Below are 60948 nucleotides of genomic sequence, written 5' to 3' on the forward strand. Positions count from 1 at the left end.
GATAGAGGAGAGGGAGGGACAGGGTGGATTCAAGTGACCATGCAGGAAATAGTCTATTGGAGCTCTCTGCTGGGAGCCTTGTTTTCCACCCCTCCCCTACACTGGTGGTGTGCTAGACAATCCCCTTTCCAAAAATGATATTGGAAAATGAAAGCCAGACATGGACATCCTCTCTGATTGCTCCCTTTCCCTTGCCTCACCCGCCCACAGCAGACCATGTCGATTCTGCTTCTGAAACATTCCCGTGTAGGTCCCATTCTCTCTCTCCACCTCTTCTACCTCAGCCCAGCCCAGAACTTTCTCTAACAACAAGCATTTGTTGAGCATACTTATTATGTGCCAGTTAAGTCCTATTTTACATTAATTTTCAAGCTGAAGAAATAAGTTTTAAACGATTGCCTCAGCTAGAGTGTGGGCTTTGAGAGAGCAGAGATCTTTCCTGTCCTGTTGTTGCTGATCCCCAAAGCCAAGCGCACAGCCTGGTCCATAAGAAGGAACTTTGCATGTATTTGCGAAGAGACAGGGAAGAATGTAGATGGATTGGATGTGACAAATGAGGGGAAAGAAGATGTCAGGACGGTTCCAGGTTTCTGGGTTAGGCAACTGGGGTGGTGCCATGGCCAGGTGAGGAACCAAGAAGGGGCAGCCAACGGGTTAGGCTGGAGACAGGGGGATGGACTGGATTAGGGAATGTGGCACTGAGAAGACACTTATTATGTTGCCCTGGTTCTGGAGCTCAGTTTTGGGTGGAAGATGTGGATTTAGGAGTGGTCGCCACATAAGTAGTAAATGGAGTCTGGGGGTAACTGAGATAACCCACGGAAGTATGTGAGTTCTCGCTTGAGGACGTAGGGCAGAGCCTTAAGCAACGTCAATGTCTGATGTTGTGAGAAGAAGCATCTAGCAAAACAGCAGCTGAAAAATTAAGTGGGAAACCAGGGCAGTGTGACCCCTCCCCCACAGAAGCCAAGGAAAAAGAGAAGGGGGTGCAATGTGGTATCTACAGGCATCATTGGGCTGGAGCATATGTGGTTTTTTGGTCTGTCTTCTTGGCCTGCCAATATTTTAAAACATTTGAATTAGTTGCTAAAATTTCAACTATGTATTTCTTTTTTTCAATACTTTTTTAAAAAGGTTTATTTTATTTATTTTTAGAGACAGAGAGAGAGTGTGAGCAGGGGAGGGGCACAGAGAGAGGGAGAGAAGGAGAATCCCAAGCAGGCTCCACGCTGTCTGCATAGAGCCACACGCAGGGCTGGAACTAACAAAACAGGAGATCATGACCTGAGCTGAAATGAAGAGTTGGATGCTTAACCAACTGAACCACCCAGGCGCCCCTTAAACTTTTTTTTAAGTTTCCTTATTTACTTTTGAGGGGGGGGGGAGGGGAGGAGAGAGGGGGAGAGAGAGAGAGAGAAGAGAGAGAGAGAGAGAGAGAGAAAGAGAGAATCCCAAGCAGGCTCCACTGTCAGCCCAGAGCTGGGCTCAATGTCACATGAGATCATGACCTGAGCTAAAATCAAGAGTCAGACACCTAACCCGACTGAGCCACCCAGATGGTGGCCCCAAAATAAGAGTATTTCTTTGAAATCTCTATTCTAGTTTCCCTGGAAAAAAATGGAATATGGGCCATTCTGGGCCTGAATTCCTGTATGCCAAGAGCCAGGTGCCATAAGTCATAAATGGCTGTCCCTATTAGCTGAGGTGTGAGGCCTGGCAGGTGTCATTCACCATCTGTCCTAGTCAGCCTGAGCTGCTATAACAAAATAACATAGACTGGGTGGCTTACACTGTAGACATTTATTTCTCACAGTTCTGGAGGCTGAGAAGTCTAAGATGAAGGTGCTGACGGATTCAGTTCCTAGTGGAAGCCTGCTTCCTGGCCTGCAAATAGCCACACCTTCTTGCTGGGTGCTCACGTGGCATTTCCTTGGTTCTTATCCACAGAGATCTTTCTTCCTCTTCCTATAGGGCACTAATCCCATCCCATCCCATGAGGCTGGGAGCCTCATGACCTCATCTAAACCTCTTAATACCATCACATTTGGGATTAAGGTTCCCATATATGAATTTGGGGGGGGGGGACACAAACATTCAGCCCATGACACCATCTCAACTGCATTACTGCTTTTCTTCTAGTAGAGTTAAAGAAAGGAGAGGTTTTTTTTTTATTTTAAGATTTTATTTTTAAGTAATCTCTACACCCAACGTTGGGCTTAAACCTACAACTACAAGATCGAGAGCTCATGCCCTACTGACTGAGCCAGCCAGGCACCCTGAAAGGAGAGGATATCTTAAATGTATGTTCTACTGAAAGTAGGAAAACAAAATATAGACTAAGACAGTCAAGCATTTCTTGAAAAATGGGAGGGAACATATTTCTAATTGGATATGCTCTGCCTAGAGATTTACTTTTTGTTTTTAATTCTTAAAAAAAATTTTTAATGTTGTGAGAGAGAGAGAGAGAGACAGAGTGTGATCAGAGGAGGTGCACAGAGAGAGGGAGACACAGAATCTGAAGCAGGCTCCAGGCTCTAAGCTGTCAGCACAGGGCCCTACGCAGGGCTCAAACTCACAAACTGTGAGATCATGACCTGAGCCGAAGTTGGATGCTTAACCGACTGACGCCCCAAGATTCTAAGATAGTCCCCAGGGATCCTTGCCTGCTGGCGCTCATGCCCTTGTCTAATCTCCTCCCTGAATGTGTGTGTGTGTGTGTGTGTGTGTGTATGTATAATATATATATATATGATATATATCTTATATATATCTACTATACATACACCTTTATCAAGGTGTAAAGGTATAGTATAGTATATGTATATATTATACATGTTTAAAGTGGAGATAATATAAAATATACATACATATAACATATGTATATATATAAAGTATGAGATAAAGATATATATGTATAGTTGTGATAAAAGCACATAACATAGACTTTATCATCTTAACCATTTTTATTTTATATTATTTTTTTTCACCTTAACCATTTTTAAGCGTACAGTTCAGTAGCATTGGCTATATTCACATTGTTGTATGACAGATCTCTAGAACTTCTTCGTTTTGTAAACTGAAGCTCTATATCCATGGAACAACGTCATTTCTCCTTCATCTCAGACCCTGGTAACCACCATTCTACCTTCTGTCCTTATGATAATTTTGACTACTTTAGATGACTTATGGAAGAGGAATCATACAGCATTTGTTTTTGTGACTGGCTTACTTCACTTAGCATAATGTCCTCAAGGTTCCCTGCTGCAGCATGCGTCAGCATTTCCTTCCTCTTTTAGGCTTAATCATATTCCATTGTACGTACAGACCACGTTTGTCTACCCATTCATCCATCAATGGATACTTGGATTGCTTCCACCTTTTGGCTATTATGACTAGTGCTGCGATAAACATTGTGTACAAATATCTCTTTTAGATCCTATATTCTGTTCGAATATATCCCCAGAAGTAGAATTACTGGATCATATGGTAATTCTGTTTAATTTTTTTGAGGAATCATACTGTTTTCACAGCAACGGCACCATTTTTATTCCAGCTAGCAGTACCTAAGCGTTTCAATTCCTCCACATCTGTGCCAACACTGGTTTTTATGGGGGATTGTTTGTTTTGGGTTTTTTGTTTGTTTGTTTTTTCTATAGTGGCCACCCCAAAGCACATGAGGTGGTATCTTACTAAACGTGTGTTGCGGCAGCTGAGTTTTGGGGTGTGTTTACGTAGCAAGAAATAAGTAATATACCATTTCATTCTGTGAGTTCCAAGAAGGGAGTCTGGTTTCCAAAGCAGCTGAAAGGTTGAGCAAGAGAACTGAAACAAAAGCTCCCGCAGTCATCACATAACAAAGGTGGGGACCTTGGGCAGAGCAGACTCTACTCACTCGAAGGTGGGGGTGGGGTGGGCAGGGCTGGGCAGCAGCAAGCCTGAAGGCAAAGAAGAATAAGGACAACTTTTTAAGTCGTGGTCTGTAAAATTTTTATGGCTTGTCTATGTTCTTTCCAGACAGGGTGAGATAAAGGGAAGATGGTAGTAGTCAGGAGGGTTTTATCCTTTTTTCCTTTTTAAAATAGGAAAGAATTGGTCATGTTTAAATGCCTATGGCACTTCTGGTGGGACTAGAACTGGAACCCAGCCTGAGTGGCTCTCGACCCTTGCCATTTACCAAAAGGTTTGCTTGCTTGCCTAATCTGAAGCAAAATAAAAAACAAGACAACGTAAACCAGCAATGTTCTAGTTTTATTTCCCTTGACTGGCTATTTTGAGTGTTTTTTTGGGTGGTAAATATTAAAGATTAATATTTTGAGGATTCTCCTCTCTCTTTCCTCTTGGTGCCCTGTTTGGCTGGGTTGCAAATACATGTTCAATCTGTCTCTTGGGCAATCCAGCTCCCTACCCTTCCTTCCCCAGTGCACCAAGTCTTGGTCAAGTCTCTTCCAAGCAAAGTACAATGCATATGGATAGTAGGTCCCGGATGACATTTTTTGCAAGAGACAACAAATCACCCCTATGGCTGACTTCCTGGGGGTTCCTGAGCAAGGTCCTTCACAAACTGTACCATAACATCCTCCAGGGGGGTGCCGGAGCCAAGTCCTTGCACATGAAGTGTGTTACTGCTTTATTCACACAAGTGTATTTGTGTGCACTCCACCACATCATGCATGTGTATTTTAGCTGTTTAAGTAAAGACAGACTTGTTCTGGGGGCCTTCTGACTACAGGAATCCCCAGACCCCAGGCACAATCCAATGTTTACTGGGCCAGGTGTTATTGTTGACATAAAGCAGTCACGGGGGGGGGGGGGGGTGTGGAGGGGCGGGGAAGGCCGGGCCTCAGAGCTTATCACAGATACTCCCTTTGGATATACTGGAAGGTCATTATTCTTCCATCTGATGGGTGAAGATGTTCTAACCCTTTCTATGCACTGTCACCAGCCGCTGATGAATCACTAATAAGTATTCAGCTACTCCACCCCTCTTGTGGATGCTTCTCCTCCTACCTCGCAGTGACAGGAAATCATCTCTCAGTAACCTTGAAGCTCTGCTACAGGTCTACTGGGCTTGCAGTTGGCTCAGGGTCCCACACTCAGAGAAGAGCAGTATGGGTGTTAATTTGTTGCTTGGGAACCAAGGGTCCCCAAGAAGCTGAGTAGTGCCCTCAGACTCCCAATCCGGGGCTCTGTCATCACACACACACACACACACACACACACACACACACACACACACACATCACGTGCTTGCACACAGACATTGATTTGACTTGAGATGTTACATCATGATTTTCTTTTCAGGAAACCATCAGTGATCAACGTGATGTAATTACTACAGAAAAATAAATGTGGAATTGCTCAGACCAGGGCTGGAGTCTAGGCTCTGCCATTCATTCATTCGACTGCTGTTGCCGAATTCTTACTATGGGCCGGATGCCAGGGACAGGGCAGTCAAGGAGCTGCCTTAGCAGCTAAAGGTGGAGAGATGACAATAACAAGTGTGATGGTTAATTCTGTGTCAACTTGACTGGGTTATGGAGTGCCCAGATATCTGGTCAAATATTTTTCTGGGTATTTCTGTGAGGGTGTTTTGGAATGAGATTAATATTAAATCAGTAGACTGAGGTGTGCCTGGGTGGCTCAGTCAGTTAGTTGTCCAATTTCGGCTCAGGTCATGATCTTGCAGTCAGTGAGTTCGAGCCCAAGAGTCGGGCTCTGTGCTGATAGCTCAGAGCCTGGAGCCTGCTTCAGATTGTGTCTCCTTCGCTCTGTGCCCCCTCCCCTACTCACACTCTGTCTCTGTCTCAAAATTAAATAAACATTAAAAAAATTTTTTTTTAAATAAATCAGTAGACCGAGTAAAGCAGATTGTCCTCCTCAATGTGTGTAGGCCTCATCCAATCAGTTGAAGACCTGAATAAAACAAAAATGCTGAATAAGAGGGAAACTACACTTGCCTGATTGCCTTCACACTGAGGGATCAGCTTCTCTTCTGCCTTTGTATTCGAATCGAGGCATCAGCACTTCCTGAGTCTTGAGGCTACCAGTCTTTGGTTGGGAACAACGCAATCAGCTCTCCTGGTTCTCAGACCTCTGGACCCGAACTGAAACTAAATCATGGGCTCTCTTGAGTCTTCAGATTGTCAGCTCACCCTGCAGATTGTCAGACCTTCCCACTTCCATAAATGCGTGAGAAAATTCCTTACAGTAAATCAATTTCTCTTTCTCCACATGCACACACCCTGTTGTTTCTGTTTCTCTGGAGAATCCTGACAAATACAGCAAGCAAATCAATGATCGATCTGACAATGACAAACTGCTGTGAGGAAAATAAAACAAGATCGAGAAAAAGAGGAGGGTGGTACTTTAGCTATGGAGGTCAGGGCCACCTCTCTGAGGAGGTGGCCTTTCAGCTAAACCAGACTTAAAGAGCAACAGCCATGTAAAAGATGTGAGGAGATGGTTGGGCAAAGGCCCTGGGGTGGGCAGGATCCTGGAGAGCTGGAGGGACAGAAAGAATACCAGTATGGTTGGGAAGGGAGCATGGTGGGAGAAGGGAGGAAGTATGCAAGGCATTAGGGATTCACAGGCCATAGGGGGGAGTTTTGGATTTTGTTCCTAGTACAAGGGTAATGTTTTGGAAGATTCTAAGAAGTGTAACACTCTGGCTTCTTGCATTTCTAGCTTGCTATATGATCCTGGGCAAATGAATGTTCCTCTCTGAGCTTTAGTCTCCTGACATCATTGTGATGATCAAATGAGATAACGTAAGAGAGTAAGTTAGTACTCTGTCCCACCCAAAGAAGTGGCAGTAGAAATGTCAGTTTCTTTTCCTGGTTGTTCACTAGGGGCAGTGACTGGTAAATGTTGACACTAAAACAAGCCGGGAAGTAGAACGGACGTGAACTTCTGGAAGGCAGTATCGCCATATCCTTTAACAGGGACTACCTCCCATGTGCCCAGGAAAACAATGAGAAACAGAGACAAAATGAATACCAAAGATGTTCATCACAACGTCACTTACATAGAGGAAAACGGAAACAGGTAAATGTCTGAGCTAAGGGTGGTTTAAAGACACTTTGGTACATTAAGCTAGAGTTTTGAAGTTGCAGAGACATGGCTCTTCAAGGGCGCTCCCTGGATGACTTCTGGCAAGTCATCAAATCCTGTAACCTCAGTTACTTGGAAAACGGAGACAACAATAGCACCCCTGCCACCTAGGGTTGTGATACGATTACATGGAAGTGCACATGTGACCCACCACTCAGCACCTGGCACCCATCGGGCTCCAGTAGGATGTGGGATCCCTTGGGGAAAATGCAAGGACCCAGGTCAACTTTTAAAAGCCAAAAGCTACATACATATATAAAATCGATAGCTGTGGCCTCAGATTACTTAAGTTGACCTACAGATTAATGCAATTTTAATTAAAATCCCACAGGTTTGTTTGGTTTGTTTATGGCATAAGCTTTATTTGGAGGATTTCTATGGAGGAGGAGAGGCCAAGAAGAGGCAAGGCATTCTCCAAAAAGGATAATAGGGAAAGCCTTGCTCTACCAGATATTGATATCAAGACTTATTCTAAGACTATGATAACTAGACATTGTGGAATAGACACAGGGATAGACGGATTGACAGGGATAGAGAACAGGGAGCCTAGAAACACACCCATAGAAATGGGGCTTTGATATATGACCGGATAAATAGATATAAGTGAAAGACTGATACAGGACAAAAGTGGCAGTCCAGATCAGTATGGAAAGAAAGGATTATTCAATCAATTGGGCTGGGGCAGCTGATTATCCATACTGGAAAAAAACAAAATTGGCTTCTTGTCTCACACCATACCCAAATTTTCAGATGAAGTCAGAAAGTAAACGTGAAAGCAAATTTCTTCTAAAGAAGAAAACATAAAACTATACTGTTTAATACATCAGGCACTAACCACACGTGGCTATTTTAAATTATTTTATTTTGGAGGGCACCTGGGTGGCTCAGTCGTTTAAGTGTTGGACTCTTGAGTTCGGCTCAGGTCATGATCTCACAGTTCGTGAGTTCAAGCCCTGCATCTGGCTTTGTGCTGACAGCGTGGAGCCTGCTTGGGATTTCTCTTTCTGTATCTCTGCTCCTCCTGCTCACATTCTCTCTCTCTCTCTCAAAAATAATAAAATAAAATAAGAACACCTTTAAAAACATTAAATTATTTTTTTGTTCATTTATTTATTTATTTATTTGAGAGCCAGATGCTTAACTGACTAAGCCACCCAGGCATCCCTCAAATTATTTTTAAATTAACATTAAGTAAAATGTAAAATTTAGTCTCTGGGTCACACTAGCCACATTTCAAGTGTTCAGTAGTCACATGTGGTTAGTGGCTACTGTCCTGGATATCACAGATAAAGGACATATCCATCACCGCAGAAAGTCCTATGGAACAATATTTGATATAGAAGAATATCTTTCCATCCTTGGGAAAGGGAAATATTTCTCTAAAAAGACAAAAATGCTATCCACAAAGGGAAATATTGATAATTCAATTCATTAAATATTCACACTTCTATTATCAAAACATACCATAAAGCAAATGAAAAGATAAGTCATGGGGCACCTGGGTGGCTCAGTCGGTTAAGCATCTGACTCTTGGTTTTGGCTCAGGTCATGATCTCACAGTTCGTGAGATTGAGCCCCGTGAAGGCTCTACATTGAGAGCACAGACATTTTTGGAATTCTCTCTCCCATTCTGTCTCCCCACCCCCCACCCCCACTGCACACATTCTCTCTCTCCCAAAAAATAAAGAAACTTAAAAAAAAAGAAAAGACATGTCAAGAACCGAGAGAAGATTAGCTGTAATAAATGTAATTGACAAAGATTAGCGCTCACAAGATAAAGAGAACTCGTACATATTGGCGACCAAAAACAACAACAAAAGACATGAATGGGTATTTCAGAGACGTTTCATAATTGTCCAATAAACAGATAAAAGATTTTCAATCTCAGGGAAAAGCAAATTAGACTTCAGTCATATTCCATTTATAGCCACTAGATAGGCAAAAACTAATTTTAAACAATACTGACTTGGAGAGGATGTGGATTCATGGTGTGACTATATAATTGGTACAACAACTTTGGGAAACAATTGGAAATTATCTTGCAAGGTTTAATATCCTAGGCAATTCCTCTCCTTATATATATGCAAGAGGCATTCCTACATATATGCATAGAAAACAGGCACAAGAATGTTCATAGCAGCAATTTTGGGTAATAAAAAAAACCCGGAGGGGTGCCTGGGTGGCTCAGTCAGTTAAGCGTCTGGTCTGACCCTTGATTTTGGCTCAGGTCATGATCTCAGGTGTTGTGGGATCAAGCCCCACATAAGGCTCTGCACTGACATCTGCTTGGAATTCTCCCTCCCTCTCTCTCTCTCTCTCTCTCTCTGGCCCTCCCCTGCTCCTGCTTACTCACTCTCACTCTCTTTCTCTCTCTCTCAAAATAAATAAATAAACACTTAAAAAAAAAAAAAACTGGAGGGGCGCCTGGGTGGCTCAGTCGGTTAAGCATCTGACTTCAGCTCAGGTCATGATCTCGCAGTTCCTGAGTTCGAGCCCCTCATTGTGCTGACAGCTCAGAGCCTGGAGCCTGCTTCAGATTCTGTGTCTCCTTCTCTCTCTGCCCCTCCCCTGCTCGCACTCTGTCTCTCTCTCAAACATAAATAAACATTAAACATTTTTTAATTAAAAAAAAAACCTGGAAACAAATTAAATGCCCAGCATTGGGAAAACAGATAAGTATGTTGTGGTATATTCACAATGGAATATTATACAGCCGTGAAAAGGATAACTACAGTTACATGACTTTAAGATAAATCTTCGATAATGCTGAGTACATTAAGTCCTGGAATACTACTTATGGTGTGATACTATTTTTATAAAGCTCAAAAATAAACAAAACTTACAAAGTTCATTCTTTAAGCATGCATACATAGATGATTTTTTTTTTTCAAAAGGCAGGGAAACAATACACTAAAAATTCAGGGTGTTAGTGACTTCTGGGGGGTAGGTATGGCATGATAATGCAGAGGGATTCTGGTTATTGGTGATGTTCTAGATCTGCATTTGGGAGGTGAGTTCAGGAGGGTCATTGCATTATCATGCCCCCAAACTTACACATGCATTACATAAACTCCTTTGTATGCACCAAATGTAAATAAGATGTAATAAAAAGGGAATAGTTTTCTCCTTTTCATTTTACTTTTCTGTATTATGATTTCTTCCCCCCAAATATATACGCTTTTTTTCCTAATCAGAAAAAAAAAGAAATATATTACATTATCTGGGAAATGTCTCTTGCTAAATTCAGGAATCATTTATAAATAGAACTGTGTTAGGATACTTGGAAGAAATGGTGTAAGAAAAGCATATCTAAGAGGCTGACCAATTTCCCTGGTCATTTAATAACTATGTGTGAAGTACAAACCTTCCTGATGGTTGGCTTCACCCTGAGATTTCCTTTCAGTTGATGGCTCGGAGTTCAGGAGAAGAAGCATCAGTCTTTGGCAACCTGAGAACCTAGCTGTGAATGCCAGCTCTGTCATTCAGTAGCTGTGTGTCCTTTGACAATGTACATAACTTCTCTGAGATTTGGATTCTTTGTGACTGTAAGAGCACAGTGATGTTTACTTTGAGCTTTGCTTGGTGGGTTAAGGATCAAGTATATGAAGTGTCTGTCTTCTGGTCTGCCCGCACTTATATTGTGATCCTCCTGCCCCAATAATGATCGCACCTTATTATAGTGTAGCCCTTTACAGGTTGCAAAAGTGTGTGGGGAATTATAATCATTATCTGATCCTGAAAAAAGGCCTAACTTTATTAAAATAATACCCTACATGTATAGAATACTTGCTATGTTTATAAGAATAATATAATAGTGGGTGCTCAGTAAGTGTTGATGGAATAAATGAATGAATGCTTTCAAAGGTGGGTGTAACAAGAGAAAAAATAGTGGACTGCTTCTTTTGGGAATTCATTTTATAAACTTTTTTAAAAAGTTTTATTTATTGGGGCGCCTGGGTGGCGCAGTCGGTTAAGCGTCCGACTTCAGCCAGGTCACGATCTCGCGGTCCGGGAGTTCGAGCCCCGTGTCAGGCTCTGGGCTGATGGCTCAGAGCCTGGAGCCTGTTTCCGATTCTGTGTCTCCCTCTCTCTCTGCCCCTCCCCCGTTCATGCTCTGTCTCTCTCTGTCCCAAAAATAAATAAACGTTGAAAAGTTTTATTTATTTATATTGCGAGAGAGAGAAAGCATGCATGAGTGGGGAAGGGCAGAGAGAGAGAGAGGGAGAGAAAGAATCACAAGCAGGCTCTGCGCTGTCAGCACAGAGCCCAACACAGGGCTCCATCTCACGGACTCAAGTCATGAGTTGAGATCAGGAGTCAGAGGCTTAGCTGACTGAGCCACCCAGGCACCCCAGAATTAATTTTATGAGGCTAGAAGCTGCCTCTAAGGCAAAGGTAGGCAGCAGGTCTGAATCTCCCTGTTAAATTGAGGGGAACTTCAGGGCAGGCCAGAGCCCTGAAGCAGCCCTGAGTCATTCTGTGAACAGCCAGAGTCTGGCAAGGGGCCTTGCACTTGTCAAAAGACCCCTGGCAGGGCCTTTTCCGGCTCTTGCTTGTGAAAAACTAGAAGTAAAAGAGAGAGTTGGTGCCACCTGGAGGGTGAGAGTAGGCAACTCAGACAAAGGCTAGAAAAATTCTTAGAATAAAACAGGTCTTTTAGTTCAGGGTACAGGTGGGGTGGTGGTGGTAGAATGTACCTTAAAATAACCTGTGCTTTTTAAAAATTAAATTGTTATTGAAGTAACTGTAGATTCATGAGCAGTTGTAAGAAATAACATAGAGAAATGCCAGGTGTCCTTTACCCAGTTTCCCCCAATAATACATTTTGTGAAACCATAGTGTATAGATAAATGGAACAGAATTTAGAGTCCAGAAATAAAGCCGTACATTATTGTCAATTGATTTTTTTAATTTTTTTAAATGTTTATTTATTTATTTTGAGAGAGAGAAAGAGAGATAGAGAGTGAGCAGGAGAGGGCAGAGAGAGAGGGAGACAGAATCCTAAACAGGCTCCACACTGTCAGCACGGAGCCCGATGCAGGGCTCAACCCACGAACTGTGAGATCATGACCTGAATCGAAATCAAGAGTCGGGCGCTTAACTGACTGAGCCACCCAGGCACCCCAAGTGTCAACTGATTTTTGACAAAGGTCAACACCACAATTGCAAAGGTCAAATTGACCAAACACAATTCAATGGGTAAAAGAACAGTCTTTTTGACAAATGGTGCTGGAACAACTGGATATCCAAAACAAAAAAAAAAAAAAAAACAAAATGAAGTTGGACCCCTACCTCACACCATATACAAAAACTAAAATGAGCCAAAGATCTAAAATTTAAGAGGTAAAACTATAAAATTCTTAGGTAAAAAAACATAAGGATAAATCTTCATGACCTTGGCTTAAGCATGATTTCTTACATATGACACCAAAAGAACAAGCAACAAAAGAAAAAATAAACTGGACCTCATTAAAAAAAAACAAAACTTGGGGCGCCTGGGTGGCGCAGTCGGTAAGCGTCCGACTTCAGCCAGGTCACGATCTCGCAGTCCGGGAGTTCGAGCCCGCGTCAGGGCTCTGGGCTGATGGCTCAGAGCCTGGAGCCTGTTTCCGATTCTGTGTCTCCCTCTCTCTCTGCCCCTCCCCCGTTCATGCTCTGTCTCTCTCTGTCCCAAAAAAAAATAAATAAACGTTGAAAAAAAAAAAATTAAAAAAAAAAAACTTTCATCTTCAAAGACATTGTAAAACAAGTAACAAAAAGACAAGCCACAGAATGTAAGAAATATTTGCAAATCATATACATGATAAGGATCTAGTATCCAGAATATATAAAAATATCTTACAACTCTAGAATTAAAAAAAAAAACAATTTTAAAATGAGCAAAGCATTAAATAGACAATTCTTCAAGTAGAATGCATACAAATGGCATGTAAGAAACCCAAAATATCATGAACCATTGAGGAAATGCACATCAAAACCACAATGAGATACCATTTCACACCCACTAGGATGGCTATAATCAAAAGACAATCAAAAGGTCAAAAAGACAATAAGTGTTGGTGAGGATGTGGAGAAACTGAAATTGAAATTGAAATTGCTGGTGGGGACTATAAAGTGGTGCTGATGCTTGGAAAATTAACTGTTTATAACGTTAAACTGTTATCATATAACCTAGCATTTCTACTCCTAGGTATACACCCAAGAAAATGAGAATACATGTCAGATAAAAACTGGTATACAAATGTTCATAGCAGCATCATTCATGAAAGCCAAAAAGTAGAAACAACCCAAATGCCTATCAACCAATAATGCATGATAAATGAAATGTGGCATATCCATAAAATGGAATATTATTCAGCAATAAAAAAGAATGAAGTACTCACTCATGCTATGACATGGCTGAACTTCAAAACATTATGCTAAGTGAAAAAAGCCAGATACACAAAAGGCCACATATTGTATGATTCCATTATATGAAATATCCAGAGGAGGAAAATCCACTGAGACAGAAAGTAGATTAATGGTTGGGGAAGGAAGGGGAGTGAGGAATGCAGATTGACTGCTAATAGATACCAGGTTCTTTTAGGAGTGAGGTCTGCAATTAGCGGCGATGGGTACACAATTCCAAAGACACTGAGAACCATGAGTTGTGTATTTAAAAGGTGAATTTTAGGTAGTGTTACAGCTCAATTTTTTAAACTAGTAAAATTAATAAAACATAATATCACAACCAGTGTATTGAATATTGGTACAATCTACCAATGTTATTCATTGTTTCTCTTGTACTTTCAGTATTCTGTGTCTTTATAAAGGACTTAGCAATTATCATGAAGAATGTATATTAATATTTAAAAACAATAAAAACCGTACAATTATATATATAAGCCCTTCCTTAGAGCCCATACGATTATCTATACAAGCCCACCCCCTACAATTCTCATTCTCGGGAAGGTATTTGTAAAAATTGTACATTTTGGCCTCGGTATACGGTTTTATAGAATATTAAAACATAGAATTATATTTTAGCATATCCGCCTCCCAAATCATCAGAAATATCCCTTTAGAGAGGGTGTGGAATATTTCATCGGACAGATACACCATAATTCCCTCAACCATCTCATTTTTGCTGGTCATTTAGAATGTTTCCAGGTACTTTGCTGCACACTGCCGCAGTGAGCAACTTTATTTTCTTGAGGATGATTTCCACCAGATAAGGGGTGGGTTACTGGTTAAGGATTTTGAACATCTTTCTGGCTCTTAACAATTTCATCTTGGCTCAAGATCCCCCTCCCCTGCTTCCTCCAAGTCCCCAGCCTCCCTCTCTGCAAAGCCAGACCCTAGAGGCTGGCCCTCCCCCTTAGTCCCCTCCTCTCGCTAAGCTGTTACCTCCTCTTTCACTTGTGGGCCTCAGCCCCAGACCCCTGCCGCTCGTGTCCACTCCTGGCTCACCAGGTCTCCTTCTCCCCCGCCCGGTTCGGGCAGCCCCCTCCTCAGGCAAGCCGATTGCCTGCCATGCGTCAGCTCTCGGCCACCCTGACTCGGGTTTGCCGTAGCCAAATACAGTTTGGCACGCTGGCACGCACCATCCTTACCTTAGCTTCAGGGTGTCCCGCGCAGATGCCCAGGAAGACCTAAACTGTGGGTGACGTTTCGTTTTCCCCTTTCAGCCCATTCCAGCCTTCTGCGCTAGGGCGGCGCATCTAGTAGGCGCTCGATAAGTATCCAAAGTATTTTAAAAGCATATTGAAGTTCCTATGCTGGCTTTTTACTTTCGATCCCTGAAAGTTAATAAAGTACAAAACAATTTGCACGAGGATTAGATGTGATGGGGGATGGGGGTGGGCAGATAGGAATTATAAGAGAAAGTTCATGCATTCATTCAGTTAACAGGAATTGACTTGAGCACCTACTGTATGCCAACACTAACCACGACAGTGAATAAAAGACAATAAAATCGATAGTGTAAAAATACAGTGTGTTATATGGTGGTTCGAGCCAGGGAGAAAAAAATCAGGCGAGGTAAGGAAACAAAGTGAAGCCACCCAGAAAAGGTGAAAATAGTAACAGGTAACAATTGGGTGTCTACTGAGGGCCTCACCTTCGAAAGCCCCTTTAAATAACGCCACAACGCAGTGAGGCAGGAACGACCGCTCCCATTGCACAGATAAGGAGGACCTAAGGTGCAGAGTTGGGGTGGTCAGCCCCGAGTCTAACGCCTCCGCCCTTCCCCCCGAGCCCCCAGCCCCGGGCCCGCCCCTCCGCGGCAGGGAAAAGGTTAACGCCGGGCGCAGCGACGGAGAGTGTGCGCATGCGCAGAGCGCGCATTGCGCTTGCGCGGAGATCCGGGCGACGTGGCCGGCCGGAAGTGGTCTGTGCGGAACCGCCGCCGGACAACCCCTGCTCGCTGAACCCGGCTAGCGCAGGGCTGCTGCTTTGGGCCCCGCCGGCACCACCATGCTGAAGAAATTTGATAAGAAAGACGAGGAATCGGGTGAGAGGGCGTAGGCTTGGGGGAGGCTGGACCCTCTTACAGGCTCTCTGCACCCTCCTTGGGTGCCTCCTTCGGGGCCTCTGCCTAGACCTGAAGCCGAGACCCAGTGAGGGGCAGGGGCTTATGCCAAGGTCCGCAACTGGTCAGCGGCGGGCCTCGGAGTGCCCGAGCATGCTCCGCTGCCCCCACTCGTAAGCTCGGACCACGATTCGCTCGGTGACCTTGGGAGGGTCACTCTCCTGTGGGCCTCGGTTTCCCCAGTTGTCAGGGGAAGTGGCAGGGCCTGGTGAACCACTGTGACTTTCGCCGGGTGACCTCTTGGGATTTCGCCGGGCTGCGTTGCTACTGGCCAAATGGGGCATAATCTGTGGAGCCAATGTTCTGCGCTGAGAACCCTCTTTAATGTAACTACTCAACAAATATGTATTGATCGCTTACAGTATTCCAGGCACTGTACTGTGTCCTGATACTGCAGTGGAACAAATGAGACACTCAGTGCCTGAGCTGGGAACATTAAAATGGTCACAGGCGAAGTCAGAGAAGATAGACATCAACCAGATAATGACACATATAATTAATTACAAATGTGACATTTGCTGTGAAGAAATCCTAGTCACTAGATGATGGTTCCCGCATATTGTAAGGGATTCAGTTAAGTACAAGTTGCATAAATGAATGCAAGACACGATGCTATGAGAGGCACAGAGGACTATATCAGGGTTGCTAGGTGGACTTAAGGAAGTGGTTTGAGGTAGAGTGGTAGGACCTATATGCAGGTTGTAGAGCTTTGATTGCCATTCTGGAGTAGTTTGAACTTGACTAAGCAGACGGTAATGACATCTTTCCCTTCTCTATGTCTCTGTATATGCAATTCAGGCTTACAACCAATACTCACTCTTCTCCGTTCTCTGACTTTAGGTGGAGGCTCCAACCCATTCCAGCATCTTGAGAAGAGTGCAGTACTCCAGGAGGCAAGTGTCATTTGTCATCTGCCATCCAAGTGTTCACAGTCAACGTGCTCAAAATACTATGGTTTAAAGAACAGTAGGGGAGAAAACCTGTTCCTGGAAAGACAGGAACGCTTTGCTCCTGGAGAGAGTTCAATACGCTTGCAGTTGTTGTTGTTCTGTGTTTCTCTTTCCAGGTAACACATGTTTATTGAGTATCTGTTAGTAAGTCAGCATGTCCCTAACTGATATTTAGGGCAGATTTCAGGAGTTCTTAATAGATGAATTAGGGAGAAAGCAAAACAAAACTTTCCTTATGAAAATAAGCTTATCCAGGCAAATGTATTTATTTACCCTGGGACTTCTCAGAGCTTGAATGTACCTGAGAGGCAGTCAATGGAAGGGAAATAAACTAAGTCAGAAGGTAATGTTCTTGGTTTGCTTCTTTTTAGGCCCGTGTATTTACGAGACACCCATCAACCCTCGAAAATGTGCCCACATCCTCACCAAGATCCTTTACCTCATAAACCAGGTAAGAGAGTGAAGTTTGGGGGCAGGGAACATGGTGCTGGGAGTTGTTGGGGGCGTTAGCGTAAGTCACATAGCCCTTAGGGTATTTGATAGCTCCTGTGTGGATATAGCCCAGCTCTGGATTCCCTCAGGGTCTAACGCTGATGTGTTTGCCCTTGATGGAGCCTCTGTAGGGTCTGTGGATGTGACCTGGGCTGATCTGGCAGGAAGAGCCTTCTGGCCTCTCTGTCCCAAGCTGAGACTTCATTTTTTATTAAAACAGGGGGAGCACCTAGGGACCACCGAAGCAACCGAGGCCTTCTTTGCCAGACCAAGCTCTTTCAGTCCAACGATGTAAGTGCCCACAGTCAGTATGGTCTACCTTTGTGTGGATTGGAGTTTTCCTGACCTTGGCTTTCATGTGGAGTCAGTGGTCATAGGCTTTTCCTCTCTCTTTCCCAGCCCACACTCCGTCGGATGTGCTATTGACCATCAAGGAGATGTCTTGCATTGCCGAGGATGTCATTATTGTTACCAGCAGGTGAGTCTTCGGGTCTGTGTATGGCTCCTTTGCCGAGTGCCATTGACACAGAAGCCATTTTTACTCATGTGTATCAGGTGATGAGACTTTGTTTGACATATGTCAGGTGCCCCTTCCTCTTCTGTCTCCCTCACCTTTCAGTTACTGCTGCCCCTCCCATGGCACTCTAGAGTGTGCGTTTCCCTAGCCTTACCTGAGGCACAAACCCTTCCTTGCCTTGATTCCTCTCAGTCAACTGAGCCAGGCTGGAGCTTACGAAAGACTTTCGTGAGTGCCAGAGAGAACACAAGAAAACAGACATAGAGAATGCCAGGGGGTATACAAACAGGTTCACTTCCCAAGTACTGGTTTCTGTGTTAGACTGAGTTATTCAGGGGAAAGGTGTGTCTAAATATAATCCTTGTCCTTAAGAACTGGAGCTCAGTTCTCTTCTTGCCACAGTTTATGGGGGGCGGGGAGATGCTATACATTCCATTGTAGGTTGGTTTAGAAAGCATTTTTTGAACATCTACCAGTCCCTGTGCATAACTTTGGGAAGCTAGCAGCAAGTAAGGTAGACATGGCCTCTGCAGTCCAGAGAAACAACCAAGGAGACAGGCATTAGAATATATAACAGAGTTTATCCGGGGAAGTATGATAGGGCTGTGAGAACAGACCAGAAGGATATACAACTTGAATTTGGATCAGGAAAGGCCCCCTAGACCTGTCTGAGCAAAGTGCTGAAGGATGAGCAAGAAATAGCAGGACAGTGCTCACTTCAGCAGCCATATACTAAAATTGGAACAACTCAGGGAAGATTAGCATGGCCCTTGCACAAGGATGACAGGCAAATTCGGGAAGTGTTTCATATCCCCCCCCCCCCAAAGAAAAGAATGAAAGAAGCCACTGAAACCTAATCTCTTCTGAAAATGCTTATTAATAGCAGGACAGAGATGGAGAGGGCCAGGAGTACTCTAGGCTGAGGGAATAGCAGATGTCAAGGCCCGGAGAAGAGAGTCTCTGTTAAGGAGTTTACGCTTGATGGTAATGGGCAGTAGGAAGCCTTGGGAATGTTTTAATCCAAGCAGGGGAGTGACCTGGTCCATTTGGAGATTGATTGATTGATTGATTGATTTTTGAGGAGGGGGTGGTGCAAGTGAGCGAGGGACAGAAAGGGACCCACCCAAAGTGGGGTCGAGCTCAACTGATGCGTTGGCTCAAGCTCACCCAATGTGGGACTCGAACTCATGCATGTGAGGACTCGAGATCATGACCTGAGCCGAAGTCAGATGCTTAATGACTAAACCACCCAGGCGCCCCAGAGTCTGGAGTTTTGTAAAAAGATCTCTTGTTGCTGCTTGGAGTTTGACCGGGAAAGAGTAAGAATACAGCAAGAACGCTAGTAGGACTCGTGTAGTAGTCCAGACAAGGGGTGTGACTAGAGCTAGGGAGGAGAGGGTGCGGACAAGGGCTTGGGGAGGACAGGCCATGCTCTGCGCGGACAATGCCTTCCCCTCCCACAGCCTGACAAAGGACATGACTGGGAAAGAAGACAACTACCGTGGCCGGCTGTGCGTGCCCTCTGCCAGATCACTGATGTGAGTCTGCTGCCCCTGCTGAGCTGTTCCTCTTTTTCCCTGCTTCTTGGGCAAGGCTCAGTCATGATCCTCTGTGCATGCATTAGGTTGTCCCACGTCTCCTGAGCAAAGCACTGAGCCAGGTGGTGTGGGGATGAGGGTAGGGTGCAGGAACACAAGAAACAGGTTTGCTTCCTTCCTTCTGTCCCCACTCTTCCCACCCATCAACTGCACTCCTGACGGTTGCCAAGGATGATTGGGTCCCCTTCTGCCCCACTCATTGTCCCCACAGAGCACCATGCTGCAGGCTATTGAGCGCTACATGAAACAGGCCATCGTGGACAAGGTGCCCAGTGTCTCCAGCTCTGCCCTGGTGTCTTCCTTGGTATGTAGCTGGGGACCCTGTGGCTGGGGCCTGGGCAGCAGATTGGGAAAACTGAAGAAAATATCAGAGTTGCTTTTCAGTAGGAAAAGAACGTTTCTATATCCCTTCCCAGATCTGAGAGTCCCACCCACCTTCTCAGTGAAGAGTGCCTGGTGAACTCTGATCCATCCCTTGGGGTGACAGATTGTGGGAGTTTGGGCGTCGTGGGAGATCTGCCACCAGGGCAGAGAGTGAGGGTGGGAGCTCCTTGTGTGCTGTGTCAAGAGAACCAGGAAACGGAGAGGCTCTGGGCCATGTCTGAGGGAAGACCCAGAGCTGGACTGAACTGTGAGCCAGGGCCAGGAGGCATGATGGCAGGGCACCCTGTCTGCCCGCCTCTTAATGTGCTCTGTTGCCCTTAGCACCTACTGAAGTGCAGCTTTGACGTGGTCAAGCGCTGGGTGAATGAGGCCCAGGAGGCGGCGTCCAGTGATAACATCATGGTCCAGGTGAGGTGTGAGCAGAGCAATGATATTGATGATTCTTAGGCAAATGACCTGGGACTGGTGATTCAGAAATGGACGCTCACCCCCGGAGATCCTGGTGTCCTCTAGCAGGAGCAGGCTTTCATCTTTTGTCACTGGATTGTGGGGAGACTTGGGGGTTTGGGGAAACGATCCAGGGTACCACTTGGGATGGTTTAAGTTACGAGCTCCTTACCGGCTGGAACTAAAATATTCAAGTGTCTGATAACCAGCTGAGTTGTATTTTGGGATATGGGATACAGCAAACTTGGCCCAGGCAGCCAGAGAGCCTTTGCCGAGCTGGCTTTTTTAGTGATGCATGTAAATGTCTTGGTGGGGCTTTCAGCTACTTAACACTTTTTCAGTGACCTAGTCCAGAAATTCCTTTTATCTCTGTAAGACAAGTTCCTTGTCTATAAAATGGGAATGAAAGTTTCTGCCTCACAAAGCCGTGAGGATAATATGAAAGAGCATCTAGAACATCTGACTTTGTCGGGTGCATACCTGTAGGCGCCCCCTGTGTGTTTATCTCTTTTCTTTCTCCTCACCCCTTGTGCCGATTCTCCTCTCCAGGGCCAGCCGTGGCCCCTCAGATCTTTCCCGGTGTCAGAGAAGGCTCTCCCATACAAGGCACCCACAGTCGCATGACTTAGCCCTTGAATGCCACCCTGGTAAAGAAACAAAAAGAGCAGAGGGGACAGGAAATAACTCTGTGTACCTTATATCTCCAGAAGGGTAATCCCTTGACTTTGGGCCCTCCAGACCTAGCTTTGCCAGTACCAGCCATATGTCCTTGGGCAACTCAGTGAGACTAAGAGTTATCTACCTTCAGGGGTGGCGTAAGGTTTAATTCTACAAGGTCTTGTATGAGGTGGGCTGCATGGCACCTTATAACACCTGTCCATGCTCAGGGCCTGGCACCCACTTTCTCTTGTTGAAGGACACCTGGTTCTTCCATTCTTTCATCACTGTGGTCTCTGTTGTCCCCTCCACATCTGTACTCATGATGCCTGTTGGGCCCTTGCTGAACTTGAGGGCAGGAGCTAGACTACACACCAACACTCACGTGGTGTGGTGAGCATCGTCCCGGGGCCATCCGTACAGAGCATCTGGGGAAATTGTCACAGCCACTCTGCGAGGTAGCTACTGTGATGCCCATCTTAGACACGAGAAGGCTGAAGCCCAGAGAGATGCAGAGGCCTCTCTCGGGCCACACAGCTGGTAGACCTGGGCGTCACGCACCTGTACTCTGCCACGACCTCCTGCTCTCTAGTACCATTGCTCTGGGGCTCCTGTACCACGTGCGGAAGAACGACCGCATGGCTGTCAATAAGATGATCAGCAAGTTCACCCGGCATGCCTCAAGTCTCCTTTGCCTACTGCATGATGATCCGGGTGGCCAGCAAACAGCTGGAGGAAGAGGATGGCAGGTAACGAATGGCTCTTGTCCCCCTTGGCCAGATGGTGCCCTATTCCGCGCTGGGCCATCCCCAACTTCTTGCCACCCGTGTCCTTTTGTAGCCGTGACAGCCCTCTGTTTGACTTTATTGAGAGCTGCTTGCGCAACAAGCACGAGATGGTGGTGTACGAAGCCGCCTCGGCCATCGTCAACCTGCCAGGCTGCAGCGCCAAAGAGCTGGCCCCCGCTGTGTCAGGTTACACACCTCCTTTGCCCCGGCCCCACACTTCCGTGCCTGCTGGGAACTGGGCCCTGGGCTGGGGGGTTGGAGGAAACAAGAAAGAAAGAAAGAAAATGCCCTCAGATAGGCCACGTTGGGGGTGTAAGAAGAGGAATTGGGACCTAGTAAGTACCCATTTGGTGCCAGGCACGCTGTGCCCAGGGTCTCTCACACTCATCATATTTGGGTACTTTGAGTTCCATCTACCATTAAAGAGGCTGGGGCGCCACTAAGAGGCAGAGATGGGGTTCAGATCCATGCTACAGCCTGTTGGGCTGGCTAGTGATGGCAAGAGGCCCTGGTGGAAGAACCCAAAATTTATAAAACCAGGTTTTATAATGCTTGCTAGGGCCAGGCTATCTCAGGCAAAGGAGAAGGCAATTCAGAGGGGTCATTCAAAGCCTGGATACTGGAGCCCGATAGCCTGGGTTGGAGTCCTGGCTTCCCTAGAGCCAAAGCACACGGAGGGCTTTGCTGCCTGACATGCAACCATGTACGATAGGAACCAGGGCAGTTGTTAAGGCAGACTGAGGTAATTCTGCTGGTCTGCATGCATGCCCCAGAAGAGAAGAGTGGAGTTTTACTTTGGGTAAAGACTCAGGCGTCAGGTGTGGGTAGTCCTGGATTTCAATCCTTGTTCTGCCATTTACTGGTAGCTAACCTAGAGTTACTTGAGTTGTTTTACCCGTGTGCCTCAGTCTCTGTATCTGTTAAATGGGGATAATAATAATAGCTGCTTTGTGGGGTTGTGAGAAACCAATCAGGACAAGGCACAGCAGCTCCTTAGCACAACATCTGGCACACAGCAGGTGCTCAGTAAGTAGCGGCCGTCATCATGAGATCCACTGGGCTCTCATAAGCGTATTAAAGCCTCTCTCTGCTCGTGAGCTCTTTTCCTTGGTTGGGGTGAGGGTGCCAGCAGGATATGAGCTGAGCAGAGGGTTGGGTCAGAACAGCTTCATAGCCCTCATGTACCCCCATGCCCTGCCTGACCCTTCCCTGGAGGCCTGAGCTTTTCTAGCTGCCGAGAGGCGAGGGAGGCCTGACATGTGGCATGTATCTCCCCACAGTGCTCCAGCTTTTCTGCAGCTCGCCCAAGGCTGCTCTCGCTATGCTGCTGTCCGTTACCCTCAATAAGGTGAGAGTTTAGGGGTGGGCAGAATGAGCACTTTGCCTTTTGAGAGGGTCGGGAGGTGCTTGATCCAGCTGGAGGCGTGTCGTGGCCCCTGACCAGAGCTGCAGAAGGTTGTAACACTGATCACAGTTGCTTTCTACGAGATGGCGAGATGAGCCCATCCACAGGACCTTGACCAGGCCAGAGTCATCAGCGGAATGACGGAAGTCCCTTTGTATGTCTGTTTCTGTCCTCCCAAAACAGGTGGCCATGAAGCATCCGTCAGCAGTGGACAGCCTGCAATCTGGACCTAGAGAACCTGGTTACAGATTCAAATCGCAGCATCGCCACGTTGGCCATCACCACGCTCCTCAAGACTGGCAGCGAGGAGCAGCATCGATCGCCTCATGAAGCAGATCTCGTCCTTCATGTCGGAGATCTCAGATGAGTTCAAGGTGCTCTGGGCATGCCTGCAACACCCCACCGTTCCCGGGAATGAGGAAGCTGCCTCTGTGCCTGCTCCCTCACGTTCCCCAGCCCCCAGGCAGGATTGACCTGGGCCTGGTAGGCTGAGGACTCAGTGGAAGAGGTGGCACATCGCTCTTCAAGGGTCTTGGCCTTGGGAGACGTTGCACATCAGCCTTGGGGTCTTTGTCTGTACGGTTCCTTCGTAAGGCCAGTGGCAGGGCATGGAGTGAGGGCTGAGAGCAAATGTTGTCAGAGATTTCTAGTTTTTCTGGTATGGCTGATGGTGGTGCTGTTGGTCAATTTGGGGAAGGAGGGAGAGTCAAGTCCTGGGTGAGGGAGGTAGGAAGGTAATGATGGTGATCGCAGACGTGTTGAGTTTGAGGTGCCGTGGGTACCAGGTGGAGTTGTCTGGTAGACATTCGCCAACATTGGGCTTGAGCTCGGACACAGACAAAGGTTTGGGAGTGAGTGGCATGGCAGAGGTGGGTTAAAACCACGGGAGGAGGTAGGACTGCCAAAGACACCGTGTGCAAATGGGAAAGGGCCCAGGCCAAGTACCAGGGAGGAGCCTGAACAGCCTATAGGTGGGATCGTGGGGGTGGGAGGTAGAAAGAGAAGCAGAACAGGGAGGCTGGAGAGGGACCAGTGGACCTACCCTGAGGTCTGAGTAGAAAATCAGAGTTTGGGGGACCCAGAGGCTGACCTGGGCGTGTGGACTGAGTGGCCTGCTACCCTACTTGGATGGGCTCAGGGATCGCGTGCTCCCTGAGGGTAGAGATGGAGTTCCTCTTACCTCCTTGCCCTCTGGGTCCAGGGCCTGGCTGGGCCTAAGGAAGGACTTGGTTGGCACTTAGTGAACTAAGTAACTCAAGCCTGGAGGCAGGGGCCGCTGCTCATACACGTCTGTTTGACTCAGGTGGTGGTGGTCCAGGCCATCAGTGCCCTATGTCAGAAGTATCCTCGCAAACACGCCGTGCTCATGAATTTCCTGTTCACCATGCTGCGGGAAGAGGTAAGAGCAGGCATTTGGGGCATGCCAGGTCTCCTGGTGCAGGGAGTGACCTGGCTGTAAGCTCCATTCTCAGTTTGGAGCCAAGAGTCTCTTCTTGGAAGGTATGCCATATCAACCCGTTCGCCCCAGTGAATTTCTTGGTGCCTACAGACCTGACAATATAAACATGCACCAATTCCTAGTAATTACAGTAATAAGTAATGACTCACCACCCTGGCTTTAAAGTCACAGCAGATGCCCTGAGGCGATGCTTTGTGCTGGAGTCAGGGAAACCTGTGTTCTCTACTGGTGCCTAGTGTAGAAATTTTCTGGGCCATTCTGGGACCTCCAGCCTGGTTTCTTCTGCAATTGATGCTAATAATTTGACATTGGGTTCTATTTTTGTTTCTCACGTGTCTTAGTGATTCACTTACACTACCTTCCTTGAATGTCTCAACGAAACCAGGTAATTCAGAGGAGCAGAAGCAAAGGGTTTTGGAGTAGATTTGGTCCCTACATATCTGGTTGCCCCTTCGCCCCAGCACAGAGTGGCCCTTGGACCAAGAAGCCCTTGCCTTGGGTGTCATTGGGTCTCCTGAGATTGGAGGAGGGCACTAATACTTAAGAAGCCTTCAGCTAATGGGTCCAGTACTTTGGACACACTACACAGCATACACAGTCTTATCCTCATAACAGGTCTTGTCAACAGACATCAGTTTCTCCCTGTAAAAATCAGGGATCTGAGGGGCATCTGGGTGGCTCAGTTAAGTGTCCAACTATTGATTTCGGCCCTGGTCATGATCCCAAGGTCTTGGGATCAAGCCCCGTGTCTGGCTCTCTCCCTGGCTCGCGCTCTTTTCTCTCTCTAAAATAAAATAAAATTCTTAACGAGACACAAAACGTTTCTATTTAACAGTCCACTGTTAGATCTGGAAGGACCCCAGCGAGCAGTCAGTCCAGGCCTTTTATTTTACACAGAAAATAAGGTAGAGCCCAGATAGCCAGGTCCCTTACCTCCATGTTCTGTTTGGACTGCTGTCCTCCCTGGTCCTGGTTAGGTGTTGGGCCTCCCAGCTCATTTCTGGAGGAGAGCAGCCTCCTCGCTCAGCTTGACCCCTCCCACTGCAGGGCGGATCTTGAGTACAAGCGGGCCATCGTGGACTGCATCATTAGCATCATTGAGGGAAAACACAGAGAGCAAGGAGACTGGGCTGTCACACCTGTGCGAGTTCATCGAGGACTGCGAGTTCACCGTCCTGGCCACCCGCATCCTGCATCTCCTGGGCCAGGAGGGACCCAAGACCAACAACCCCTCCAAGTATATCCGCTGCATCTATAAACCGCGTGGTCTTGGAGCATGAGGAGGTCCGGCAGGTGGGTGTGAGCCAGGGCTGAACTGGGGCTCTTTGCTGCTTCTTGAGCAGATGACCTGTCAGAGGGACCTGAGCCTCAGTCCCCAGGCACTCTGTGTTCTAGCCTCACAAGCTCCGTGGTTTATAACATTGTGGGCAGGATCTTGGATGCTTGCGTGTCACCCAGTTCAGTGGTTCCTTAGCTTTGACTTGTATTGTTGGTTTTGATTTTTTGTTTTTAACTTCACTATATGTTGGTGTTTAACTTTTCTCTCTTGCTTTTTTTTTAAGTGTTTAGGTATTTTTTCAATGGTTAGCTTTATTGAAGTATAATTCACATTACTGTAAAATTTACTCTTTGCGTGAGTATGCAATTCAGTGTGCATCCATCATATTCTTAACTTTAAATTTACTGTTCTTCTCATGCCCCCACTGGACAGATTTTTCCTCTTTCAGCAATTAATATTCATTAAGTAATGGGTCGTTTCTCATTTATATAATACAAAGGCTAACTGAATGGAACCATTTGGATACAGAAGGTGAGAAGCCTGTGTTGGCTAGCTTCTGTGGCCACGTCGTAGTCAGTGCTGAAATGGCTTCTGGAACCCAGGAATGGGACTGTCTTCTCCTTGAAACAGCTGAGGGAGTTGAGGCCCAAAGGAGGTCCACCCAGGGCCACTCATTGCACTGCAGGCAGTTGTGGGCCTCCAGGCAGTTGTGGGCCTCCAGGCTGAGAACTGCTTCACTCAGGACCTCTTCTGCCAAAGATTCGTTCCAAGTACCTGGAACTGTCGTGAGCTGTCAGGTGGGTTAAGTAAATTATATTTGCTTCATAACACACAGGCGCTGTGAGTGCTCTGGCCAAGTTTGGAGCCCAGAATGAAGAGATGTTACCCAGTATCTGGTGTTGCTGAAGAGGGAGTATAGGCCAGAGGTCCCTGATGGGTGACAGTGGTTCCCGGGGGACGAGGTTATAAACAATGGATTGTAGGGGGAAAAAATAGAAAGCGTTGTAAAGCATGGAAAAATATCATGCAAAACCCTCCACCTAGGTGTGCCTATGTTGAGTTTTGTCTTCCTTTTTTTTTTTAATGCTTTCTCTTTTTTTAAAAAATGGCTTTATTGATACACAGTTTGCGAGCCATACAGTTTACCCATTTTTAAAACGTATAAAGGGCACCTGGTGTAGCTCAATCAGTTGAACATCCGACTCTTAATTTTGGCTCAGGTCATGATCATGGGACTGAGCTCCATGTCAGGCTGTGTGCTGAGCGTAGAGTAGAGCCTGCTTAAAATTCTGCCTCTCCTTCTGCTCCTCTTCCCCACTCACACTCTCTCACTCTCTAAAATAAAAAAATAAAATTCTGGGGCAGTAGGTGGCTCTGTGGGTTAAGTGTCTGACTCTTGACTTTGGCTCAGATCATGATTTCACAGATCATGAGATTAATTAAGCCTGCGTCAGGCTCTGTGCTAGCCTTGCTTGGGATTCGATTCTCTCTTTCCGGCTCTCTCTGTCCCTCCCCCCTACTTGTACTCTCCCTCTCCGAATAAATCAGTAAACATCAAAAATAAATAAAACGTATAACAAGATTTCCTTTTTTTTTTTTTTTAACGTTTATTTATTATTGAGAGACAGACATAGAGCGTGAGCAGGGGAGGGGCAGAGAGAGGGGGAGACATAGAATCTGAAGCAGGCTCCAGGCTCTGAGCCGTCAGCACAGAGCCTGATGCGGGGCTCAAACTCACAAACCGCGAGATCATGACCTGAGTCCAAGTTGGTCGCCCCAACCGAGCTACCCAGGCGCCCCTAACATGATGTTTCTTAATATATTCACAGAGTTGTGACACATCACCATAATCTAAGTTTAAAACATTTCTATCATTGCCAATAGAAACCTGATATCCATGGTGTTACAGGGCAGAGTAAATGTCTATTAGGCTAGGACAGTATTTTCAATGTGGGTGTAGTTTCCAGCATTAAGAATCCTTGGTCCCTGTGGTTTTTTGCAGTGTATGGAGTTTGGTGAGGCTGTTTTCAGCTGTGCCTGCTTGCCTGTTTTGCTGGTTAACGGCGGGCGGGGGGGAGGGGGGGTTAAAAAAAAAAAATAAAGAAAGAGGGGCACCTGGGTGGCTCAGTCGGTTAAGCGTCCGACTTCCTCTCGGGTTATGATCTCGCGGCTGGTGAGTTCAAGCCCCACATCGGGCTCTGTGCTGACAGCTCGGAGCCTGGAGCCTGCTTCGGATTCTGTCTCCCTCTCTCTCTGCCCCCTTCCCCTGTTCGTGCTCTGTCTTTGTCTCTATCTCTGTCTTAAAATAACGTTAAAAACTTTTTTTTTTTAAGTACTAAAGAAAAACCCTATATTGATTAGTAGTCACTGCCCTCTCCCCAACACCTACTCCCCCCCGCCCCAGCCCTAGGCAACCACTAATCTACTTTATGTCCCTATGCATTTGCCCATTATGGTCGTTTCTTAGAAATGCTGTCGTACAATCTGCGACCTTTCCTGTGTTTGGCTTCTCTGTGATGTTTTTTTCAAGATTCATCAATGCCTGCAACATATGTCAGTACTTCATTCCTTCTTATGGCCAAATAATTCATTGCATGAGCACACCACATTTTATCTATTCACCAATTGACAGACTTGGGTTGGTTTCCACTTTTCGGCTCTCATGAATAATGCTGTTATGAACATTCACGTACAAGTTTTGTGTGATGTGTGTTGTCAGTTCTCAAGAGGAGATGCCTGGGAGTTGAATTATTGGGTCATATTAAATTCTTCTTTGACATATGCTGCTGGATGTAGGAGATTGCCTCCTTCACTGGGTGGGCTTTAGGGAGTGGGCCCGGGGAATATGAATATGGCCACCTCTTAGGTAATGAGCTAGAATTTTATAGGCCCTCCGTGTGTTTGATGCCTGGATCCCACAGGCATGTTCATCTGGGGACTTCTTCCCCTTACTACCGTCTGATGAAACCCTGCAGTGTCCCCCTGCCACCCCTGTGGGGCCACAGTCAAGATTACCGTGGGTTCCCAAGGCGCCTGGGTGGCTCAGCCAGTTAAGCATCTGGATTTGGCTCAGGTCATGATCTTGCAGTTCGTGGGTTCAAGCCCCACATCAGGCTCTGTGTCAGGCTCTGTGATGAAAGCACAGAGCCTGCTTGGAATCCTCTGTCCCCCGTCTCTCTCTGCTCCTCCCCCACTTGTGGGCACTCGCTCTCTCCCTCTCTCTCTCTCTCCCAAAAATGAACGACATTTTAAAAAAAAACAAAACAAAAACAGCTTACTATGTTTTCTGGCTGCAGGTGCGTGATGGGACGATGACAATGAAGTAAGGGACCGAGCCACTTTCTATCTCAATGTCCTGGAGCAGAAGCAGAAGGCCCTCAACGCAGGCTATATCCTAAATGGTGAGTCTCCCTGGCTATCTTCGACTAGGCCCCCTCCCAGAGCTGTGGCCCTCCTCCCCACTCCAGAGCAGGCACACCCTCTCTGGGTAGGGAAGTCTGAGGCAAGACGCTTTGGGCTGGACTTTCATGGCAACTTCATGGCATCACTGTGACCTCAGGAGACTGCGAATCTTGCAGTTCACACCAGTGTGGGTGGCAGTAGCTCAGTGAACTGAAACACTAGTCATTGAAAAAAACCTCTCTTCCCATAGTCTTTATATAAGTCACTCTGTATACATTTATCACCATACCAGCCCTGTGAAGGAGGATCCAGATGAGAAAGTGGAAGCCCAGAAAGTGTTAAGTGGTTTTCTCAGTGGTCTAGAGTCATACAACTTAGACCCCAGGGCCACAGGCTTCCATGGGGGATTCCGGCTGCTCATTCTGTCATGCCTTCAGGCAGTGCCTCGCTCCCACTGGCTTCTAGGTCTGACCGTTCCATCCCTGGTCTGGAGAGAGCTCTGCAGCAGTACACTCTAGAACCATCGGAAAAACCTTTTGACCTCAAGTCTGTGCCCCTGGCCACCACGCCCATGGCAGAGCAGAGAACAGGTAAGTAATGTCTGTGCTCCTTTTAGAGGCTTTCAGGTCCAGGCCTCTGTTGGAGGGTCTGCATGGGCCGTGAAGCCACTAAACCTAGCCAGGATTGGGGGGCTTGTACCAAGAGGATGGAACAGTCCTTTCTAATCCTTTCTACGGCTGACTCCAGGATTGGAGACACATGCACACAAACACTCGCTCTCTCACGTACTCACACTCTCTCAGGGGGTTGGAAGTTATAATCCCTAAGGAACAGCTCTGTGGTCAGCCCCACACTTCCCCATTACTGGAGTTGTTGGTCACCATGTGTGTTTGCTCCTGCAGAAAGCACCCCCATCACAGCCGCCAAGCAGGCGGAGAAAGTGGCAGCCACTCGAGAAGGACATCTTCCAGGGTGAGTAGCGGTGCTTGGTGGGGCGCTCAGGACTGGGCTTGGTCTCCTCAGCTTTGGGGGTGGGGGGGTGTCATTGCTTTCCTCAGGGGAATTAGGAGAGACCTAATCAACGACAGTTCTTACCCTTGAGTTCTGGGTCCTGAGAGTACTTTAGTCAACACATTTGACCCTCAGGTGGCAGTTATCGGGTCCATTTGGTATTGGAGGAATTGGAAGTTCAGAGAGAGAAAGTGATATGCCTAAGGCTGCACCGCAAGAAAGTGCAGGGGCTGGAATTAAGATCCACATCAAACTGGCTCAAAGCTGCCCCTTGGCCTTGGTTCTGAGGGCTCAGGTCCCTGGAGCCCAAGCCGGTACCTGATGTCAGATTCAGCACAGTTGGGTCCAAAGACGCTAATACTTTTTCTTGGGTTCCAGAGGCTTCAGTCCACATTGTTTTGGTAAGGTTTTGTTTGGGTATTTATCTGTCCCTCTGGTCTAGCATCTTTTTAAGGGCAGAGGCTGTGTATCTAAGCGACAGACCATATTATCTACTGAATCCCACCATGAAGGACTGACATGTGTCCCTCTTCCTTCATGAAGAATCTCCTGTTCTCATCACTTCTACTCCCAGTCTTCCGCCTTCCCTCAAGTAGTTCTGTGTGGTTCTTTGTAGGTTCTGTCCTTTATATTCTCCATCGTAGTACTTAGCACAGTGCCTTCCTTCCTCACAGTGAGCTCCCAATGATTGTTGAATTAAATTAAATCCTCCACCACCACCCCCGCTGGGGCACCTGGCTGACTCAGTTGGTTAAGCATCAGATTCTTGATTTCGGCTCAGGTCATGATCTCACGGTTCATGAGAATAAACTATAAAAATTAGTTAATTAAATCCTCCCCCGCCCCCATTCCATTTGAGAATCCTGTCTTCTATCAACACATCTTTCAGATTGAGCAAAATCTGAATCCTGAGGTAACTGGGATCACCCTCACCCAAAACTTTCCCTTCTGTATTATTCCCCTTTGCTGTTCTTGCAAATCACCACAAAGTTATTGCCTTAGCGCAGCACAGTTATCTTACAATTCTGAGGCAGAAGTCCAAAATGGGTTTCATTGTATTGGCAGTGCTGAGCTTCCTCTGTAGGCTCCAGGGGAGAATTAGGTCTCTGCTTTTTCAAGTTTCTGGAGGACTCCATTCCTCTCCTGGTGACCCCTTCCTCCGCCTTCACAGCTAGCAGCATGGCCTCTTCAAATCTGACTCTGAGCCTTCTGCCTCCTTCTTATAAGGACACTGGGCCCATTCAGATAATCCAGGATAATCTCCCAGTCTCAAGATCCAATTTAATCATATCTGCGAAGTCCCTTTTACCATGTGGGTAAAAGTTCTGGGAATTAGCTTGTGCGTATCTTGAGGCTACCATTCTGCCCCAGCTTCAAAGGAAGACTCTTTTTAAGCCTCTTAGAGGGTATCAATTTTCATCTTTAAGCAGTCTTCCGAAACCTAAGTTTATTGATCACCTATTCGGTTCTAGAAGGTTTGCTAGATCCTGACATTTATTGCCTCATTTATCTTCACAACAATCCTGTGAGCAAGATTATTGTATCGATTTTATCGGTGAAGAGTTGGAAACTCAGAGGCATTAACTGATAGCTTCTAGCAGAATCCCCCGGGGTAGTTAAGTGTCAGGTCTAGAAACTTGATATCCCAGTGAAATCAATGCCCACAGAAAAGCACTCTGGTGGCTGATGATCACAATGGCCCAAAAGTGCCTCCTGATTTCTAAGCTGGCTCTTTCTGGGCTTTTCACTGCCTGCACATTCATCAAATATAATCCTTCAGGCGGCAGAGGGCTGAAGCAGTCACAAAGCCTGACTCTTTGTGGGGGGAGAAAGCCAAATAATAATAATAATGATGCCTACTTTCTGTCTCTATCCATGAAACATGAATGAAGTACCTTCTAAGTTCAGGGCAAATACCAGATCCCTGGCCTCAGGGCACATTTTCTGTCCTTACAGAGTTCAATTGATTTGGGAAGACAAGTTAAAATGTTAGAGCAGTGGTCTTCAGATATCAGCTTACATCAGAATCAGCTGGCAAAATTCTTAAGAATGTAGATTCCTAAAAAAAAAAAAAAAAAAATGCAGATTCCTGAGTCCCAAACCCAAAGATTCTGATAGACTGTATTTAGGATGGGCCCGGAATCTGAGTTTTTAATAAGCCCCAACCCCCAGGTAATTCTGACACTAGTGATCCATTGAGGAACACCGCCCCTGCCATAGAATAGGAAAGAGAGCAGTAGCCGCAGGCCGTCATAGGTAGACATTGTGTGCAGGCAGCTATCAGATGTCTCCTTCACCTGGACGGGCCACGTTGGCGGCCTGTGGGCTACTGGATCCAGCCCACTGCTGGAACCTGGCTTTGAGGTGTACAGATGGGCCTTCCCAGGTACTCACACACCACCTGAAGTGGGGTTTTTGGCAAGTCTGAATCTGAAACATCTCCTAGTACTGGCCTTTTGTCTTAACTGCAAATGTGTAGGATCAGTTCGTTCTTTTGCCTGATTCTGGGCCGATAACAGCATTCATCTCATCCTTAGAGTCTTCCTAATCTCTACCTTCTAAGAATCCTTGCTGAGCTTCTAAAGTTGTGGGAGGTCTCCAGATGGATTAGGCCTAGGCCATTGGGGATCTCCCAGTCGGTGTTCTGCGGCTGAGGTCTTTTGTTGAGACAGAGGGGAAGAGAGTATTCATGGGGCGTGGTACAGCTTGAGGAAAGTTAGCGAAGAGGAGAAAATGATCGGTATATTTGGGATATAGCGAGTAACCTGTCATCATATATACATATGTATCCATCTCAGTAGGGTAAAGCCCTGGAGAATTGGCCATGAGCATTTATTAGAAACCATCACAGGTTGGTCTGAGAATTGAAAGGCTGAGTAAACGTGTGGCTTGTGGCTTTCAGAACAGTGGCGGCAGTGCCAGAGTTCCATGGGCTGGGGCTCCTCTTCAAGTCCTCGCCTGAGCCTGTGGCCCTCACTGAGTCAGAGACAGAGTATGTCATCCGCTGTACCAAACACACCTTCACTGACCACATGGTGTTCCAGGTGAGCGGGGAGGGCTGAGGCCCTGCTGAGGCTTGGGCCCAGGGAGTGGTCCCGAGTGTGACGGTCTATAGGTCAGGAGCCCAACTTGATGCTGGGTTTTGTCACCGGCTGGTATGTGTCTTGCAGCCTTGACCCAGGACCTCTCTGGCTCCTGTGTGTCAACGTGGGGTCAGGGACCCTGTGCGGGGGCACCTGGATAGGAGTCAGTTTGGCCCATGGGGTGAGTTAGGACCTCTGGGCTCTTCCTTTGCAGCAGGGCTTTGACCTCGAGCAGTGTCTAAGCAATCCCTCTCCTCCCTGGTCCAGTTTGAGCTGCACAAACACACTCAATGACCAGACTCTGGAGAATGTCACAGTCCAGATGGAGCCCACTGAAGCTTATGAGGTGCTCTTTATGTGCCTGCCCGAAGCCTACCCTACAACCAGCCTGGGACCTGCTACACGCTGGTGGCACTGCCCAAGGAGACCCCACAGCTGGTGAGCCCTTCTCCTGACCCCCACCTGGTCTTCTGGGAGGCCTTGGGATCCAGATGGGTGTGGCCAGTTGTGCACCAACCATTTGTCTCCTATGAGAGCCTCAACTCCTTGATTTTAACCTTGAGAAAGGTTAAAGAAGAAAGGCTGAGTCCTGGGAACTTGTCCTATGTCATCCCATTTCACCCTCATAGAAGACCCTATGGGATGAGTACTGCTCTTACTCCTAGGACTAGGAAATTCTAAGGAAACTGAGAGTCAGGTTAAATGACTCCCCTAAGTTCACGGGGCTGGTAAGAGGCAGAACCTGGGCCTATCTGGTCCTCAACCTGTACTCTTTCATTTTACCAGAACAAGCACGGAAACATCCCAGCTCCACTCCTTCCAAGGAACCCACCAGCTTCTTTTTCCAGGCGTGGACAATGGACACGTGACCGTGGCATGGGCCTTAGCCATCCTGCAGCACCCCCTGCTTTCCTCTTCTTCCTTTCCTGTGAGGGGACTCCCAGACCCATGACTTGACTCTTTTTGCCCTTTCCCAAGGTACCTTCTGTCCAGATTTGTGGAGTCAGATGGCTATCTGTGGGGTTGCCGCTACTGATAATGTAATAGAGGCCTGGGAGCAGGGTGAGGCCACCTGCCCTATGGAGGAACTCCTCCCCCACTGTGGTTGGGGTCATCCTGACCATCCAGCCTTTCTTCCTTGCAGTGGCCTGCACATTCAGCTGCATGATGAAGTTCACTGTCAAGGATTGTGACCCCACACTGGGGAGACCGACGATGAAGGCTATGAAGATGAGTATGTGGTAAGAAGCCTAATGTCGGGAGGCTCAATTTTGTGCCGGAGGCTGCAGAGCAACCCTGTCCAGGAGCTAACAACTAGACTTAATGTTTTTCTTGCTGTTTTGGCTCTTTGAAAGAAACCGTTTTTAAACTCAAAAGAATTCATGCTTTAAGAAAAGAAAACTTGGGAAGTGTAAAAACCAAGGATGAACAAACAGGACAACATTACTCATGGTCCTTGGGAGTTATTTGGAGGAGTAGGCAGGAGTTACATAATAAAGGTCACTGTGTACATCACACCACCTTCCAGTTTCCACTTAAAACCATAGTGTAGGGGCACCTGGCTGGCTCAGTCTGAGGAGCATGTGACTCTTTTTTTTTTTTTTTTTTTTTTTTTTGACGTTTATTTATTTTTTGGGACAGAGAGAGACAGGAGCATGAACGGGGGAGGTCAGAGAGAGAGGGAGACACAGAATCCGAAACAGGCTCCAGGCTCTGAGCGGTCAGCACAGAGCCCGACGCGGGGCTTGAACTCACGGACCGCGAGATCGTGACCTGAGCCGAAGTCGGCCGCTTAACCGACTGAGCCACCCAGGCGCCCCAGGAGCATGTGACTCTTGATCGTGGTGTCATGAGTTCATTGGTTGAACTCAATTGGTTGAGCGTCCGCCTTCAGCTCGGGTCATGATCTTGCAGTTAATTGGGTTCGAGCCCTGTTGGCACAGAGCCCACTTCAGATCCTCTCTCTCTCTCTGCCCTCTCCTGCTTCCCTGCTTACGTTCTCTCTCTCTCTCAAAAATAAACTTTATTATTTATTTTATTTTTTAAGCTGTTGTATTTTTCACGTACTATATTTAGAGCTCTTCTGAATTAGTACATAGCTTTCCCTACCACCCTTATTTAAAATTTTTTAATGTTTATTTATTTTTGAGAGACAGAGCACGAATTAGGGAGAAGCAGAGAGCGGGAGAGACACAGAATCCAAAGCAGGCTCCAGGCTCCGAGCTGTCAGCACAGAGCCCGACCTGGCTCGAACTCATGAACCGTGAGATCATGACCTGAGCCGAAGTCAGATGCTTCACCAACTGAGCCACCCAGGCACCCCAAAAATAAACAAACATTAAAAAGGTGGGGGGGGAATGAGTTCAGAGCAGGGGCCCAGAGGTGTACAGAGCAGGAACTCACTCCCCTGGAGGTATGTGCCTAACTTCCACCTCCATCTCCCCAGCTGGAAGATCTGGAAGTCACTGTCGCTGATCACATCCAAAAGGTCATGATGCTAAACTTTGAAGCAGCTGGGATCAGTTAGGAGATGAGTTTGAGAAGGAGGAGGACATTCACTTGTCTACCATCAAGACACTTGAAGGTAAATCCTGGCTACTGTTGAAATGTGTCCTCCCCTTTCACTCCTCCCAACTTTTGTTCCCCAGGGATCCAAGGCCATGTCTAGAGCATTACTTTATTTTTTTTTTTTTTTAATTTTTTTTTTCAAGGTTTTTTATTTATTTTTGGGACAGAGCAGAGACAGAGCATGAACGGGAGGGAGGGGCAGAGAGAGAGGGAGACACCGAATCGGAAACAGTCTCCAGGCTCTGAGCCATCAGCCACAGAGGCCCGACGCGGGGGCTCGAACTCACGGACCGCGAGATCGTGACCTGGCTGAAGTCGGACGTTAACCGACTGCGCCACCCAGGCGCCCCCAGAGCATATACTTTAGATGCCACTTCATTAAAAGCCTCTTAGGGGGCACCTGGCTGGCTCAGTCAGAAGAGTATGCATCTCCTTAATCCTGGGGTTGTGAGTTTGAGCCCATGTTGGGTGTAGATTTACTAACAAACAAACTAACTCAAAAAAGGCGGTGGGGGGTTGGGGTGGGGTGGGGAGGAGCACACCCGTGGGTGGTCAGTGGTTAAGCATCTGATTCAGCTCAAGTCATAATCTCATGGTTCGTGGACTTTCAAGTCCCACATCAGGGTCTCTGCTGTCAGCTCAGAGCCTGCTTCAGATCCTCTGTCCCCCCTCTCTCTCTGCCCCTCTGCATTCTCTCTCTCTTTCAAAATAAAAAAATAAACTTAAAAAAAAAAAAAGCCCTTAAGAGCAGGCTTTGGGGGATTGGGGTTAGTAGTGGTGACACAAAAGGAACTGAGGTGTGGCTTAATGATGCCTGCGATTTACTCCCTACAGAGGCTTGTGGGCAATATTGTGAAATTCCTGGGAATGCACCCTTGTGAGAGGTCAGACAAAGTGCCAGATAACAAGAATACCCACACATTGCTCCTGGCTGGTAAGCAACATTTCTAGATGGGAAGTGCCTGGGTAGCTCACAGCCTGGATGCCACTGCATCCTGGGCTGAGGGCTCCCACTGGGAACATGAGGATTCAAATTCGTAGCATTGAAAATTTACAGAGTTAAAAAGACCAGCAGTGGGGCGCCTGGGTAGGCTCAAGTCGGTTGAGCGTCTGACTTCAGCTCAGGTCACGATCTCACACTTTGTGGGTTCAAGCCCTGTGTTGGGCTCTGTGCTGACAGCTCAGAGCCTGAAGCCTGCTTCAGATTCTGTCTCCCTGTCTCTCTGCCCCTCCCTGCTCATGCTGTCTCTCCCTCTCAAAAATAAACATAAAAAAATTAAAAGATATTAAAAAATTTTTTTTAAATAATAAAAAAGACCAGTAGTGAAATTGCCCTCTGACCCTCTCATCTGCCTCTCATCCAGTTCCTTGCAACAGGCCCCGAAGCACTGTTATTACAAACAAGCTACTATATCCTTCTAGTCATTTTACGGATATGAAAGCTAGGATGTATACATTTCACTATTTTAACTCAGATATTTATGTGTAAATGGTATATACATTGTTCTGCACTTTGCTTTTCACTTGACAGATCTATCTTGTCAATACATGGAGTTTCTTGGGTGCCTAGCTGGCTGGGTGGTAGAGCATGCGACTCTTTATGTCAGGGTCATGAGTTGGAGCCCACGTTGGGGGTGGAGATTAGATTAATAAATAGAGTTTCCTCTTTTTCTTTTTTTAATTGTGGTAAAATCTACATAAAGTAAAATTTACCATTTTAACTTTAGGTGTGCAGTTCAGTGGCATTAAGTATATCCGTATTATTGTGTGGTTATCAACACCATCTGTCTCCAGGACTTTTTTATCATCCCAAGTGAATTACTCACACTTTTTGTAGCTTCCTCATATTCCATTTTATGGTTGTACCATATTTTATAGAATTAGCCTGTATTGATGAACATTTAGAGGGTTCCAGGCTTTTGCTATTATAAACAATGCTGTAGTGAATAACCACATACATACATACATTCACACATACTTTATTTTGTAGTGTGCCCTAAGGATGTCTATAGGAAAAATTTCCCAAGGCATTACCAGGTTAAAGTGCATTTCTCATTTTGGTAAAAATTTCTAGTTGCCTTCCATAGGAACTGTTTGCCTTTCCTCCCACACTGTGGACAACACAGTATGTATTATCAGTAATATACACAGCATATTATCAAATCATTAGGCAAATGATTTTTCACAGTCTGGGTGAAAATGGGATCTTAGTGTCGTTTTTATTTCACATTTCGTACATATTGGATGAGTTAAGCATCTGAAATGTGTGTGCCATTTGTATTTCTTTTTCTGTGAATTATTTCCATATCCTTTCTCTACTTTTCTACTGGGTTGGTTGGTCTTCTCTAATAGGAATGGAATTTTAAGTCAACATGGAAATTTTCAGATACACACAAAAACTGAATGGTATAATGAACCCTCGTGTGCTCATCTTCCAGCTTCAACAACTAACAGCGTCTATACCGCCACTCATTCTACTCCCCGCCCTGGGTTATTTTAAAGAAAATTCGATACAGCATTTGTATGTAAATATCTCTAGATCTGGATGTCTCTAAAGTCTTTGTTTAAAGGGGTGGGGAAGGGAGTGCCTGCTTGACTTAGTTAAACATCCGACTTCAGGTCAGGTCATGATCTCAAGGTTTGTGAACTTGAACCCCCACATGGGGCTCCCCTGCTGTCAGTGCAGAGCCACCTTTGGATCCTCTGTCTCCCTCTCTCTTTCTGCCCCTCCTCTGCCCTAGAGGGTGCGTGTATATGCGCTCTCTTGCTTGCTCACTCTCGAAAATGAAACATTTAGTTAATTAATTAATTAAAGGGGTGGGGGCAATACAGTCGTCACACCGAGAACTGTGAACAAAAGGAAGTCAGAGATTTTTTTGTTTTCTTTCTGAGTATTTATAATCAGGATTGGAGGCAGCTCCGCTTCAGTGCCCTGCTCACAGCTGATGGACCCCAAGCAAATCATTTCTGGCCACACTGAAGCAACTCAGTCCCCTGGGTCTGGCAGACACCTGCTGTGCGGTTTTGTCATAGAGGGGCTGTCCCTCCGTCAGTGCTCTTAGATTTAGCCAACATGCATGAGAGCCTCTCCCGTGCCAGGTAGAAGCCTTGTATGTCCGTTAATTTCATTTGTACCTGGCAGAAGCTTAAACAATGGTTAGTATTCCTCCTACTTTGTAATTGGCAATACTGTGGCTCAGAGGGATTTCAGCCCAGCTCCCGAGTTCCCAGACCCCTTCCATTTCACTGTACCACAGCTGCCTTGATCAGTTGCTGCAGCTGCCACCCTCAGCCTAGCCTCTGCAGCTCACTTCTGCCTTACACACTTGTACTCCTCTCTTCCCTCTAGGTGTGTTCCGGGGAAATCATGACATCCTGGTGCGCTCCCGACTTCTGCTTTTGGACACAGTAACAATGCAGGTGGACAGCCAGAAGTTCGGAGGAGCTGCCAGTAGACATGATCTTGGCGTCTGTGGGCTAAGAGGCCAGCCTGCATGGGCCCTACTCCTACCCTCTTCTCTCCCCCTGCCCCCCGCCAACACTACGCAGAAGTCACACCTTCATCCTGAACGCAGTGGAACTCCATCCTAAGTCTCTGTATTCAAAAACAATTAGGAATCACTGAAAAAAAAATTTTTTTTTTTAATTTAACCCCTGCCCCAGGACGACAAGGGGGTAACTTTTTTTTCTTTTTTAAAATAGGGGATGATTTAGCTTGTCTAGAACCTGCTGCCCTGTCTGTCACGGTAGGGACATGGCAGATGAATAAAACGCACCTCCTCCTGAAATTATCCCAAGGAAACCATCTTATCCCTATAAATAAATCCGCATGTATTTATTGAATGACTACTACTTCTGTAGACTCATGCTTAAGGGTTCCCCTTTCCCCCTTCTGAGCCTCCCCACTGAGACACTTCTATCCCCCTTCACTTCCACAGCCTTTTGGCTGCTGCACTTACCTTTAGGCCAGATTGCTCTCACTCATCCCCATCCAAGCCCCAGGAACAAGACTGAGGGTATGACAGCAGGCACTGAGGTCATGAACCTGCTCTTGGCATCCTCACCACCACCCTCCTGCTCTAGGTGTGTGAATGGAGGCTGCAGAGGGTTTGGGTGGATCACTTGGGTATTACCTAGCATGAGGTTTGAGGGTGGAGTGTGCATTGGGGTTTCCCTGCTCCCAGTTCAGTGAATGCACAGAGAACAGACAGGCCTTAGAGAGCACTCTATTGGCTGAAGATGGAGAAATCCTTGGTTCACGACCCAAGGCAGCAGGCTCGGAGGCCTGCCCTTTTAAACTCAAGCCAGGCGGCTTTGCTAATTTCATGGCTGAAACAGGCCTGCAAAGCCTGTTTTCTAAAATCTAGGCCTGACTCTTAGGAATTCAGATTTGGGGTTGGGGAGGTAGCCAAAGGCCTGGAAAGTCACATTCTGGTGCCCACTGAAGTTTAAGAGTGACTTGTATGATTCACGTAAGTTTCCTGATGGTTTCTCAGCGTTTGTCCCAAACTCTGAGGCAGTCAGCCTCACTGCGAAGTAAATCAATGTTCCGTTATCATCCCTACAACGACCCAGTGCTCTAATTCCGGCTCCCACTATACAGACCAGGACACCTCACGCTCCCTGGGCCCCACCCCATTCCTACGGCAGGGAGTGGGCCTTCACGGAGGAGAGCTGAGCTTCAGAACCGGGGAGTCCCCAAGGCAGGGAGGGAGTGGGCCTTTACGGAGGAGAGCTGAGCTTCGAGAACCGGGGAGTCCCCAAAGCCAGTGGTAGTCCTTCCCCCCCCCCCCCCCCACTTTCAGATAGCTGGACGCCACGGGAACCTCCAGGCGCGTGGAGGCGGGGCTAGGCGCCGTCGCTGGGGGCGGGGCTGACCTGGCTGGGGGTGGGGCCTGGAAGCGGGAGCGCTGGCCAGCCGAGCCGGAGCGCCCGCGGGGGAAGAGCGTCGCGGGCGGCCTAGAGGAGGTGAACGTGAGGTGAGGCTAGGCGGGCGGAGGTGGACGTGAGGCGAAGTGAGACGAGGTGAGGCGAGGCGGCACTGCGGGGCCGAATGGAGGAGAGGCGGGGCGGCCGGCCGAGGCGGCCCGCGGCCCGGGCGCGGAGCCGCGAGGTGGAGCGGGCGGGGACGCGGGGGCCCCGGACCTCTCCTCCGGAGGGCCGGCCCCCTGGCGGCGCCGGCTGCCGTCCTGGAGCTTTAGCGGGCGGGAGGCCCCAGTCGGTGCCCTGAGGGGAGAGGAGGAGCGGGGCCGGGGAGGGTCACGCAGAGGAAGTGGCTCCAGCTGTGACCGTACCCGTCCCCCCCCTCCCCCCGCCTCGTGTGTTTCTTGGCCGCACCGCTGAGCTGCAAGAATAGCACTTCGGAGCGGGCCGCCTCCCCGCGCATGGGTGCCCGCGCAGTGTGGAGAGAGGGCCGTGAATACGCGAGTGCGACCCGCCCCCGGTGTGCTCTCGTCTTCAGGGTGTGCGGGGCCCCGCCGGAGGATGTGCGGCCGAACCTCCTGTCACCTGCCCATAGATGTGCTCGCGAGAGCGTGTGCCTATCGGGACCGGCAGGGCCGGGAGCGGCTCCCCGAGTGGAAGGACCCCGACAAGTACTGCCCCTCTTACAACACGAGCCCTCAGTCGAACAGCCCCGTGCTCTTGTCACGTCTGCACTTTGAGAAGGTAACCGCGGGTCTCTGCGCCACACCAGCTTCCGGCCCATCCGCTTCTGTAGGGTTTGGCGTCTGCTCAGCCCCTGACATTGAACTTGAAAACCAGCCGTTGCTCATATAGTCTGATCCCCAGTTGAGAACCACTCTGGACCTCACTGCAAGAAGTTTTATCGCTTTCTTCTTACCTTAGAAGAGGATTCCGTATTTATTCTTCAGGCTCAGTTGAAGGCTAGTCATAATACATGCCAAACTTATTTGAACACGCCCCCCCCCCATTTGAGTACTTTTTTTTTTTTTTTTTTTTGATGTTTTTATTTATTTTGAGAGAGAGAGACAGAATCCCAGGCAGGCTCCGAACGTCAGCGCAGAGCGCAATATGGGGCTGGAACTCACTAACCTTGAGATCGTGACCTGAGCCAGAGCCCCGCGCTTAATGACTGAGCCACCCAGGCGCCCCTCGAAGGTTTTTTAAGATCACATCTTTCAAACCTCACTGATCATCAAGGTCATTTGAGTACCTTTGGAAAAAAAAAAAAAAAGATTTCCATGCCCCTTTACCAGCCCAGTTGAACCAGAATCTCTAGGCCTAGGGCAGGATTAAGGCTAGCTAATGTGAAACACTTGTGGTGCTTCTTGAATGTTGAAGTTTCTATTTTTTTCTGCTTGTGTTTTCAGTCGGTTTATGTTTTGTCTTTTATTGAAACTAGGAACAGATGCATTTGGTTTGGTTATCTGAAGTTTAATTCCACCTCATTGTTTCTACAGTATTTACCCATGTAGTGTTGGAGCGACCAATAATTCATAATCATGTTTTGGTTCTTTGCTTTATCTCCTGAATGTGTTCACGTGTGTGCGTGCAACTGTGTGCCAGTGCTAGCATGTAGTAAATAAAATGCTTAATTCTATAAATGAATGGTTGGTTTCTCCATGTCTTAAGCATTTTAAATGCCCTTGAGAGGTTATGAAAAATTATGATTGTTTTCCATCATGGGTATTTATTCTATTGGATCCATAATGCTTAAATCACTTTATAAAGTCAATTATACCCTTGCTACTTACTCTTCAGAACTCTTGTGATAATATTGTAGTCAAGATTCATTTCTATATTACTTGAAATAAATGGGCCCCCAGGTGGCTCAGTCGGTTAAGGCATCCGACTTTGGCTCAGGTCATGATCTCACGGTTCTTGAGTTTGAGCCCTGCATCGGGCTCTGTGCTGACAGCTTAGAGCCTGGAATCTGCTTCAGATTCTGTGTCTCCTTCTCTTTCTGCTCCACGCCTGCTCGCACTCTGTTGCACTCTTTCTCTCTCTCTCTCTGTCTCTCAAAAATATAATATTTAGAAGAAATAAGCATACTAAATAACATTGATCTTTTTTGTTGAATGAAATAGTAAATGGCTTATTCTTGAGCCATTTTTACTGGGTGCATACCTCCCTGTTGAAACAAAAAAAAAAATTTTTTATGAGAGGGAAATCAAAATAAATATCATGGGGGATCTTAACTTGGAAAGGAAAGAATTAAACATGTCTCAGAGGAAGACCTAATTTCAAGTGAAAAGAGAGACAGATTAAATGTGTGGTCCTTATTCTTTTTTAGCCTTGGTTCTCTTTATATCACCTCTTTAAAATTATAGAATGAATGTCAGCTGGAAGAAAATATTTGTTTTAGCAGATGTAAAGAAGTGTAGACATATTGTGACTTGTCCTAGGTTACCCAGCAAATGAGGGACAGAGCTGGGACTGAGGTCCAGACCACTTTCCCCACTCAGTGGATGCTTCCCTGAACTAGGAATGGGGAAGGTGGAGCCTCTAGCAAAAGTAGCCCTCTCTTTCCGTCAGTGGTATGAATTTGCTGATGTAGTGTTTTGATTCCACATCTCTAATAAATTTTGTTAAGATTTCTGGGGTTTCCTAATTTTGATAAAATTTGAGGTTCCATTTGTCTCAAACCTGTAAATTGTAAAACAAAATTAGAATCATGTCAGCTGTTCATTAAACCTTATCATCAACGGCCAACACGTGTACAGATTGCAATATTTGCATTTGAAACCACTGATTTGCAGATTACTTCCTCTTTCATTTATCTACCCCAGCTCTACCAGCTGTTCTGGTCACAAGTCCAAAAGGGTAGAGGAAAAAGATGACTAATATTGAGCAATATTTTCAGTATTTTGGCTTCTCAGCCACCTTTTATTTCTTGTTCCCAGTAGGGGGCAGCCTCATGTTTAGGTTTAGTTTTCTTTTTTTTTTAATTTTTTTTTTTCAACGTTTTTATTTATTTTTGGGACAGAGAGAGACAGAGCATGAACGGGGGAGGGGCAGAGAGAGAGGGAGACACAGAATCGGAAACAGGCTCCAGGCTCTGAGCCATCAGCCCAGAGCCTGATGCGGGGCTCGAACTCACGGACCTCGAGATCGTGACCTGGCTGAAGTCGGACGCTTAACCGACTGCGCCACCCAGGCGCCCCATTTTTTTTTTTTAATTTTTTTTTTTTTTTTTTTTTTAGGTTTAGTTTTCAATCGTCCAGTGAACACACTAGCATTAAAGGTGATCAGTGGGATTTGTAAAAGTAGGATTTCTCAACCTAAGCAGTATCAACATTTTGGGTGGGAAAAGTCTTTGCTGTGAAAAGCTGTCCTGTGCATTGCAGCATGTTTATCAGCATTGCTGGCCTCTACCTACCAGATGCCGGTAGCATTACTGGCCTCTAACCACCAGATTCTTTGTGGTGGGAAGCTGTCCTGTGCACTGCAGAATGTTTAGCAGCTTTGCTGGCCTCTACCCGCCAGATTTCTACCCCCTAGATCTTGGTGGTGGGGAAGGATTGTCACACTTGCCACATGTTGCGAATCTCAAATTTAGAGTATTGTTGTCTTGCAGATTCCTGATGAGAATCCATTTAGTTGACCATTGTATAATGTTCTCTCATTTATGCTTTGGGTAGGGGGCTTGGAAGGCACGTTTGATTCAGGAAAAGAGGACTTACAAAAGCTCAGTTTTCATACTTTCTTTCTCTTCCTATCTCAGATGAGATTAACACTTGGATTTTCATTGTCTACCCTACTGTAAACAGAAGGAATGAAGGGCCCCCAGAAAAAGAAAGATGAGACATAGCTTTGGTGACACAAGAGAAGTCATTTTAGGCCCCTACCTATTTTCTGTGATCTACGCCCTACTGGCTCCACTTGCCTAAGCACACTTCTTGCAGAATTTCAAAAGGAGGTGTCAGAATTACAAAGAAATAAAAAAACCTCCTGTAGTTAAGGATTTTAAGGGAAAAAAGGGAATGCAAAAACTAACACTCTCTACCAGTCCAGGAAGTAGCCTAACCATACCAGTGGTAAAACTCCAGTGCTGTTTCAAAAGTAAACAAGGTCCAGCATTCCTTACCTGAAATAATGAGCCCAAGCCCCATGCAGTTCACACACTGCTGTCCCTGAGCCTGCCCTTAACCCCTTTCCCCTTGTTACCCAGTTACCTCTGCTTCCTTTTAAGGAGCACAGGCTTCTTTAATGTAATATAGGTTGCATGTATAGGCACGTTCTCTAAGTACACCTGTGCAGCCTTATGTCCACTTTCACATGCAGTGACAAAGCTCCCCTTTCTGAATGTTCATCCTAACCCTAAAATAAACCCAGTCACCACCACCCCCATCTCCACTTCCCCCATCTTACTCCCTCCTCCGTCTTATTTGCTGCAAATAGTTTCCTTTGTGTGACTCCACCTGGTATAGTTTCTATGTGGAACTCACCAAGGAGCGAAGTCAACTGTTAGTTCAGTTATACTACCATTTCTTCTAGGGTAGTCTTTTCCTTAGTTACGTTGCACGCTCATCGGTTGCTTTTGTTTTTCCTGCCTCTTGGCATACAATATACCCAGACTGCCTCTGTCTTTAAGCGGGAAAATATACACACGTGTGCATATGTATACACACACGCACAGTTGAAACTCATTATTTGTAGATTTCATGTTTGCAAATGTGTCTGCTTGCTAAAATTGTGTATATTCCCCAAAATAATACTCATGTCGCTTTTGAAGTCTTTCACAGACATATAGACAGGAAGAAATTTTGAATTACCCAAAGTACACATTCCCAGCTGAGGTTGAGTAAGGCAAAACTCTACCTTCTTGTTTCAGCTCTTACATTGTAAACAAGTACTCTTCTTGGAGTTGATTTAGTGCTATTTCTTGCATTTCTCTGCATTTTGTTGGTGATTTCACTGTTTGAAATTGCCCCCAAGCTGGGAACCTGGGTGGCTCAGAGTGTCTGCCTTTGGCTCAGGTTATGATCTCATGATCTCATGGTTTCTGAGTTTGAGTCCCCCATGGGGCTCTGAGCTGACAGTGCAGAGCCTGCTTGGGATTCTCTCTTTCTCTCCCTCTCTCTCCACCCACTTGGACTTTTTCTCTCTCTCTCAAAATAAATAAATTAAAAAAAAAATTGCTCCCAAGCATAGTGCTAGAGTGCTGGCTAGTATTTTATTTACTTACTTACTTATTTAAATGTTTATTTATTTTTGAGAAAGAGAGAGAGAGCATGAGCAGGAGGAGCAGAGAGAGAGGGAGACACAAGATCTGAAGCAGGCTCCAGGCTCTGAGTTGTCAGAGATATCTGGCTTATTTTACTCAGTGTAACGTTTTCAAGGTTGATCCATTTGATAGAATGTGTCACTACTTCATTGCTTGTTTATGGCTGAGTAATAGAATTCACTCTCTGCTCATGGTCTCTTCCAACCTGTATTGTACCACACCACATAGAATAGTGTGTGTGTGTGTGTGTGTGTGTGTGTGTGCGCGCGCGTGCATTTTAATCTGTAGATTTCATCAAAGTCTCAAGGGGCCAATTACCCCAATAAAGTGTAACGACTATGTGTCAGAGGCCCCTAAGAGTACCCGCACATTTGGAGATTCGGTTAGAAGGACTTAGCGTATAAGGCTCAGGTTTATTACAGTGAAAAGATATGCAATAGCATTAGCAAGGGAAAGAGACATAAGTAGGAGTCTGGAAAAAAATCCATGCATAGGCTTCCTTAGGTTCTCTCCTTCCTGTGAGGAGATATACCAGGAAATATCCTTCTCCAGCAATGAAAAATACAGTAATGTGTGGTGTTTCTGCCTGGGGCAATCCATTAGAAACTAAAAGCCCAGGGTTTTTATTAGGTACTCTGCCTAGCAAGTACCTAAATTCCAGAGTCTCAAAAGGAAAGCAGATGTTCAGCATAAACCTCATTTTTGTACAGACTAGGTACAGTGAACCATCCTGTATCTGTTAGGAAAAGGGGAACACTCAAAATCCAAGGTCCCAGATGCTAAGGGCCAACCTTGTAAGCAGGCCTTCCTGAAAATAGCATCCTTGGACTTGCTATAACTTTTCTGCACAAAACCACTTCCTACACGTTCTTGACATTGCCTCTTTGTTCATTTAATTTTTTTTTAAGTTTAGTTACTTTTTTTAGTAATCTCTACAACCAGTGTAGGGCTGGAATTCATGACCCCAAGATCAAGAGTTGCACACTCCTCCAACTGAGCCAGCCAGGCACCCATGTTCGTTTAATTTCATATCTGGTCTTCCCTCCCATTCTCTTCTTTGTCTGCATTTTGTACCTCTTGTGAGATCCAATTTAAGAACTACCCCACCCCTGTCCTTTCTGCCTCCTCTAAGGAGCTGATACTTTTCCATTCCATCTCTCACGGATCACTCTCTGCTGAACTCCTTTGTGACTCCTTGTATGTACCACTTCTTTTTTTTGTTTTAATTTTTAAAAAATGTTTATTTATTTTTGAGAGACACAGAGACAGAATGAGAGTGGGTTAGGGGCAGAGAGAGAGGGAGACAGAATCGGAAGCAGGCTCCAGGCTCTGAGCTGTCAGCACAGAGCCTGACACGGGGCTCGAACCCACGAGCTGTGAGATCATGACCTGAGCCGAAGTCGGACGCTCAACCGACTGAGCCACCCAGGCGCCCCTTGTATGTACCACTTCTGTGGCCCTTAGCCTATTGTATCTTACATTATTAATGTTTTGTTGTATATTATATTATTAATGTTTTTATGTCTTTGTGGTCTCATATGTCATCGTGCAAGTCCTTTGAAGTTAAGCACTCTTCTATGTGCCCCCACAGCACCCTGAGCATCCCTCATCCTAGCATGTCCCTCATTGTATTATCGTTGTCTGTAACATGTGCTGACTTATTTATTTATTTTTATTTTAGAGAGAGAGTCTGAGTGGTGTAGAGAAGGAGAGAGAGAGAGAGAGAGGAGCTTTAAGTGGCTCCATGCTCAGTGCCGAACCCAATGTGGGGCTCGATCCCACAATCCTGGGATCATGATCTGAGCCAAAATCAAGAGTTGGACACTCAACCAACCAAGCCACCCCAGCTCCTCTGTAGTATGTGCTTTTTAAGAGCTGGAACCACATGAACTGCTAGGCCTAGCACTCTCTCTCTCTCATAGCAGGCACTAATTCAAAGTTTACAGGGACTAAACTTCTTTGTATCCCCCACCCTACCCAAGCAGTATGTCTTACATTCTAATAAATACTAAAGAACGTCAATTGCTGAAGAGTTCAAGTTACTCACATCATGATAGATAAATCATTAAAATTGTTTTTCAAATAGATCTTTCCCTTTTAGTGTTCTTCTCTGTACTTTTTGTATTTTGATATTAATAGTAACATAATGCATGTGCCAAATTTGGTTTTGTAAATTTCATTATGCTCTACTCACTGGATCTTAACCTTTTCCCATGGCAGGGTGCAGACCCATCTGAGCGTATCATTGCTCCCATGCGATGGGGCTTGGTCCCATCTTGGTTCAAAGAGGATGATCCTTCCAAACTTCAGTTCAACACTACCAACTGTCGTAGTGATACCATAATGGAGAAACGGTCCTTCAAGGTAGGTAGCTGGTCTAGAGAAAAGGCACATATTCTGTTCTGTTTTCCGACAGAGTTGTTAGTATCTTATACACCTGAGTAATAAAATAAGGATCTCCTGGAAATTGTGTTCCCAGTCGCGAATAATGTTGAGGGTGGTTATGCATATTACTGCATGATAAATCATGCCAACACATAGTGGTTTAAAACAAAACTATTACTTCTCATATTTTGTAGGTTGACTAGGTTGAGAGAGAGAGAGAGAGAGAGAGAGAGAGAGAGAGAGAGAGAGAGAATGCAACTAGACAGTTTTCACTTGGAGGTTTTCATGCACTTAAAATCAAATGACAGCTGGGGCTGGAGTACATTATTTAATCTTTTCAACATCTGCATAAAGAAGTTATGCATAAGGAAAGTGAGGCACACAGACATTAAATAATTAAGGTCACACATTGGTGGATGTGAGATTTTTCGCTCAAGTACATGAAACATTCTGTCACCAAGACTGTATCTTGCTCACGTTTTTCCTCAGGTCCCTCTTGGAAAGGGAAGACGCTGTGTCGTCTTAGCAGATGGATTCTACGAGTGGCAGAGACGTCAGGGAACAAGCCACAAGCAGCCGTACTTCATCTATTTTCCCCAAGCCAAAACAGAAGAGGTATTGTCAACAGCATTCACAGTTTGGAAAGGGACAGAGAAACCGATGCAAAAAAGGACATTTTGTATCTTTCCTCATAGAGTTGTGGGTTATTTTTTTTGACATAACTGCTTTATTGAGCTATAATTCACCATAAAATTCACCTTTTTAAAGGATGCAAGTCAGCGGTTTTTGTAGTATAGTCAAAGTTGTGCAACCATCACTGCTGTCTAATATTACATTTTCATTGCCCCCAAAAGAAATCCCATATCTGTTATCTGTCACTGTCCATTCCCTATTCTTCCCAGTCCTGGCAACCACAAATCTTTCAGTCGCTATAGATTTGCCTAATTGGACATTTAATATATTTGGAGTCTTATAATATATGGTCTTTTGCATCTGGCTTGTTTTACTCAGTATAAGGTTTTCAAGGTTGATCCATGTGATAAAATGTGTCACTATTTAATTGCTTGTTTATGGCTGAGTAATAGTCCATTGTATGGAAAGGCCACATTTTGTTTATTCATTCACCAGTTGATGGACACTTGGGTTGTTTCTGCTTTTGATGGTTATAAATAAGGCTGCTATGGACATTCGTGTACAAGTTGTTACATGGGTATGTTTTAATTTCTCAAGTTTATACCTAGGGGTGAATTGGCCAGGTCACATGGTAACTCTATACTTCACATTTTCCTCGTAGAACTTTCATTTTTTTTTTTTTAATTTTTTTTTTTAATGTTTATTCATTTTTTGAGAGGCAGAGAGAGACGGAGCATGAGCAGGGGAAGGGTGGAGAGAGAAGGAGACACAGAATCTGAAGCAGGCTCCAGGCTCCGAACCGACAGCACAGAGCCCAATGTGGGGCTCGAACTCACAAACTGTGAGATCATGACCTGACCAAAGTCGGACGTTTAACCAACTGAGCCACCCAGGTGCCCCTAGAACTTTCATTTTAAGACAAATGGTAAATTTAGCCTGTTCACATAACATTATGAGGAGATTGAAAACAAATCAGATGTGCCAACATCATGTTTTCATTTTAATCAGATTTACTGCTCTAATACTGCTAAAGCCTTTGCGTTCTCACTGCAGTTTGCTTTGTTAAAATTGTAAATTATGGGGGGCGCCTGGCTGGCTCAGTCAGTGGAGCATGTGACTCAATCTCAGGGTTGCGAGTTCAAGCCCCACATTGGGTATAGAGATTCCTTAAAAATAAAACCTTTAAAAATAAATAAATTAATTAAATTAAATTGAATTACTAGTAAGTCAGAATTCTGGGGCTCTCTAGAGGAATCCACTCCAAAAGATTCCTAGTGCTTAGCTTTTCCATCTTTAGGAATTTCCTATCTTAAAATTGCAATTTCCTCAGACACTCTTCTTGAGAGACTACGAGGCATTTGTGTGGATTAGGATGGGACTTCCTTCAGTCCTATACAGTTTTTCTTACCTATAAAAATGTATCTGTTCACTGGACTTTCATTAACCACATACGATTGTATATGGTCCTGCTGCTAGTCTCCTGGAAGTTCAGTGAGACAGGATTTCTGTCCTTGATACTCGATTACCAAGACACACACAGGTCAACAGTTGCAGGTCAGCGGTGAATGCTCACTAAAGGCATGCGTGTGAGGTTATGGTGGCACAGAAGACAGCACGTAACTGAGACTGGGGTGTCTCAGAAGGCTTCCCAGAGGAGGGAACTTTGTAACGTTTAGAAGATTTGCACTTGATGTAGTTAGCAATCTGGTGGGGTTAAAAATTCAGCATTCTGCTAGTTTGCTAGTTGTTTTCATTAGCTTGTTTTTCCTTTTCTCATGTTTTTCCCGGCTGCTTTTGGATTCAGTACTTTTTATGATTCCACTTTGTCTCCACTGTTGGCTGCTTACTTTTACTTCTTTTAAAAATGTTAAGCCGGTTAGGTATCTGACTTCGGCTCAGGTCGTGACCTCACAGTTTGTGGGTTTGAGCCCTGAAGCCTGCTTTGGATTCTGTCTCCCTCTCTCTCTCTGCCCTTCCCCTGCTTGTGCACACGCTCGCTCTCTCTCTCAAATTTAAATAAACATTTAAAATTTTTTAAAAAATTGTTTTTGGAGGGCATCCGGGTGGCTCAGTTGGTCAAGCATACAACTCTTAAAATTCAGCTCAGGTCACGATCCCAGGGTCATGGAATCAAGCCCTGTGACAAGCTCTGTGCTAACAATGCAGACCCTACTTGATACTCTCTCTTTCTCCCTCTACCCCGTCCCCTGCTCTCTCTCAAAAAAATTTTAAATAAATAAGTAAAGTTTTTGTGGGTCACCTGGGTGGGTGTCCAGTCGGTTAAACATCCAACTTCAGCTCAGGTCGTGACCTCATGGTTCGTGGGTTCGAGCCCCACATTGGGTTCCTCACTGACAATGCAGAGTCTGCCTGGGATTCTCTCTCTCTCCCCCTGCCTCTGCTCCTCCCCCACTTAAGCTCTCTCTCACTCTCAAAATAAATAAACATTAAAAAAACAGATTCTTGGGGCGCCTGGGTGGCGCAGTCGGTTAAGCGTCCGACTTCAGCCAGGTCACGATCTCGCGGTCCGTGAGTTCGAGCCCCGCGTCAGGCTCTGGGCTGATGGTTCAGAGCCTGGAGCCTGTTTCCGATTCTGTGTCTCCCTCTCTCTCTGCCCCTCCCCCGTTCATGCTGTGTCTCTCTCTGTCCCAAAAATAAATAAACGTTGGGGGCGCCTGGGTGGCTCAGTCGGTTGAGCGGCCGACTTCGGCTCAGGTCACGATCTCGCAGTCCGTGAGTTTGAGCCCCGCGTCGGGCTCTGTGCTGACAGCTCAGAGCCTGGAGCCTGTTTCGGATTCTGTGTCTTCCTCTCTCTGACCCTCCCCTGTTCATGCTTTGTCTCTCTCTGCCTCAAAAATAAATAAACATTAAAAAAAAAATTAAAAAAATAAATAAATAAATAAATAACTGTTGAAAAAAAATTAAAAAAAAAAAAAAAAAACCAGATTCTTTCTTCCCCTCTCTCCCTGCCCCTCCCCTGCTTGCTTACACACATGCGCTCTCAAAAATAAAATAATAAAATTTAAAAATAAATAAGATAAAATATAAAAAGAAGCTTCGTTTAGTTAAAAAAACAAAAATAGAATAAAAATGCTTTTGGTAGCTATTCTGTAATACACATTTTTTTTACATTTTTTTTTGAGAGAAAGAGAGAGAGACAGAGCACAAGTGGGGGATGGGCAGAGAGACACACACACAGAATCTGAAGCAGGCTCCAGGCTCTAAGCTATGAGCACAGAGCCCGACCTGGAACTTGAACCCACCAACCGTAAGATCATGACCTGAGCCAAAATCAAGAGTCAAATGCTTAACCGACTGAGCCACCCAGGTACCCCCACTAATTTCCATTTTTGAACGGTGTTTTCACTGTGTATAGAATTCTGGGTTGGCAGTCTTTTGGTTTTTTTCCAGCACTTAAAAAAAGTACTCCATAGGCTCTGGCTCTTCTAGGGTTTTTTTGAGAAGTCTACTCTAATTTTTGTCTTTTTTCTTCCATTTGTAATGTGTTTCTATCACTCCTCTTTCCCTAATGCCTTCAACATTTCCCATTGGTTTTTAGCAGTTTTAATATGAAGTGTGTAGTTTTGTGCGTTTGTATGTTTGGCATGTTCACTGAGCTTCCTCATATCTGTGGTTTGATGTCTCTCATAATTTTTGGTAAATTTTCAGCCATTGTATATTCAGATATTTCTTCTTACTCATTTCTCTTCACATTCTGTGATTCTAATTGCACGTTAGACCATTTGATATTGTCCCATAGTTCTTCAGTGTTCTGTGTATTTTATTTTATCTCTGTGTTTTAGTTTGGGTAGTTTTTACTGTCAAGTTTTTAAGTTCACTGATATTTTCTTATTTTGCCAACATTCCTTAACTGTTTAATGTATGCTGTTCACCTTTTCTATAAGAGCCTTTAACATTTTTTTTAAGTAGACTTCACACCCAACACGGGATGTGAGCTCATGAGGCCAAGATCATGACCTGAGCTGAGATTAAGAGTCAGATGCCTAAGCCACCCAGGTGCCCCAAGAACCTTTAACGTATTAACTAAACATTTTTTAATGTTTATTTCTGAGAGAGAGACACAGACAGACAGACAGACAGACAAAGCATGAACAGGGAAGAGGCAGATTAGAGAGACACAAAATCTGAAGCAAGCAGGCTCCAGGCTCTGAGTGGTCAGTACAGAGCCTGACATGGGGCTTGAACTCAAAAACCATGAAATCATGACCTGAGCTGAAGTCAGATGCCTACTGACTGAGCCCACCCAAGGGCCCCTAATTAAACTTATTTTAAATTCCCTCTGATAGTTGAGCATTTGGGGAAAGTGGTGTCTTGAGTCTGGTTCTGTTGATCTCTATATCCCTTGACAGTTCATTTTGTTTTCTGGCTTTTTTTTTTTTTTTTTTTTTTTTTTTAATTTGAGAGAGAATTCAAGCAGGGGAGAGGGGCAGAGGGAGAGAGAGAAAATCTTAAGCAGGTTCTACACTTAGCATGGACCCCAGTGTAGGGCTCGATCTCACAACCCCAGGGATCATGATCTGATCCCAAATCAAGAGTCGGATGCTCAACTGACTGAGCCACCCAGGCACCCCATCTTGTAATTTAAAAAAAAATTTTTTTTTAATGTTTATTTATTTTTGAGAGGCAGAGAGACAGAGTGTGAGCAGGGGAAGGGCAGAGAGAGAGGGAGACAGATTCTGAAGCAGGCTCCAGGCTGTGCACTGTCAGCACAGAGCCCGACGTGGGGCTCGAACTCACAAAGGTGAGATCATGACCTGAGCCGAAGTCAGATGCTCAACTGACTGAGCCACCCAGGCACCCCTGATCTTGTAATTTTTGATTGCTTGCCAGACATACAGGCTGAGATAAATTTTTGCCTGGAAATGGATACACTTATCCTTCTAATAGGGTAATGTGTGAGGTTGAGTTGATCTTATCAGGAGCTGAACTGGTTTTGTTGATACGATTACCTTTGTTTATTACAGGTTTTAAATTTCTCTGTGCCGTTTTGTGTTCATAGTAAGGTGATTTTCCAGAGAGTTTTTCTCAGTAGCCCTGCTTCCTTCCACTGTAGTACTTCCCTTTGAGCCTGTGCTGTGGAGAGGCTCTGTCTGTGCTCTTGCTGCTTCCCCAGAATTAGGCTGCTGTTGCTGTCCATGTGGTGCTTGCTGATCTAAAGGGTGGGAGAGCATTCTTTATTGTCTTCATACAGCCTCAAATCTCAGAACTGTCAGGCTCAGGCTTTCTCAGGGATCCTGCTCTTTCCCCAGGAGAGTAGAGGGATTTTTCTTTCACCCATCCCCAGATTCAGTGGGTCTATACCTGTATCTTATGGTCAATAGGGTTTATAACCCATACTCTGGCCCCTTAAGGCTTTTGCTCCTTAGAGGAGAAATGATTGGGTGAGACTTCATGCCTTTCCTGATGCAGGAGAGCTCCCCTCCTCTAGGCGCGTACCAGCAAGGAAGGCTTTCTCTAGTCTCCTGCTCTGCCTCCATCTTTCTTGTGAGCAGCTAGGAAGGTTCATGGAGAAGAGTCTGCAAGCTGATGCAAAGTCCCCTGATGTCTGCAGCTCCCACGGGTTCTAGACTCACAGGCTAGCCCACACAGTGCTTTTAAACAATTTGGTGATAATTTTGTCTGAATGAAGGCCTTGTCTTCCTCCTATTGCCATCAGTAAGCCAGTACTTATGTCTTGTCTTCCCTTGGAGGCCCCTGTCTTTCCGTAAAGTTCAGGCCAGTTTGTTGCCCAGTGACCTCAGTTTTCTGATGAATTTTTTTGAAGTTATGATTTTTGTAGATTATCTAGCTTTTTTCTTTTTTTATATATATTTTTTTCTTCTAATGTTAATTTTTGAGAGAGAGAGAAAGCAAGCACACAAACGGGAGGGGCAGAGAGAGAGGGAAACACAGAATCCGAAGCAGGCTCCAGGCTCTGAGCTGTCAGCATAGGGCCTGATGTGGGGCTCGAACTCACAAGCCTTGAGATCAGGATGTCAGCCAAAGTTGGATGCTTAACTGACTGAGCCACCCAGGTACTCCTAGCTTTTTTTTTTTTTTTTTCATGTTTATTTATTTTTGAAAGAAAGAGAGACAGAGTGTGAGTGGGGGAGGGGCAGAGAGAGAGGAAAACAGAATCCAAAGCAGGCTCCAGGCTCTGATCTGTCAGCACAGAGCCCAAACATGAGGCTCAAACTCACAAAACCGTGAGATCACTGACTGAGCCACCCAGGTGCCTCTCCTAGCTTTTTTTCTTATTGTTAAGGTGGAGGGGAATGACAGGCTAGATCCTGGAAAACCTGAATGCCTACTGATGGTGTTGGTTTGTATTCTGAAAGCATTAAGGAGCCATAAATCCATAGCTTCAGTGGGTACTTACCACCAAACCTCTTTCTTTTGGCAACAGTGGATCAAGAACAGTTAATAACACATGGGCTGAAGTACCTCTAAACATTGTCATGTTAAGTCTATAGTAGTACCCAACTGTGTGTAGGAGGGGGCTGCTGAATATCTAATCTGTCCACATATTTTGCTTCCAGTCAGGTAGCACTGATGTTGTAGAGAGTCCTGAGCACTGGAAGAAAGTCTGGGACAACTGGAGGCTGCTGACAATGGCGGGGATCTTTGACTGCTGGGAGCCCCCAGAAGGAGGAGACCTCCTATATTCCTACACCATCATCACAGTAGATTCCTGCAAAAGCTTGAATGACATTCACCCTAGGCAAGTCACAGATCTTATCCCTGGGTCCAAAAGGATTCAGAGGAAGATTTGTTTCCTGCTTTTAGATAGGTAGCTTTTGGATTCAGTGTTTCTGTATGTACAAATTTTTTTTTTTTTTTAACATTTATTTATTTTTGAGACAGAGACAGAGCATGAACAGGGGAGGGTCAGAGAGAGGGAGACACAGAATCTGAAACAGGCTCCAGGCTCTGAGCAGTCAGCACAGAGCCTGACACGGGGCTCGAACCCACAGACAGTGAGATCGTGACCTGAGCCGAAGTCGGACGCCCAACCGACTGAGCCACCCAGGCGCCCCTGTATGCACAAATTTAGAGAGTAGCAGTTGTTTTGCAAAATACAGTTACAGTCAGTTTCGCTATAATATGACATGTGTTCCTAAAAGTCACACTATGCAAAACTGTACAGTGTAAACCCAAGAACTTATGAGAAAAGTGGGGTTTTAAGGGGCAACACCTAAAAATTGGTCAGGAACACATGAAGAAATAATAGGGATCTGTATATTAAAAACAGTACTATTGTTGTCTATGTAGATATTACATTAAATATGGCACTTTACCTTAGAAAAATTTGCTTCTGGAAATGAGTGTTGGAAAAGTAGCTTATGAGCTATTATGAAATGAAAGGAAGATTATTTAAAATTTATGATCTTTTGCGGTCTTAAATCCTGGGGCATGTCTTTCTGCCTTTGAAGTGTTGCTCCTTCAAGACATGCATTTATAATAGGTATGTATTTAATCAGAATTGAACAATTTGATCCAACGTATAGCCTCCTCCTGCAATTAACTTCTGTATCACTGCTGAGAAAATTATTCCTAACATCTTCTGGGTCCCAGGAGGCATCTTAGGCAGCCATTTTGCCTTCTGAGGCATAGGCGTAGTTCACAATTATGGGAATAACTCTTTCTTACTGTAAATTTAGAGATTAATATTGTAAGTTTTCCCTTTAATTCTTGGCTGAGGCATCATGGGAAGTTTACCAGTTGGTTAGCATGTACACTGGAGTGCTCTGGATCCAATCATAGCACCGTTCACTGTCTTTGCCATAAACCTGTGTAAGCTCATTCTCCTCGTGGTGAATTTCATGCCCTGTCAAGTTGTGGTCAAGGAGCACATGGCAACAATCAGCATGTGAGGTGCAGAGGAAGGACGAGCTTCTCCTTAGGATGATTTGCACTGACTCAAGTCTCCCTTCTGTCCCTACCCTCACTCTACTCTACCTGCCAACTAATGTCTCTACCTCACTGGCTAGGATGCCTGCCATATTAGATGGAGAGGAGGAAGTCTCCAAATGGCTTGACTTTGGTGAGGTCTCAACTGAGGAAGCTCTGAAGTTAATCCACCCCACAGAGAATATCACCTTCCATGCAGTCTCTTCCGTGGTGAACGACTCCGGGAACAACACTCCTGAATGTGTGACTCCTATCAGCCTACTGGTCAAAAAGGTAGGGGCCTGTGATTCTGACAGTCCTTTCTGAGCTTTCTGTCTTCTGTCAAGATATCTTTTTCTTTTAGGATACGGCCTTTCCCAATTAGCTTTATGTTTTTTTAACTTATTTATTTATTTATTTATTTATTTATTTATTTATTTATTTTTATTTTTATTTTTTTGAGAGAGAGAGAGAGAAAAGTGGGGCTCACTTGAAGCAGGGCTCGAACTCACAAACCTAAGCCGAAGTCAGATGCTTAACCGACTGTGCCACCCAGGCACACAACAATTAGCTCTAATTTAAAACACCCAATGCTCACATTTCCTTGGGTATGGCAAGGTTGAACAGAGCAGTGATTCTCCAAGCTGGCTGTGACTCAGACTCAGACTCCTCAGGAGAGCTCTTTCAAAATGTAAATGCTGGATCCTACCTAAACCTATTGAGTCAGTGTTCAAGGCTGGGCTTGGGCTTCTGTGTCTTTAAGAAGCTTCTTAAGTAAGTCTGATAAGCCAAGTTTGAAGATTCCTAATCTAGAGGGTGATTATAAGAAAGACAAAGGAATCCTTGTCCATAATTGTATCTTTGCCTCCCAGCTGTGTAGTTTTTTTTCTCTTTTCTGTATCTGCTTTCCCAACTACAAGTTGGAGGAGTTCCAATCCTTGTACTCCTTTAGGAGGATTTGAGAACATTCCTGCCCTGAACTTTAACTTTTTAGAATTGGCAAGGATCCAGTTGTATTTTCAAGGGAAGGTGAGCAGACCAAAGGCCTCCAGTGGGAACAGAAGTTCCAGAGCAAAAAACTGGCTTTTGCCAATATTTGGGGATGAAGATTTAGGAGTAGCAACTGTTTCCAGGTGGCACAGAGGGACTTAAGTAGGACATGGCTGGGTGCCTGGGTGGCTCAGTCAGTTGGGCGTCCGACTTTGGCTTAGGTCATGATCTCGCAGTCCGTGAGTTTGAGCCCCGCATCGGGCTCTGTGCTGACAGCTCAGAGCCTGGAGCCCATTTCAGATTCTGTGTCTCCCTCTCTCTCTGACTCTCCCCCGTTCATGCTCTCTCTCTGTCTCAAAAATAAATTTAAAAAAAAGTAAAAAAAAAAAAAAAAAAAAAAGTAGGACATGGCTGAGTGTTCCAAGAATAGACATCTTAGAATGCCTGAGGGGCGCCTGGATGGCTCAGTCGGTTGAGTGTCCGACTTCAGCTCAGGTCACGATCTCACGGTTCGTGAGTTCGAGCCCCGCGTCAGACTCTGGGCTGATGACTCAGAGCCTGGAGCCTGCTTCCGATTCTGTGTCTCTCTTTCTCTCTGCCCCTCCCCTGCTCGTGCTCTGTCTCTCTCTGTCTCAAGAATAAATAAACTTAAAAAAAAAAAAAAAAGAATGCCTGAGAAGTGTTAAGGGCAATGATTACAAAACAGCCCCCCCCCCATTTTTATTCAGGTTTCTACGTTTTCCATACTCTGTGTCATCTTTTTCTTTTGTCGCAGTTCTTTGCAAACTCCTGCAACCCTGATCTTTTATTTCTTAGATGTCTCTAAAAATGTAATGATACGCATTCATTTTGTACTAGACTCTGCCCCATTTCTGTCATGGTCTTTACTCCTGAAGAACTCCCATTCTGGAGAGGTGGCATTATGCAAATTCAGAACCTTCAGTTCAGCGTTGGGGTGCAGGTGTGTGAGAGCAGGAGGGAGCAGGCTGGTCAAGGAGAGGCTACCCAGCGGGGAAACAAGTCAGCCTGTTCAGCCTTAGCTGAATCCTTAATCATGGTGACTCTTCAAAGCCATACCTCTCCAGTGTCATTTCCCCACGCTCAGCCTGCTCTCACTGAACTACATCCTCTTCCCTAAGAAAGCTTCTTTCTCTGCACCTGTTTGAAATGCTCATCAACTCTCTTTTCTGACCAGTCCCACGCACCTTATATGTGAAGCTTGCTCTGAGAGCTGGTCCCTGCCTGGTTGTACCCCTTGGAGCATACTCGGTTGCTCCTTCCTTCCCCTCACTCCTGACCAGTCATCCCCATCTGGCTCTTATTAACATTTTCTAAGCCTGGGTCAGTACCTAATGCCTCTACCCCTGTTTCTTCCCTTGGAGTTGGGTGTTTTCCTAAAAGCTAGAGCTGGGTGGTTTGAGCGTTCTTTGTCCTAGGAGCCCAAGGCAAGTCGTAGTAGCCAGAAGATGATGCAATGGCTGGCCACAAAGTCACCCAAAAAGGAAGACCCCAAAACACCCCAAAAGACAGAGTCAGATGTGCCCCAGTGGTCCAACCAGTTCCTGCAGAAGAGCCCACTCCCCACCAAGAGAGGTGCCACAGGACTCTTGGAGCGATGGCTGAAGCAGGAGGAGCCCGTGGCCAAGCGGCCGCACAACCAATAACAGGACTTTCAGAGACTACTGCCACGATTTGCTGCATTAAATATTGTTGCTGGTGACAGGTGCTTGCGTTGTATGTTTGTGGATTTGCTTTGGGATGCGGTAGCACAGTAGTAGTTGACAGTTGTGGGTTTATGAATGAGTAGCTATCCTGCCTGCACCATGAACCCACAGGGGGGCAAATGGGCAGCCTAGAAAGAGGAGGGGCCACCACCATCAGTGCATAAGGGGCTTTATGGCTGTGGCCCTCTGCTGGTTTGACTGGTGGACCCTGCTGGCAAGGCTGTTTTCTGCCAGCTTTTGGAATTCTCAAGACGTTGTCTTTTTTTCTGAATAAATTATATTTGATAAACTGTCTACATTCCAGAAAATGCTGCTGTTAGGGGAAGTTCTGGATCTTACTGTTTTCTCCTAGGATCAGTCCTAGGGAATGGACTTTGTCACAAATATGGAGCACTGGGGCTTTCTGTGGATAAAACTGCTTTCTTGGAAATAGTAAGAAGGTTCAGTGGGGGTTAGGGAATGTTCTTTATTGAGTCTCTTTATTCTTAATACTTGTAAGTTTTGTGAATCCTTTAGCTTAAAAATTTTTAATGGTTTTTTATTTATTTTTGAGACCGAGCATGAGCAGGGGAGGGGCAGAGAGAGAGGGAGACACAGAATCCTTAGCAGGCTCCAGGCTCTGAGCTGTCAGCAGAGCCTGATGCGGGGCTCAAACCCACCAGTTGTGAGATCATGACCTGGGCCAGAGTTGGGACGCTTAAACCAACTGAGCCACCCAGGCACCCCTGTGAATTCTTTAGCTTAAAACCAACCTGGGTGCTTGCCGAACACAGGGGACTAGGGGGAGAATGCTGTAGAGGCCAAAACTCTGTCCTGACCACAGGGAGCATAGGATCTTGTTGAGGAGAAGCCCCCCGTCACAGCCCACCAAGCCCTATCCAGATTCCTAGCCTCAGAGCAGAGCAGGGTACAAGGGTGACATGGACTTGGGGACCGGAGCAGGGCTGACCATCCGCCCCAGCCTGGTCAGAGCCCCTGTGATTTACTCTGCAGACTCCTCCTTGGCACTGAACCTTCTTTATAATTATTTAGAATGGTTATCTATTAACCTCTCCCCACCCAGATCATTAGTTCTGTGAAAGCAGGGGCCGCTTTTTCACCGTTATTTTCTCCCAGTGTTAATGATCGGTGTTTAAGTACTTGTTAGGTGAATGTGAGCACTTACTACATGCCCCACCCTGGGCAAGAAGCGGCAGGCATTAGACAGATAACCACACCTGGCAATTGTGGGTGTGGGTGTGCGCGCGCGCCTAGCGCCTATATCCAAGGGACTGGAAAAGCCAGAGGGCCGCGGTCAGTGGGGTCTCCAGCAAACCTCTGGGGAAGAAGAGGGTGCACGGACCATGGAGAACAAGCGCGGGGCGCTGGTGAGACAGGAGAGGCCCTCCCACAGGATGGGGCACAGAAGAATCTCCAGG

The 60948-nt window shown here is 45.9% G+C and overlaps 2 protein-coding genes, 1 long non-coding RNA gene and 1 other non-coding gene across 5 annotated transcripts; 3 read left to right on the plus strand and 1 right to left on the minus strand.

The window, feature by feature from the left end:
• Positions 1–5896: 5896 nt before the first annotated feature.
• LOC115508615 lies at positions 5897–15323 on the minus strand. Its single transcript, XR_003967054.1, has 3 exons — positions 15209–15323; positions 14703–14888; positions 5897–6110 (listed from the first exon to the last, which is right to left on the minus strand). It is a non-coding gene; the product is annotated as an uncharacterized LOC115508615 (long non-coding RNA).
• A 128-nt stretch (positions 15324–15451) lies between these two features.
• COPG1 (COPI coat complex subunit gamma 1) lies at positions 15452–39566 on the plus strand. The gene is given in 36 exon segments (XM_030296364.1): positions 15452–15601; positions 16520–16585; positions 17001–17080; positions 17342–17384; positions 17387–17412; positions 17521–17542; positions 17545–17599; positions 19102–19139; positions 19142–19176; positions 19448–19540; positions 19942–20033; positions 21317–21403; positions 21405–21473; positions 21565–21698; positions 22793–22860; positions 23101–23127; positions 23129–23224; positions 23226–23291; positions 24221–24316; positions 25404–25478; positions 25480–25632; positions 25634–25673; positions 26491–26551; positions 28929–29060; positions 29523–29647; positions 29960–30029; positions 32971–33112; positions 33366–33501; positions 33504–33589; positions 34280–34346; positions 34349–34392; positions 35598–35661; positions 35664–35751; positions 36556–36653; positions 39069–39142; positions 39144–39566. Coding segments are annotated over 36 exon segments (2742 nt in total). The 5' UTR covers positions 15452–15564; the 3' UTR covers positions 39201–39566.
• Positions 18349–18453, plus strand: LOC115509465. The gene has a single exon (XR_003967366.1). It is a non-coding gene; the product is annotated as a U6 spliceosomal RNA (small nuclear RNA).
• A 1043-nt stretch (positions 39567–40609) lies between the features above and the next one.
• HMCES (5-hydroxymethylcytosine binding, ES cell specific) lies at positions 40610–59824 on the plus strand. 2 transcript variants are annotated; one of them, XM_030307530.1, is made up of 7 exons: positions 40610–40698; positions 41181–41386; positions 48129–48272; positions 48783–48908; positions 55466–55647; positions 56918–57110; positions 59243–59824. In XM_030307530.1, the coding sequence occupies exons 2-7, from the start codon at positions 41204–41206 to the stop codon at positions 59468–59470; spliced, it is 1056 nt and encodes a 351-aa protein (XP_030163390.1). In that variant the 5' UTR covers positions 40610–40698; positions 41181–41203; the 3' UTR covers positions 59471–59824. The 2 variants fall into 2 exon arrangements, with proteins under 2 accessions (XP_030163390.1, XP_030163389.1); XM_030307529.1 differs by having other exon boundaries at positions 40638–40744.
• Positions 59825–60948: the final 1124 nt, after the last annotated feature.

The sequence above is a fragment of the Lynx canadensis genome, chromosome A2, assembly GCF_007474595.2.
Source record: "Lynx canadensis isolate LIC74 chromosome A2, mLynCan4.pri.v2, whole genome shotgun sequence".
NCBI classification, from domain to species: domain Eukaryota; kingdom Metazoa; phylum Chordata; class Mammalia; order Carnivora; family Felidae; genus Lynx; species Lynx canadensis.

Coding starts and splice junctions, on each gene's coding strand:
- HMCES (XM_030307530.1), top strand. CDS start 41,204: ATGTGCGGCCGAACCTCCTGTCACCTGCCCATAGATGTGCTCGCGAGA. Junction 48,909..55,465: donor CCCAAGCCAAAACAGAAGAG/GTATTGTCAACA, acceptor TTTTGCTTCCAG/TCAGGTAGCACTGATGTTGT. Junction 55,648..56,917: donor TTGAATGACATTCACCCTAG/GCAAGTCACAGA, acceptor CTCACTGGCTAG/GATGCCTGCCATATTAGATG.